This window comes from Cydia amplana, chromosome 11, assembly GCF_948474715.1.
Source record: "Cydia amplana chromosome 11, ilCydAmpl1.1, whole genome shotgun sequence".
NCBI classification, from domain to species: domain Eukaryota; kingdom Metazoa; phylum Arthropoda; class Insecta; order Lepidoptera; family Tortricidae; genus Cydia; species Cydia amplana.
Window position 1 is genome coordinate 10,124,981 of NC_086079.1, and position 72,089 is coordinate 10,197,069.

General features: G+C 36.4%; 3 protein-coding genes across 3 annotated transcripts; 2 read left to right on the top strand and 1 right to left on the bottom strand.

Moving 5' to 3' along the window:
- Window positions 1–3,840: 3,840 nt before the first annotated feature.
- Window positions 3,841–4,975, bottom strand: LOC134652215 (DNA-directed RNA polymerase III subunit RPC8). The gene is made up of 4 exons (XM_063507382.1): window positions 4,815–4,975; window positions 4,552–4,735; window positions 4,227–4,367; window positions 3,841–4,051 (listed from the first exon to the last, which is right to left on the bottom strand). The coding sequence occupies exons 1-4, from the start codon at window positions 4,923–4,925 to the stop codon at window positions 3,843–3,845; spliced, it is 645 nt and encodes a 214-aa protein (XP_063363452.1). The 5' UTR covers window positions 4,926–4,975; the 3' UTR covers window positions 3,841–3,842.
- Window positions 4,976–5,243: 268 nt separating this feature from the next.
- On the top strand, window positions 5,244–9,999 carry LOC134652469 (DNA polymerase delta subunit 2). Its single transcript, XM_063507660.1, has 8 exons — window positions 5,244–5,643; window positions 5,794–5,915; window positions 6,168–6,261; window positions 6,710–6,861; window positions 7,330–7,506; window positions 7,584–7,655; window positions 8,175–8,411; window positions 9,851–9,999. The coding sequence occupies exons 1-8, from the start codon at window positions 5,282–5,284 to the stop codon at window positions 9,961–9,963; spliced, it is 1,329 nt and encodes a 442-aa protein (XP_063363730.1). The 5' UTR covers window positions 5,244–5,281; the 3' UTR covers window positions 9,964–9,999.
- An 802-nt stretch (window positions 10,000–10,801) lies between these two features.
- LOC134652470 (activating transcription factor of chaperone) lies at window positions 10,802–54,999 on the top strand. The gene is made up of 5 exons (XM_063507661.1): window positions 10,802–10,933; window positions 15,674–15,803; window positions 16,408–16,529; window positions 34,944–35,111; window positions 53,787–54,999. Exons 3-5 carry the CDS (start codon window positions 16,427–16,429, stop codon window positions 54,503–54,505), a joined length of 990 nt encoding a protein of 329 aa, XP_063363731.1. The 5' UTR covers window positions 10,802–10,933; window positions 15,674–15,803; window positions 16,408–16,426; the 3' UTR covers window positions 54,506–54,999.
- The last annotated feature ends 17,090 nt before the right edge of the window (window positions 55,000–72,089 follow it).

The following is a 72,089-nucleotide window of genomic DNA, read 5'->3' on the forward strand; positions in this document are numbered from 1 at the left end:
GTTATCCCATCGCGCCTACATTTTTCAAATTTGCCGCTTTGACCTTGGTGGATGACGGTGTGTTATGACGCCGTGGTACTTTCCACATGTCGCCACCGTAAAGACGGCCGTCTTTTGCTGCCGCTATATGACGGCCGTCATATGACGGCACCGTTTTCGGAGGAATCCAAAGCTTAAGACCAAGTTCGGCCTGGCCAGCCACATCCGGGCCCATAATAGGCGTAATCTATAATTGCTGAGGTCGCCGTCATCGAAATCGATAAGGAGAACCATGGATATACAATATTGTATACTTACCAAAGAGTTATTGATTGTAATTAGTAACAGAGGGGTAAAGTCTAAAACGTGCCGTCTAGTGACAGTCGGAACGGATGGCGGTATATTGCGCCATATGTTTAAAGCACACTGAATGCAACCTCATTCAACACCGGTTGAAGTATTTTACAGATGACAATCCTAAGGGCGCGTGTACACGGTGCCGCCTCCGCGCCGCCGCCGCACCTTCGCGCTATGTACACGAGACGAGTAAAACCCGCGGCGGCGGGCTATACGTATCTCGTGTACATAGCGCGAAAGTGGGGCGGCGGGTTTTACGCGTCTCGTGTACATAGCGCGAAGGTGCGGCGGCGGCGCGGAGGCGGCACCGTGTACACGCGCCCTAAGAATAGAGTCAAATTCGTGTTATTTTTTAAGAGTTTTGTAAGAAGCCAAATCTATGCTGGGGCCATCTATAAAAAATCTTAGACAGTTGCCAACCCCATTCTCAACTTTTGACAACCAAAAGTACTGCATAATGTACGGAGTTGTACAGTTGTTGTACAGCACTATCCGCCATCTCGTTTAGCTGTCAAATTCGTAGCACGAAAATATCTTAGACTTTACATATCTTACACAATCAACGAATCTTTGCATATACCAAAGATAAGATATACTAAGATGCGTAAAGGAGTGCAAAATCTACCTATATTATGGGTAACTTATATTCGTTGTTAAAACCTCATGTGAACATGAGATACTTTAATCTCATTATTGTAGTATTTTACATTTCGGTCGATTTCCTGCCGTCCCAAGCATCCCTAGTAATAGTCCCTAACGTTTGACAACCTTGTTATCACAAATAACATGGCGCTGTACTTACTTTAGCTGCCAAAACGGCTAAAAACGTTTGCAATGTATATGTATAGGTGTAGGTACTTTACGCATCATAATATTATTTATCAAAAAACTTATAATCCGTTTTATTTTTATTCGCGCGATTTTTTTCGTTTTACAAGTGGCATGGCCAATGTAACTGACTGTTAAGGTGGTATAAGCGAGCCAGTGTTATGTGATAGTTAATTCATAAAATGAACCTACCTTCATACATAGAAAGTAAGTTTTAATTTTAAATAGCACAAATTATGGATTTTTAATATATTTATGAAAGTTGAATGGGTAAGAATTAATTTAATATAAAGATTAAATTAATCACCTTAAGGGTATTTTATGGCCTTTTTGGATAGGCACAATGTCTGTGGTTGGATTCATAATAGTCATGCAATACCTAGAGGATTAAGTGGTAAGTTTTAAGTACCTATCTCAAAGATTTTACTGAAATTCCTATATTCATATTGTATAATTACAGTGTAATTTATCACGCTGTCATACTTGCCTATTTGTTAAGTAGATACAGGTCGGTTCAGCAAAGCTGACAGAAAGAGGAGACCCAAGTTTTTTGGCACAACCACGTCAAGCTTATGTTACCGATTAAAACCTCCAACGCAATACGTTACGTACCTACAGGTTGATAGGTACATAAGTATTTGTGTATTACAACACAATGGAGGTTGTTATGCATAAACATTATTAGTTTATTTCTACGAAGTCGTTCAGACTTAAAGTATAGAGCATCAGACTCAGTAAAGGATTTCACGAAATATGAAATTTATTACACGGAACCCTCATTTATGTAAATGAAACTACGTTTTATGCCTGTTAAAAGTTGTTGGTTGGCCTTTGAGTGGCCATAAAAACGTATTAATGCTTGTTACAATAATATAAATAAAGTGTTGGTCTCCATGGCAAGAAAGCAACATTCCTATAGAACGTGACACTGCACTTAGGTTACGGCGAAAGCTATATACGAGGCCTATGAGTTGGTTCCACAATTATATAATTATGTCAACGAAATGTGATATCACGACCAGTTACCAGTTTGATTCCAAGCAAGTGGGAGTTTTAATATCCCTTACTAACCACTAAAATACCTAAGTTAAACATTTGCGAGAAGAAACTATTTTAATATCGTACCTAATCTAAATCATTACACCTATGCATATAAGAAATATATTTCATATATCTAATAATCATAATTATATTAAAATATAATCAATGTATCATTGTCTGGCCGCCTTTACAGTACATATATTGTCTTTGAAAATAAAAATGAAATTATTTATATGTATATTAAAAAGCATTAACATTAGATTGGTTGACGTTTTTTCATAGCTTAGCTAGAGTACATTTACATAAGTCCATTAAAAGAAAAGATTTATAATTATAATGTAAGAATCAATGAGCTGTAAGATCAGAATACATAACCCACAATTGTTTTAATAGTCATATGGAACCCCAATAGTCAAAAGACAGTATTTTATTTCTAACATCTCATGTTAATACATAGTAAGATAGGTCTTAATTTATTATTTGATTCTTGAATAGGTAGCCAAACAAAAGTGAGAACTAGTTAAGTATGTAAAACTTTTAGTTTTTTTTATTATATAAACTATTTTACTTTAATTGTATGAATTAATGTATTCCATACTCAAATCGAATTTTAATGTATTGGGAAAAAATTGCGGTACTTACTGTATACAACTATGTTTTAAGCACCATTTTAAGTTTGCATCAAAATTATTTAACATTAGCATCTTGTCATCATTGAAAGTACTTTAAAAAATATACATATATTTTTGATGTTGACTTTACCTAGTTCATGCTTTCAAAGGCTCAATATTTATTTTTAATAAATTAAATTTTCTGTAAAGAATAGGCCCACTTTATAAAGAGCAGGGCACTTTATAAAGGCATACTCACTATATTGTAAAATATAAATTACTATGTCCCCTTCTCTACCAGTAAGGCATTACGCGCCACTCGCCAAATCGCTACGCACCCTAAGTAGCTGTCCATTTGTTGGGAACTGTATTGTATTGTCACTAGCAAATGTAACTCTTATAGTAAACAAGAGTTGTGTAATCATTTTTGACTATATAATAGCTCTCTGATGATTGTATACTATGATTTTAATTTTAATCAGGCATAGTATAATGGAATAGACAGTATGAATGTTTACTGGATTTTAATGTGTATAACTTCTTCTATATCATGTTTTATTTGATATTACTTTGCAAGTGTTATGAGTATAGGTTGTTTTATTTCAGCAAAATAAAATGTATTTCACCTCATATAAGAACAAAATGTAGAACTATTTACTTATTTGCTTGTTAAGTTTGTTAAGTGATGTCTCAAGCTTGCTGTGATGTTTAAGTAAATGAATGTTTCTAGTTAAATATACAATATCACTATTACAAATACACATGTATTATAAAATATTGTTGTTGTATTTTGAAGAGCAAATATAAAATGTAAAAAAAAGAAATTGAATAAATATTGTTGCAATCAGTATTTGTCTAATCGTTTATTTCCTAGATTTTTTTTTTTGTATTTTTAATATATAAAAATTTTTTTGACTAGGAATAAGTCATTCCAAGAAGTCCGTTTTGGTGAACAATTTCCGTTATAACCTGTAGTTATTCAATTAGGTTAGGGGAACCATGAAACAAAAAAAATAGTATAAAAGTTTATTCCTGATTTTCTTCCTCATTCTCATCACCATCATCATCAGCTTCAGGGGCTTCCCACCATGTCAGCAGGCCCAGTCCTGGTTCATTGATTCCACCTACTATTCTATAAGGAGCCACTGTTTGGACAGGGCAGTCTGAGCCTGGCGGTCCAGTTGGCAAGCTCTCTTCAAATGCTTCACTTGTTACCCTAAACCTGATGGTTTCACCTGCAAATAAAAATATCAATATTAATCAATTTTGAGGTTGAATTGAAGTTGATTGTGAAAGAAATTTACATAACAGTATAGTTATAGAAACTTCCTTAACATTGATCACCTCCGCATATGTTTTTTTTGGTGGCTGATATGGCCTATGATAGGGCCAGTGTGCTTATAATAATACCTGCATCCATAAAAAGGTCATGTTTTTCTCCGTCTTCCTTAGGGTACTCCCACACCCAAGCTTGCTCAGTCTCATCAAATCTGGATGGGTGCTGTAGAGCATTTACAGGTATCAACACATCATCAAAAAATCCTAATGTAACTGAAATATAATAAAAAATATATTTAGAATTTCACAATAATTTTCTCCTACATTTGAGGTTGAGTATTATGATATCTTACTTTATTTCTGTTTTTTGATATAAAAAGTATCTAGTATCTAAAAAGTTACCAACAAATTTCAACATATCACAGAAAGTTGTAATATATTTCATGTTATTATTTACCATGTACGCCTTCTCTACCACAGCTCCTAATTTTGCCTATCAGTATTTCTTCAATCATTGGCCTGAATACTATATACCTAAACTTGACTTCAGTATGTGAAGACCCATCTCCAGGAAATATGTATGAATGTCCGATATGTGTGATATCAAACAGCGCTATACATAAGCCTACATTTAAAACAACCTGAAACAATTTATAAATGTGAGTATGAATGATTTTAATCATATTTAACTAGTTTTGTGAAGTTACAGGGTATCATTACCTTATTTGCTAATTTCCTATTAAGTAAAGTAGTGATAGATTCTGATAAATTTTGATGAAAGTGTTCGGGCGTAACCCGTATTACATCTTTCATTTCCGCTAGCACAAACATTTTAATTGAAATTTTTCATTAGAAATATCAGGCCGCCGACAATAAATAAATTCTAACACATGCATTTGACTTTGACGTATCGTTGACACTGACAAATAGTGATGTGAATGAAACTCAGTGTAAATGTTTGACTGCTCAAGTTACGGAACCCCTTTTACTCGGTAAGTTATTTGAGTCATTTTTAAACAAGTCATTTTATTAGTAGTGTTATACCGTTTCGACAACATTTGAGTTTTAATTTTGACATAAACGAAAGAAAGGCGCCAAGACAAGTCATGTCGTTGATGAATTGATGATTATTCTTTATTACTAAGTTCTGCAACAATTTATTGTATTCATATCAAACAAGCATAAATATGTTATTTAAAACGGAATCGGATAAATCTGCAAAGATTGAGAAGATATTTCAACCACTGGAATTAGAGAGACAGAGTGTGGAATATAAGGATTGTTCAAAACGATTTTATGACGTTTCCAGGGATTTCTCCAAACAATTTGCCCATATTTACTCTGCTAGACTTAACACATTTAGAAATATCTTGGAGCCAGTGATATATAAGAAGTGGACTAACAAGTACAAGATACTGAAACTTTGCGATTTGCGTGAAAAAAATACTACTTGTGTAATAATTGGAACACTGTTTAAACTCCAGGAATTGAAGCCCAGTATACTGAAACAACTTTCAGATCAATTGGAGATCATTCCTCAGCCACCAAGGTACCTATGAATATTGTCCTTGTAATGCCCCTGGCTGTATGATTGTAAATCATTCATAAAGTACTACATATGCACTTTTGCAGCTCGCTGTACTTATAATAAAATTATAAGGATAATTTGTATTATTTTTAATGTTTATTGTATTTGCAGAACCCATTTTGTTCATGAAACAGATACTGTTGTACTGGAAGACGAGCTGCAAAGAATCAAATTAGTGGGAGACTGTATTGATGTGCATCAAGTAGTTACAGGGGTGGTCTGTGCAGTATTAGGCAAGTATTTTTAATTTGTGGAATTCAATATAATAAAATATTTTTACATTCTATAAAGTTAATAGATGTAATGAATCTAAGATTATTTTCTTGTATTGTAATGAAAGTAGGGACTGTAGAAATTAAAAATGTTTGTTATTTTTACATTGTGTTAACAAACATTTGTTTACAAACATGATAGCAAGATTACTTTACGGCAGATATTTTAAAATGTAATTTAGTAATAACAATAATATAACACATATTTTGCAGGTGCTGAAGATGAAGACGGAATATTCACTATCAAAGATATTTGCTGGGCTGGCTGTAACATACAAAAACCCTTGCCAAAGTTAGACTCTGATAAGTATGTCAACTTTACTATAATATTTAACACTTTTGTTACCAAGACCTTGCTAGGTTATATTATTATATTTTTCTTGACAATTAATTTCATATTTCAATTAATCCCTCATATTTTGTTCATAAATATGAGGGATTGCTACTAATTTTTATAGGGACTCTTAGGTTTGTTGCTATCTGCATGAGTTTACTTCTAGCTATGTAGTTACTAGACATTTCAATGGTCTAATTGCTATCTGAATAAATATAAATTACTATAGTTCCTTATTTAATTTAATTTTGTAAATTATTGGCCTTGGTGTGATTTGCCAGACTTTATAGTTATACTCAATACAAATGGGTCACCTCTCTCATTAAATTCTCCACTCATTTTTATTATTACTCTTAAGTGTAGTAGGGATATAAATTCAAGTTCTGGCTAGTGTTCCTTATCTCACTGTTGATTATTTCAGATACATTGTCCTGACTTCTGGTCTCAACATGGCAGGCAACTCACCGGAGCATCTGTTCTCCCTGCACTTGTTGGTGGAGTGGATATCCGGCATGTCCGGGACTGCACAGTATCAGGAGCAACTCTCCAAGATAGTACGAGTTGTTGTAGCTGGTACGTTAACATATTGATTAAGGTAAATGTGGGGAAGATTGTTTGTAAGGGAAGACTGTCTACAAACTCCTGTACAGTTACCACATGGGATTGTTATGCCATTTAGGATTCTTGCTAGGAAATTCTATAATGTAAGTATTGAACAACCAATTTAGCTAGGACCCTAAATGGCGCAACAATCGCGGAGCGCGATGGTACATATACTCCACTTATAGAAGGTCAGTAGAGCAGAAGTGACGCTAGTCCTTTATGACTGTGACTTAGCGACTATGTATCCATCTACATCTACATTAACCTTATGGGTATGTTTGTTAACAGATTCAACAGACATTATCAAATGGATATAAATTCTAACACTACAATTTTAGAAGACTTCTAAAATCCTTCACCCTTATCATTCAGCAAGTGTTTTTAAATATAGTAGGTAGAAATATTTTAAAATATAAAGTACATGTTATGTCTTTTCAGGTGGACTATTTGTAAGCCAGTCCAGTGAGACTACAGTCACAGAGTCAAATGTAATTTCATCAGTGGGGTCCGTGGATGGTTTCTGTGCCGCTGTCAGTGCCGTCGCTCCTCTGGACCTCATGCCTGGATGTAAAGATCCCGCTGGAGTCATGCTGCCACAAAAACCTTTTCATTACTGTATGTTATTTTCTTGACCAACTTTTTTGTTTAGAAATTGTATTCACAATTTTTAATATGGTAAATTTCTATTTCAGGCCTGTTCCCCAAGGCAATGGAATATAAATCATTCAATAGAGTATCCAACCCATATGAATGTGATGTTGCAGGTATTTTTAACCCTATATTATTACCTAAGCAATAAATAAAATTGTAGTCCTGTTTTTAATAGTAGTTTATGCAACAGTGATATAATAAGGGTTCTTAAAATTCAAGGGTCGAAGTTACAAAACGAGACGTAGTCGAGTTTTGTAAAAAAAGACCCGAGAATTTTAAGAACCAATTATGAGCTGTTGCATACATTACTTTTTCTATGACAGCTGCAGCAAAAAAAAAAGAGTTATTATTAAAAAAAAAGAGTTATTATTTAAAAAAAATTGAGTTATTATTTAAAAAAAAAAGAGTTATTATTGTAAATGAAAACATACCTCTTTCAATCAAGATGATCGGAACTTGTATCTTTAAAAAAAATAAAGCAGTTGTATTATACTCATAAGATGACTGCTAGCAGTCATCTTATGAGCCTATAGACAAATCATTCAAATGACATTGCTTTAGATATCACTGTCAGTCATTTAATTGACACATTTAAGTGCTGGAGTAGAAAAAATAATTTGTTTGTTTTTTAGGTTTTCTTTGCCTAGGGTCATCTGGCGAGCCAGTGAAGGACATCATGCGCTATAGCAAGCTTGATGATCCCCTGGAAGTGATGAGGAAGACATTGCAATGGCGCCACATGGCCCCAACCTGCCCCGACACAGTCCCATGTACACCTTGCATAGACACGGACCCGTTTACTATCTATAACTGTCCTGCCGTTTACTTTACTGGCAACTGCAATGAATTTGCCACAGACTTATATGAGGGTATGATTTCCTTCAAATCAATCAGTATAAATATATTTAATGGTATATTTTTTTCAAAGATAATAAACACCGTGGGCTGGTAAAACCCGACAGATTTTAATGGTGTATTCTTGACCGCATTTAGAGACTAAAATGCCATCAATAATGACAAAAAAATTCTGAAATCGGTCTTGTTTTTAGTGTTGAGTCGCTCACTCGTGAGGCACCTCATTTGTACCACTCATTTTGTTAATTTGTCGCAATACTTCGTACCGCAAAAATGTCTTACTTCACTCCTCTATTCATTTTACTCATTCACTCGCGCGCATCACAAACAACTACCTATAATACTGTAGCGTATAACAATATATAGATAGATAGATAGATTTATTTATTTGTAAAGGAAGTGATGAATACATAACATGAATATACATTAAAAAAATTGTCGCTGTTGGAATTAATGGAATAGTCGACGCTGAAAAGATGCTAGTACCTCACCTCATTTGAAGTAAGACATTGTAACACCTCATTTTAGAAAATGAGGTACTCATACAAATTCATTTTAAATTGATGTCCTACCCATCACTACTTGTTTTAGAGTTGAGAATGACAATTCTTGTGAAATTTTGTTACTGTAATAACTTGGTGAAAAACGCGATGGCTGCGACGCTGACACTCTGTGACTTGGTTTAGACATAGGTACCTACTGAGACACATTAAAGTTTTAAAGGAAACTCACAATGTTTCATATCTATAATTTAAAAAAAAAAGCGGCCAAGTGCGAGTCGGACTCGCCCATGAAGGGTTCCGTATTTAGGCGATTTATGACGTATAAAAAAAAACTACTTACTAGATCTCGTTCAAACCAATTTTCGGTGGAAGTTTACATGGTAATGTACATCATATATTTTTTTTAGTTTTATCATTCTCTTATTTTATTCTTACAGGGGGGGGACACACATTTTTCCACTTTGGAAGTGTCTCTCGCGCAAACTATTCAGTTTAGAAAAAAATGATATTAGAAACCTCAATATCATTTTTGAAGACCTATCCATAGTTACCCCACACGTATGGGTTTGATGAAAAAAAAATTTTTGAGTTTCAGTTCGAAGTATGGGGAACCCCAAAAATTTATTGTTTTTTTTCTAGTTTTGTGTGAAAATCTTAATGCGGTTCACAGAATACATCTATTTACCAAGTTTCAACAGTATAGTTCTTATAGTTTCGGAGAAAAGTGGCTGTGACATACGGACGGACAGACAGACGGACAGACGGACAGACAGACAGACATGACGAATCTATAAGGGTTCCGTTTTTTGCCATTTGGCTACGGAACCCTAAAAACTACTTATTTGCTGTAATGTTTTTTTTTGTAGTAAAAAGAAATAGGTTGTCGTGTGCAGTAAACTTAAAAAAAATTTTTTTTCGCTAATTTTGATTTAAGCATATTTCTGTTTCAGGTGAAGATGGACAATATGTAAGACTTGTATGTATTCCGGATTTCAGCCTTACAAAAACAGTTGCAGTTGTTAACTTAGCTAATTTAGAATGTTATAGTATGTCATTTTTATAAGCACTGATTATCTATTGTATTTTCTTTGTTTTAATATAATATTTTTTTACTGAATAACACCGCTTTTCATTGGACCTGCCAATTGCCATTAGACAATGCCCATGCGATAGACATATTGCACTAACCGTTATTAGACCATTTGAAATCAAAAGTTTAAACCTACTTACTATGGTACTTACTAACTTTCATACAAAGAGTATAATAACTATATAATTATAGTAACTTTCATAGTAAAAATGTTTCAATGCTATTGCGCAACAAAGAAACGTTATAAAATGCTATAAAATATTTAGTAAAATTACGATTTCATAACATCCTATGGATGGATACTAGAAATTTATTTATATTATAATTTATAAAGTTAAGTGTGATCCTATTTCAATTCAGCGGTGTGGGGTGCATTATTGCGTAGAGTACCATTACCACACTGTTAACTGTCCATCGGTAGATTTTAAGCCGTATTACAAAAGGCATAAGGTCCAACGATGGACGGTTAAGAGTTGCTGTTTGTACAGAGAGTCACTAGTGGGGGTTAGCGTAGAGCACGGATTTAGAGAGATATTTCTACGTTTTAGTTCCGTTTTCAGATTCTTTGAAACCTTGAATGTTCATATATTGAAACAAAAATGCATGTCACTTAATTAATAACATAAGGCTAACTATAAATAATATAATGTCTTGAACCAGTATAGTCGCCAATTCCAACTATCAAAATAAAATTAAACCAGAAGAAGGCTTGCTTACGTAAAACGGAATCGTAAAACGTGGAAATTGACACTTCTGGAAAATGTCATGGCTTCGTTCCGCGTTCGTTCGTTTCGTTCATTACCATTTCATTACTCATCAATGGCCCGCAGCTAATTAACGTGTATTTGTTCTTCTCGTACTATTAATTGTGTTCACGATGGGTTTCTAGTTCCCGAAACGTTTGCACACCTCCGTGTGCCTACACACAAGACATCAAAATGCTGTAAGTACAATTTTTTTTATATTGTCACTAGTTTCTCATACATCGCAATTATATGGTAGCGGATTGCATTCCAGCAATGCTGGCTTTCACTTATGGCGGGAGACTATACGCCATATCAACAAACGACTCGCTCGTGTACGACCGTCAACAACGCATCGCTGTTTGCCTGTAGTTCACGCATTCAGTTGACGTCACAGTGCAATTCACTGTAATGCGGAAAGGCACTATATTTTGACGATACGAGAAGTGCATTAATCTACTAATAGTTAGAGATAACGTATATTCATGACACTATTTTCAGCTTATAGGTAACATTCGATCACATTGTTAACTTTTTTAAAGTATCTAACAGCTAATTTTAAAGTTGATTCGTATTTATAATTATAAATATTATAATGCATGGCACAAGGTTTGTGCAGGACTGTCAAAATTCTCATATAAAATCCACGCCAGTTTTCGTGAATCCAGCTACAGTGACACATCTGAAAAAAGCGGCCAAGTGCGAGTCGGACTCGCCCATGAAGGGTTCCGTATTTAGGCGATTTATGACGTATAAAAAAAAACTACTTACTAGATCTCGTTCAAACCAATTTTCGGTGGAAGTTTACATGGTAATGTACATCATATATTTTTTTTAGTTTTATCATTCTCTTATTTTAGAAGTTACAGGGGGGGGGACACACATTTTACCACTTTGGAAGTGTCTCTCGCGCAAACTATCCAGTTTAGAAAAAAATGATATTAGAAACCTCAATATCATTTTTGAAGACCTATCCATAGATACCCCACACGTATGGGTTTGATGAAAAAAAATTTTTTGAGTTTCAGTTCGAAGTATGGGGAACCCCAAAAATGTATTGTTTGTTTTCTATTTTTGTGTGAAAATCTTAATGCGGTTCACAGAATACATCTACTTACCAAGTTTCAACAGTATAGTTCTTATAGTTTCGGAGAAAAGTGGCTGTGACATACGGACGGACAGACAGACGGACAGACGGACAGACAGACAGACAGACATGACGAATCTATAAGGGTTCCGTTTTTTGCCATTTGGCTACGGAACCCTAAAAAGAACCTAAATGTGTTATACATTCTGTAAACTGTCTGTTAACAATGCACATTATTCTCATGCATACTTTAAATTTAATAGTCTTGTTAAGTATGCACCTGTCACCAGTATTGCAATATGTTGTAAGTGCTCTTAAGCAATACTAAGCTAGCACCTGTGGCATGTTGACATGGCATGTTTAGCAAGAGCCTAGATTAGAATGTATTGCTGTTGTGCGTGTAATCAAAACATAAATAATATATAAATAACTGTTATACATTTAAAATTTTAAATGACTAAAATGAATCAATTATATACTGCATGTAATGCTTGGTACAGATATTCAGTATACAGGGTTTTTTTGGGAGGAACGCAGAATGATTAAAAGGTAATTTAGAGAGGGGATGAATGGTTTTTGGGGATGATGCTATTTCATTCAAAACTATTTTATAGTAGTAGACTTACTTAATATCTAGGTCCGGTCTTAATACTTATAGATAGACATTAAAAACTTCTAGACATCTAAATAACAATAAGTAGTACATTGTTAAAGAGGCTAGAAAGTGACAGATTCAGTTAGTCCATCTATTGCACTTTCGGCTGAGTTATTACAAAGTGCTTTTCATGACTACTGTGAGGATATTAATTAATTATGTATTTTATATTCCTTTACCTGCATTAACTAAAAAATTTAAAACAACCAACATCACATTTTAACTTCTCTATTCGTTTTTACAACTAATCTCATAATTGTATTCTCTAGTCAAATTACAAAACATTTAACCATCATCAGAATATTCAGAATGTCCCGCCTATTTGTAATATTTTAAGTAAGAAAAAAAAACCTTAACACAATGAATGAATCAATTCTGATCAAAGATATCTAAGAACTACGGCTAGAAAGTCTGCTTCTAAATAAAATAAAAAACTGCATCCAAATCAGTGTATCCGTTTAAGAGCTATGGTGTTATCAGACAGACACACACACATAGCGCATATAATATTTTTTGTTTCTTTTAGCCCCACAAATGTGTATTTAAAAATCCTTGAGTCTCTCCCTAATCAGGCCTCATCTTCGAGTATCATGAGCACTCTCAATTCTAATAGCAGATAAAATGTGTCCTGTGTATGTCTGTGTGTCTATGCATGTCTTAGGATCAGTCTACTTAATTTGAAAAAAAAAAGAACTAGTCAAATTATGACATAGCTGGTCAACCAAATCTTGTCAGTAAAAAAAGGCGCGAAATTCAAATTTTCTATGGGACGATATCCCTTCGCGCCTATATTTTTCAGATTTGCCGCCTTTTTCTACTGTCAAGATCTGGTTGATCAAGTATAAATCACTATTTCAAAAAAGCGGCCAAGTGCGAGTCGGACTCGCCCATGAAGGGTTCCGTATTTAGGCGATTTATGACGTATAAAAAAAAACTACTTACTAAATCTCGTTCAAACCAATTTTCGGTGGAAGTTTACATGGTAATGTACATCATATATTTTTTTTAGTTTTATCATTCTCTTATTTTAGAAGTTACGGGGGGGGGACACACATTTTACCACTTTGGAAGTCTCTCGCGCAAACTATTCAGTTTAGAAAAAAATGATATTAGAAACCTCAATATCATTTTTGAAGACCTATCTATAGATACCCCACACGTATGGGTTTGATGAAAAAAAAAATTTTGAGTTTCAGTTCGAAGTATGGGGAACCCCAAAAATTTATTGTTTTTTTTCTATTTTTGTGTGAAAATCTTAATGCGGTTCACAGAATACATCTACTTACCAAGTTTCAACAGTATAGTTCTTATAGTTTCGGAGAAAAGTGGCTGTGACATACGGACGGACAGACAGACGGACAGACAGACGGACAGACAGACATGACGAATCTATAAGGGTTCCGTTTTTTGCCATTTGGCTACGGAACCCTAAAAAAGGAAAAAAAAGCGGCCAAGTGCGAGTCGGACTCGCCCATGAAGGGTTCCGTATTTAGGCGATTTATGACGTATAAAAAAAAACTACTTACTAGATCTCGTTCAAACCAATTTTCGGTGGAAGTTTACATGGTAATGTACATATATTTTTTTTAGTTTTATCATTCTCTTATTTTAGAAGTTACAGGGGGGGGGACACACATTTTACCACTTTGGAAGTGTCTCTCGCGCAAACTATTCAGTTTAGAAAAAAATGAAACCTCAATATCATTTTTGAAGACCTATCCATAGATACCCCACACGTATGGGTTTGATGAAAAAATTTTTTTTGAGTTTCAGTTCGAGTATGGGGAACCCCAAAAATTTATTGTTTTTTTTCTATTTTTGTGTGAAAATCTTAATGCGGTTCACAGAATACATCTACTTACCAAGTTTCAACAGTATAGTTCTTATAGTTTCGGAGAAAAGTGGCTGTGACATACGGACGGACAGACAGACGGACAGACAGACAGACAGACAGACAGACAGACATGACGAATCTATAAGGGTTCCGTTTTTTGCCATTTGGCTACGGAACCCTAAAAAACTGAACCCTTACCACAGAATAAATAATAGTACTAAGTACAGAAGACTCACTCTCTAACAAAACGCGTCTGTTACGATCAGCACAGATATGGCCGCTAGGTGGCGACAGCGCCACGCGCGGCTTATGGCTTTCCCTAAAATTGGGGCCGAACGGATGTACTTTTAGCTACCTGTAGCAAAGCGACGAAATCGCGGAGTGAGACACGCCTGCCCTTACAGGATCACTTGTGCGTCTGTCGGTTTTGTCTGTCACAGCTTATTTGCTCCGAAAGTACTAGAGCAATAAAAAAAAAACAAATTTGGAATACATACATATGTAAGTCGGTGCCCCAAAGACGGATATGTAAGGTAAATAAATGAATTCTAATAAACATAGAAGTCATTTTGGGAAACGCTGGTGGCCTAGCGGTAAGAGCGTGCGACGTGCAATCCGGAGGTCGCGGGTTCGAACCCGGCTCGTACCAATGAGTTTTTCGGAACTTATGTACGAAATACCATTTGATATTTACCAGTCGCTTTTCGGTGAAGGAAAACATCGTGAGGAAACCGGACTAATCCCAATACGGGCCTAGTTTAACCCTCTGGGTTGGAAGGTCAGATGGCAGTCGCTTTCGTAAAAACTAGTGCCCACGCCAATTACTGGGATTAGTTGCCAAGCGGACCCCAGGCTCCCATGAGCCGTGGCAAAATGCCGGGACAACGCGAGGAAGTTGATAGGAGTCATTTTGGGGGGTAAATGAGAAAAAAAAATGGTTTTCAAACTAGTTATATCGTGTTTTATTCAAATGAAAATGCTTATTGTGAGAATCTCAAATATGTACCTATATTTTTATATAATTTTAAGTTAAATAGTTTAGAACTTATTTAAGAAATTAGGCTAATAATGACCATGAGATCAGAATATCTGAATGTCATTTAGTTATCGCACGTCTCGCTCGTGCCAATATTTGTACGAATAAGTACGAGCGCAAGGCGCGAACTAAATCGTATCATTTGGATGTCACATTGATGTCAGTGTACGTTCGAATTGGCTGTTGGCCTCATTATCTTAAGACTCCCATGAAGTATTTTTTTTTAATGTGTACTGAAATAGGATTTCCACATGTTTTTAGACTTCTTGACGTTAACCATAAGGTCAGTATAGGTTACTATTATAACATCCCATCTTGTATATTTCAGTGCCACAATGGCGCCCTCACCGGACATCCTTGTCCTCCAACAACTCTCATCACCAACCTTGGACGCCATCAGCCTCCGAATATCGGACTTATCTGATCATCATCCATCTGCGCTTGTATCTGCATCCTTGGTGAGTACAACTTTCTGACTATATTTAACACTTTGAACGCATCGGCTATAGTGTGCGGCGCGTCTTCGAGAACTTTTTCTGAATGCATGAAGTGATAAACACACAAATAACTACTCTTCCTCCTAACTCCTGTTTCGTAGGCAGGGTGACTATCACTACCGACTTGGCTAGGAGGCCGTCAAATTTATGATTGACAATATCCAAATATATGTACCTGTACCTACATAGGCACATATGTGTTTCCAAAACCTAACAAACAACCTATTCTTAGTATCATATTATCATTTTGACCAGATATCTAAATTGTGCTAATAAGCAATTATTGGCAAGCCTTATTTGCGTTCAGTCTATCGGAGATTGACTCAGAATAACAGAGATGATATTGACAATGACTCGAAAGTAAAAGGGCAAATTAATATAGACAATTTACTGAATCATGAAACTTGATGAAACAATGAATTAAATAAGTAACTCCATTGTAACTAAGTTTTTTTTTTATATGTTACAACTGGTATTGTAAGTATTGTCAAACCAATCATTCCGAACGAAATCATATTTAGTATTTAATTATACTACTAATTGGAATGCCTGTTAAAATTTTCAGAGCAAACAAACCGCCAAGAATGAGTGCGAGCGTATGGGACTGGTCGTTGGCTTCGGCCGACGGCCTGCTTACGAATGAAGAGTGCTCCTTGCTGCTCGATACCGACCTCCTTAACGACGATGGTGCGTACTTTTATTGCTTTTATTAACCCTTTAACCGACAGAGTCTGATATATAAGACATTACATATTATTATCCAGCTCATTTCGCCACAGTCTGATAAATAAGACAAAGATCTGATTTGGTTTTTACAGCACATTTACAACTCCCGTAACTATGCCAACCTTACTCTGCGTGGTACAATTACTGTCGGTGGCGACACGAGCACGCTCGATCAAAAATTGCTGGCGGTTAAAAGGTTAATTATTTTTTACGGCAGCAGCTGGGTAAGATCGCATAGTATTGGTGGATTAGGTGACACTGACTACTTAAACGCAACTTTAGATTTAGAAATTTGTAATTTAAAATTTCATTCAAACTATACATTCGTTGCTTTGATACAAAATTAGTTTGGTGTTTACTTGCAAATGACCCTTGTCTCACGAAATGGGAAAGGGACATAAAAACTTAAGATAAAGCTCATAGGTTAAGTAATATCCCATACACTCTTACAAAAGAGACCTATTACAGACGAGAAGACGGGAGAGACATTTATTATTTTTTCACGTAGCTATTTGCTTAGTAATTTTTAATACAAACGTACGTGCGGTCCACGTACGAATAAATGGTATAACAACGTACGGATGACTTTTATTATCCATGCACGTCCGATGATAGAACTAGGAGAATGGATTTAAGTGTGCAATCATATACAACTAATTTTATTTTTATTTTAACTTAGACTATTCTTTTTTGCACTGAGCAATCGATTAATACCTACAATCATATCACACAGATATCGTGATTAGTTGGTGCACACCACATGACACGCACAAAATGTCTAACAATACATTTTCGCAGAGATATAAAAGCGAGCGACATATTTGTTAAATTGTTATTGCAATTGACTGTCCTTACAAGTGTCTGTGTAACCACCAACTCTTATGACGTGACGTTTCCGAATAAACTTCCGAATATTGTACTAGAGATAAAATAATTCAAGTAAGACACTAATATAAAATGGTAACTCGCGTGTTACTCCTCGCGGGAAGTGACCTATTTTATGAGAATGTTGTAATTGTTTATCGGCATCAACGGTTTCGGATGCAACGTATCGATCGGTATGCGTTTGATATAGACATAGGTATATGTTCCATGTAAAGGGTAAAGGTGCCCGAACCTTCACCCATCGATATTCTTGTATTACTGTGTCTCTACTATTACTAGCGATGCAACAGATTTTTAATATGACGACAACAAAGCATTGGTATTGTTACTAATATATTTCACACATTTTAACGTACCTACCTATTTAAACATGCCTGACTATAGAAACAGTATCTGTCTAGCCACTTTTGATAAATGGAGTGTTAATCAGTTCGTTTTCTGTCCTGGGTCACCTAGTATACGAGAAATATCCGGAGCCAGGGCAAAGATTAAATACCCCGTTAAATACTACATTTACATTCAGCCCCTGCAGCTGTCGTCAATAATTCCCTATATACTGCTGCAGCACGATCGAGCTCGAGTGTGTGTTTCCATACTGCCCTACCACTCACTTCGCCTGCGAGTTTCGTTCGGCAATGGCAGAAGTGTTTCTCCTCCTGACGCTCAGCGAGTACAGTACGGTTACCATCAGTTTGTCACTGACATAAACGCCGTCGAGAACGTAATTTACTTTCTATACATCCCGTTTGCACGAATATGCGAGTGCGAGCGAGATGTATAGAAAGTAAATTACGTTCTCGACGGCGTTTATGTCAGTGAGAAACTGATGGTAACCGTACAGAACGACGGAGCTGAGTGTAAGCACACACTGCCGCTCGCGCTGCCGGTCTTTTGCCTTCCGCACGAAAAGCCGCTCTTTTGGGAAGCGCCGGGCAGCGCGAGTGGCATGAGAAGTACCTATCGTATTTATAGAAATAAAAATAATTTATTAATGGCAAAACATGCAAAAAGCAAATGAAGAAACATGTTAACAGTGGAAAAACAAACCAGCAACATATTTATTTTAACATAAGATAATAATATCAAAAGTCATACATATAGCCACGAAACGGTTACGAAATACTAAAAACAGAATAAAATAAAGATTTAAGTGGGGCTCCCATACAACAAACGTGATTTTTGACCGAAGTTAAGCAACGTTGGGCGGGGTCAGTACTTGGATGGGTGACCGTTTTTTTGCTTGTTTTTTTTGCTTGTTTTGCTCTATTTTTTGTTGATGGTGCGGAACCCTCCGTGCGCGAGTCCGACTCGCACTTGGCCGGTTTTTTGCAAGTTGCAGTCAACGTATACCAGTAAGTTGGTCGTTTACTAAACCTCCATTCACCATTAAATTCCATCAAATCTACCAAGAAATGTCACTGTCACAATGACATCTGTCAACGTCAGTATGACGGATCAGATGTCACCAACCTTTTTGTGATAATATAAAATATAATTATCTAACTGAAGGTAAATTAACGTACTTAATAAAATCCCTTTTTGTATGGAATATGGAAGCTACGTCAAAATATAGACTCCATTTTTTATACCTTTACTGAAACACAGCCAACGACATAAATGCAGGGCTTTCGTTAAATGTGTCGCCTATATTTCGACTCTTAGATGTTTTTTTATGTAAGTATACATATAGTAAATATTTATTCACAATACATACAATATTACTTTCAAAGGTATCGTCTTTAAGCACAAATTTATACAGCAGTTACAAACCTTGCTGTTGGGGCCTAGAGTATTTTAAACATGCGGGGTATGGTAACAGGCGTCATCTCCATACAATTTATAATCTTAAAATCCACAATCACCCAAAATTGTATTGAGATGAGATGATATTTGTTAGATTACCCTTTCTGTTTGAAAAATACTATAAGCGCCACTTGCACCGTTTAACTAACCCGGGGTTAAACCTGGAGTTATTTACTATGGTTACCGTTCCAATTTGACAAGTTTAACAGAAATTTAACGGTTTAACCGCTTAACCTCGGGTTACTAGGATGGTGCAAGTGGCCCTAAGTGTAATTTTGACAGGAATGGCATGGCAGGAATTTAGCCCTATTGTTTCAAATAAGTAACAGAAACAACAATATATCATTTTCAATAAAGATTTATTTAATCTTCAAGTTCAGATCCACTCAATTCATCATCATTAGTATTTATAATAAATGGCTCTGTAACATCATCAATTAAAACATCTAATTGACACATTTCATCTTCAACTTTTATAACATGCTCTATGCAAGATCTCCACCGCTCTGGTGTGACAAGCTCCAAACCTTCATGGAAGAGTGACTGGACGTCTGCCATTTTAAAAGTTTTATTATTTTTTGCGACATGCCCCTTCACTTGTGCCCACACTAATTCTATTGGGTTCAATTCGCAGTGGTATGGGGGCAGTCTTAAAATTGTAATATTATGGGCAGCCACTAATTCATCTACTGCTTTTTTTTTCAAATTTGGGTTTGTCTTTTTCCACTAAATCCCATAACTGTGCCCTTAGCATCGACACACATACGTAGATTTCCCCAATCTAGGCGGCCAAAAGTCCAATTAGTGAAATTCATTATCGGTATAATTTACTAATTACCTTATATAGTTGACATTCCTGGGGACCCACCCCCACCCTATTTAACTTATTTGATAAAGCATGTGCTTATCAACAGGTATTCAAAACTAGATCATCGGTAGCAGTGTCCATATCAGTTTTAAGTGCGTTAAATTTACTCTTACTTACAAAGTTCATAATTATTTTTTTACGAACTAAAGTGACGTTAACGTGATGGATTCTAATAATTCAGGTAAGAATCTATGTATTTGCTTCATAAAATTTATTCTTTTCACCTTATTTTCATACTAAATGATAAGTTAAAGTTGAGACCTTTTTTAATGGTACTTTTTCTTAGTTATCAAAGTTTAAAGGTTGTTTTGAAATGCATTTTAGTCCGTCTCAGCGACCATTAATATTTTAAAATTTTGGTTACATATTAAACATAACAAAACCGGTGAAAACGGCTGCTACTACGTGCTACTCGCAATTTCTAAACCAATCTAAGTTAACAGGGCAAAAACTCTAAAACGTCTTCACATTTTTCTACTTTAACATAATTCTTTTTTTTTTATTTCAGAGTTATCCAGTGCTTCTGGTATTAAAGAAGTGACTCGTAAATATTTGTATGAACAGATAAAAGAACAGAATTTACCAAGTTTCAGTGAAAATTTGGAGAAATTGGAAAATAATCTCTTGGAGTGTTATGGCCACACCGAAGAAAGTAAAAAGAACCTCAAACGTAAGTTTTCGAACTTTAAGGCACAAATAAAGCAAAGGTGGATAACTGCAAAGAGGAGAGAAGATCTGTTTTTAACTCAAAATCAGGCTTGGTTGGAAGGAACCTTCGAAATCCCTTGTGAAACGATTCATCGGCAGGGTCGTCCCAACAAATTATTTGCGGAATCGAGTGAACGGACCAAAAGGAGGACCACAGGCTACTGCTAACCTCGGACCCACTTTTGAGCAGTACGAGGACCAAAAACAAAAGGGCACACAAGACGTTTTCCAGCGAAGCAATGGAATTATTAATGGCTGCTGAGCCGAATAGATAATAAAAGTATTCTCATATTCTGTAAATTTTATGTTTTTTGTATACTTTTATTTATTTTATACTGTATATGAAAATGACTAAGATGCAAAAGTGTATTTTTATAGCTTAAATTAATTTTTGATATAAATTTTTTATATAAAAAAATTTATTACTTTTTTTTTACTTATTTATTGAAATAATATTTAATTATAAAAGAATACAAGGTTTTTTTTATTAAATATCCCATATTAAACTCGATTATACGATAAAATGTTTTTGGCCGCCTAGATTGGGGAAATCTACGTATGTGCGACATGTCACACACTATATTCCTCTCTTGTAGCCACTGAATAAGTTGGCCCTTATTCCATTTCTTTGTGGGGCCAATTTCCATTCTTCTAGAATGATAAGGGGCATTGTCCATGACAAGAACAGAATTTGGCTTAAGCCTTGGCAGTATACCTGCCAGCCACTCTTCAAAATGTTGCGAATTCATTTCTTTATGGTAATCATCCGTATTTTTTTTTTATTCGAATAACAAAAGCCCATCCTCCAAAAATCCTTCTTCACTGCCAATGTGGCTAATAATAAGCCGCCTTCCTTTGCCTGACGGAGCCTTCAGTCCTGTCGTAAGTCCCTCCAAAAAAGCTTGTCGAGATGACAAAACTTTCGTATCTTGCCAGACTTTGTTTACCGTGTGACCTATAATAACATAAAGTAAGATAAAAATTATAATGACTACTATAACTTAAATATCATTTTTGGCACAAGATTTAAATTGCTGACTGTACTTTTTTTTGCACTATCATCAGGTACTGATTGAGAGAATTCTAACTGGCCTAAACACTCTCCTGTATAATTTAAATTCTATCCAGTTTCAGATTGGCTCAGTGGTAACATAACATGTATCGTCAACTAATTTACATATGCCAAACTCAGCTCTATCAGTTGAGGATAAGTATGTTACAATTCAAATGTAAAATCTGTTCTACACATACTAACCTAACACACAAACCCCCAAATAAAAATAAAATGAATTAAAAGCTGGTAAAAGGTTTTTATTTGAAGTAACTTATTTTACGGTCAGCAAAAATGAACTATATTCATGAAACTTATCTGCCTTGTATGTATACACGTCATACACAGTGTAATACATAAACATAAAAATATAAATTCAATAAATTACCTTCATTAACCCATGTTTCATCTTGGTAATATATAAATCTACCCTCTCTGCGGTATTGTTTAATCTTCACCAAATATTGCTTTCTCCACAATATTATATCTTGTCGGTCAATAAGGCAGCTTTGTCGTTTGCGACTTGCATATTTGAAATTCAGGTGCTTAAGTACCCGTCGCAAGGAAGATGCAGACAAATTTGGTAGATCTGGGTCATCACTGACAACTTGCAACACCTTAAATCAAAATACACAATATTTAATTATTCTGCTTTAAAGGAAAGTTTCTTATAAGAGCAATAAATTGTTAAGATTACATGTACAAAAAATACCTTTTGAATGGTAGGTGGCTCGTTGCGATGGAAAAATTGATGAACTGTCCGTCTAATCGCTGCGAAGGTAAACTCATCCAATTTTTCAATTACTGTTAACCTGGGACCGGTTTTCTTGGGTGGCGTGAATTCTTCACCCGTATTGTGCTCTTTGACAATATTTCGTACTGTTCTTTCGGAAAGTCCTAATATTTCCGCCACTTGTTTCGCACATAACAAATGTGTCCAATACTTGTCCTCAGGCCACGTATTGTAGGTATGTTTATAACAATTCATCACCATACATTTTTCGGAAACAGTCATGTGTGTTTTGGGTCGTTTCTTGGGTGGGGAAAGAGAAATATTCTCCTTCATGTGAGAGGGACCTGCCACAGGTTCCATTTTGCTTTCGTAAAAGCAAAACTCACGTTCGCGGTACAAACTTAACACAGTATTCGTATCAACAAAAAGAAACAACACAAACTTAACGAAAAACTTAACAAGAAACAAAAACTTAACAAAGGAAATCACCACGACGGGATAGGAAAACATTCGAGCGCTCAAGACAGACGTCAAATGCCGAATGAAGTGACAACTTGACTTGACAAGTAAGTGTCATGGCCGCCATAAATCCATCATGGTACACGTAAGGCCGTTTAACACTATCCTGTACTTGTCGTTTTCGAATTTACGTTTTAAGGCATAAAAATATACGCACATCGTAAGACGATAATATTATTGTATTAAAACGGAATACCAAATGTTGTTTATACCTGAAGTATTACCAATTCAATACGAACTTTCTACCTCAAAATAGTTATAATTCAATATTAATTAATGGGACAGTTTTTTTTAGAAGACTGATTATTTAAAATAAGCATTTAAATATTGTATTTAAAATTAGTAGTAAATTATTTACTTATGTGCATTCTTCCGCCGATAATATATTTACTATTAATAAAACGTTTCATTTTACTGGCAACACAGTGGTAGATTTGATGGAATTTAATGGTGAATGGAGGTTTAAACGGTATCCTTTAGAATTTAGGTACTGAATACTTATCGTGAATGTGACTGCTATTGATCCATAACATTCCGCGAACAAGTGGAGTGAACTGCACGTGTTATCCTTGAACGGCAATTAAGCCCTCACAAAAAGAGCGCGGTGCAGTCTCAATGCCAAACCAATTATGTCGTCTTACGATTCCGATTATGATAAAGGGTATATTTTGATTTTCCTTAACAATTACGCACGAACATGCTTTTGCGACTTTGCGAGCTATGGATTAATTATAACTTTGACTGATGCTCAGACATTTTTTTGTAAACTTTATTGCATATTATAGGAAAGTACAAATAGCGGACTTAGACAACAGATATACCTAGTTGGTGCAGGTAATTTGGTGACTGAGGTAATGTTGCATTTATAATGTTATAGTCGCTTTATTACTTACTTCGCTGGTTTACATGAATACATTATACAAGAAAGGAACTCTCACTATGATTAAATGTCATTCAATACAGTTTCTTCTCTTCGCGCGTTTGTACGAATCGGGCCCGTGTATAATTAAAGTCTATTTTTTATTCGGTAGACTGAAATGACAGTTAATAGTATGAACATGAAATGTCATTTCATACTATTAACTGTCATTTCAGTCTACGGAATAAAAAAATAGACTTTAGGCACATACAGTTTATTTTTAGTATATTCGTACGACTTTTTATCTGAAGAGCATTAACCCCTTGTTTATTTTTTTTTGATGCAATGTGGAAGTCAACTTCTGACAAGTGTTATCAGTGTTATCACTCATCACCTGATAGAACTCAGAACTTGTTAAATAAATTGGTAACCCCTGGAAGTGTATGTGTCCTTAGGCTTAATTAATTGCCATTACGCCTCGGCCACCAAATGCACGCTCCATGCGTGCACGCTTGCGTGCGTTCCCGTAGGGGTAGTCCTCTTGTTTTGTTGCGTATATTTGTTAACTAACACTACTAACTAAACTAATAGTTTATAGAAATGAGCTTTCCAATAAGTACATCATCTGTACCATTTCTAACGTAAAATTTCACTTAAAAACTTAATAAATCAAGTAAGAATACATTGTATGTTATCAGGTTATCACATCCTGTTAACCACTCCCTCGCATTATCTTAAGATGTATCTAGTGCCTGTGCTCACGAGCCAGACTTTGTCTCGATAACAGTGTCTAACCTCTGCCCCGACGCTTTTTACGCTCGAATTAACTGAAGGCGTAGTAGACAATAACGATATCTGTAATGTATTAACGAAGGCACATGCAAAGGACATTTATCTACACGTGGTATGTTAATGAGAGTAAACTTAGCTCTTCCCTCTAAATTTGCTGATAGTATTAAACCTTTATATACATTTCTTATCTATTTGGTTAAAACATGTTTTTTGAACGTGACCAATTTGCAGTCTGCCCTAGGCCCCAGGTCATGTAGCAGCCCCTTTCTCAACACCCATCATACTGACTATATTTTGAGTTACCTATTTCTTGTTATCATCATCATCAGGGTTTTTTTATTCACAATTTGCCGCCCCTAAAATCTCGTCGCCGTAGGCCCGGGCCTACTGATGGGCCTGATGGGCAAATCCGCCACTGACCTGACAAAACTCCCAGTGAGATAGCCTTTTAATTTGAATTATAACTGATTATTTATCTGGCCAGGTATTAGTTGTAAAGGTAGTTCAGAGAGTTCAGTATTATAAGTACCTAGGATGCATTGTAAACAACCAGAGTGATCAGTTGATCACACACAGCATCGAAATGTGTCGTGTTAAGTGTCGGATTGAACAGGCGCGTAATGCTTTCATGAAACTCGGACATCTCTAAAAACTTTCGCTGAAGATTTCTACTGGTGTAGATTTCTGTGGGGTGCGTTTAGCACAGCACTATGTTTCCTCGGTTCTTCTGTACGGAGTAGAATCGTGGACACTGACCAAAAATATGTGCAAACGCTTGGACAGACAACAAGGCACTACAACAGACGAATCCTGAAAATATCATAAGGGATAAAATATCTAACGAGAGAGTGCTGTAGTTAGTAAAGAGGTTTTAATGGTAGTCAAAAAACGCAAGCTGCAATACCTTGGTCCATATCATGCGAAACGAGAGGAATGAACTCCTTCAACTCATTATTCAGAGTAAGATTCAAGGGAAAAGGTCATCCGGACAAAGTCGTAATTCATGGCTCAAATATCTTCAAACAGTCTTATGGTTCCGTGACACAGGCGCGTTTTCCGGGTGGGGCGTGAGCGGGGCGCGCCGCTTTTACATATAAAACGCACACGCCCCGCCCGGAAAACGCGCCTGTGTGACGGAACCTTTAAATTTTAATTTAATTATTCCGCGCGGCTGTGTCTAAAGTCCGTATACCCCTCATGATACGGCTATGACCTTCGGTAGGCGGTAGGAGATAGCACTGGAAGAAGATTTTTCTGACCAGACATCTAGCTCCGAAAGGTTAAATCTGATAGTAAAGGCTACTCTCGGTCTTTGCTTTCGTATATCTAATTAAGTACATCCAATGCAACAAGTTACCGTTGTGAGATGAGCCACGCCACCATATATAGACAAGAAAATAGCAACAGTTGATTAGGAAAAGAGTGAAACAAATTCTACTAACATGCTACTAACTGGTATCCCTTAAATTTAAAAGAAGGGGTTAATATAGTTACCAAATGAAATAAAAATAAACAAACACGTTTGACGATTTAAATACGTATCCAGACAACGAGGGACAAAGAACTTGATTACCCATTTTTATACATGTCTGCAAACTGCTGCTTGTGGTCGTGAAAATGTTTGCGTACGCACTTGCTTAATGTAGAAAAAGTTCACAGTATCACTGAGAGATGGCGTTATACTCCTAGTATACAGCAAGTGTATGTGATTATCACAGAACAAGTTAGAATGGCGATGCGAGCAGGGTACGTGTCGCCGCCGGTTTTGAGCAAACGCTCGCATGCTACTCGCTCGCGCAGACCGAAAAACGAAGTAAACATGCCTTTTGCGCCACAATAACCTTCAGATTAAGAAGCCAGACATCAAATCTGTCTAAAGGAGGCGTATCCATTCACCACGCACACAAGTTTTTACTACCGTTGCGCGAGTGTTAGTAAATGTGGAGAGGAACGAGCGGCGACACCGATTCCGATACTAACTGCGCGCGATAGCCATTCTAACCTCTTTAATATGTTCTGTGGTGATTATATTATCGTCATGGATACCGTATGCATTACTATAGGTCCCTACATGCGCACGGGCGCGTTGGAGGATATGCCATCTTGTGGCCTGAATCGGAAACATAACCATGTACATTGCCAAAGCAAGTGCTATACCATCTACCGTTTGCGTACGTTTTCTTGTTCATAGTAGGTTCTGCCATCTTCTGGGCTACATCGGAAGCAAAAAATTCACATTAACGCCTCGTGCCAAAAATCTGACGGCTCCTATGCTGTCCTGCTGCTGCCCTATAGTTCATGCACGCTCCCTATAAACATAAGAACCCACCTACCCGTATACTACCTACTCGTATTAATAATGACTGTTAATTCTAATAAATAAACCCGATTTGAATCCTAAAATTTAATAAGTAGTCATTTTTAGGGTTCCGTACCTCAAAAGGAAAAAACGGAACCCTTATAGGATCACTCGTGCGTCTGTCTGTCCGTCTGACACAGCCTATTTTCTCCGAAACTACTGGACCAATTAAGTTGAAATTTGCCACACATATGTAAGTCTACTAATACACAAATCTACTAATAAAAGGCTTCATATTTGAAAGAAAATATGTATAATGAATTAAGTAGGCTCTATAGATCTTAAGCTTAGTTCTAAACGAGACATATTTTAATTTTTGAGTATTGTTACTCTACTAACTCAGTATCACTATCAACTACAGTTCCTTGAAAACTGCAAGGTATATTAAACCTAGATGGCGTTGTTTCTTAAGGTTAATTAACCAGGCGATTTAACTAAGAAAACACATTTAGGGATCGTATGTAAAACGCGTTAAATATTATAGTTTTTTTTACCTATATAATATGAATTTGCCAATTTTACTACCTACTGCTACTACTATTACTACTACCAATAAGTAATTATACGAACAGATTTAAAGAAAATCGTGTTGGAACTTGACGAATGAAAGATTTTGACTTTTTATGGTCACCATATCCATTTAAGGAAATACGGGCTATTTATCTGTAATCAATTGCAAGAAACTATGATACTTATCAACTTTGGACTCGATGGTACCTACATCCTTGTAAGAAATAGTGTAAGCATTTTTTTTGCATTAGCATCATATTTTAAATTAGAGTTGTTGAATTGTTATAGTTTGGGTGAGTGGCACTGACAATCCAACCTCTCGACTGAGCTTAGGCCAATTCTTTCATGAAACCGATGCTGCCAAAAATACGGGGGTGCGGGGGGACGAGGTGACCGAATCTCGTGCCGTGATTGGTCCGTTCAAAGACACGGACCAATCACGGCACGGGATTGACTCGAAGATGGAGTAACGCTACCGTATGTGTGGCAGAGAGGGGGTAGCGCGACTATGCTATGTCTAGAGGTTGGATTGTCTGTGGTGAGTGGTAATGAAAGAAAATCTTGTATATTTGCATAGTTTATTTGTGTCCTACCTCGTCCCCTTCAAAAAACGCGGAAAGATGAAGTGATGCTTCACTCCTCTTAGTTCTTGGTCCGAGCCATAAAATTATGGCGCGGACATACTGTTTTGTGAAGTCGTCTCTTTATTGTTAAATAACATTTTAATGCAACACATTTACGTTTCGTCGTTCTTTTAATATGACATTAGTCGTTAAATTTTAATAACTGCGCAGTCAAGACAGTTGTTCAGGGTTCACGGGATTATCTGCAGGGGGTCTAATTAGCGACGGCGACAGCTTCATTTATCTAATTATAAGTTTGTTGTGTCAGCCGCATTTGATATGTGTTTTTAATCAAACTAATCACTGTTGGATGCTTTCGCACCACCCCCCACGAATTCACCTCATGCACACGATAACGATAGGAATAAGGTCAGTAATATTACCGACATGTTATCGAAATAAGCTCGTTACTGTACATTTCCATGTCTTGTTGCTAAATACACGTAGTGTAGCAACCGTAATATCTATGGTTTCTATTCTACGCAACGATTTGACTAGATATCAATCTAATTTTATTTTAACTTTAGTCGTGAAGATAGCAAAGAGTAGCATCTCTTCTCTTATCTTTTGCACAATACTAATCAATTAGGGAGTAATAAATAGGACGAGGCGTGTAGTCTCTTCAAGGATTATTTATTTATTCATTGACCACCACCTTGTACAGTGTACATTGCAATATACAATTATACATGTAATCTATGTTTTTTGAATGAAATACAATATTTGGCCTTGAGCATCTTAGGTATAGTTCTTCAAAACGCTATGTATTATGATCACGAACTGTATGCATGATTAGTATCGGTTGAACCGATAACTTATTATTCTAATGGATATCGGAGTTGAAAATAAATTACTTTTGCTATAAACAAATATTTTGATTTTGTTAAGTCTTTAGGTAATAAATAATACATTTTGATTTCAAATAAAATGTAAATTCCCATGATGAAAATGACTATTGCAAATTATTCATATCAATTGTAATCTTTGTTTTTATTTCCTTTTAGTTCAATTACCCTAATTTGTCATATTAGTACAAAAATGGTATATCGATAATTGATTGGGTAGTTAATTTAAGGTTTTATCTGGGATATAAACACACCTTTAAAAAATCACAGATAATGTTTAATCAAACATAACTGATTTGAAATTCTAAGTTAGTGGAGATAGTAAAGATATGAAATGACATTACTTAATATCTTAAATTTAAATGTTTATCTTGATTGTTGTATAAAGTTTCCATCCATTGCAGTTATCACTAGGTCGAATTCGTGGGTGTGTCTTATAATCAGGCGGTCAGCTAGCAACTGGATTGTAGCTGATAACGAATCACGTCATTCTCTTACAAAAACATATTTGTTTTTCATTTATATCATCCATAGACCGATGTTATTGATTAGGATTTCATTCTGCTTTTTCCACTGTTTGTCTGATATCCATTAAAAATATGTTTTGCCACTTGCAACATCTTGTTTTAAATAACAGGGTACCATTTGAAACAAGATTGAATAGTAGGGAAATCGGCTACAGAAAACTCGTTTAAGTTATTTGAGGACTGTCCAGAACAATATGGGGAGTTTTTAGACCCTTTGATTACTTGGTCAGATTAGTCTTGACCTCTGGACATTTATTGTTCATATATTATGCTCGATAGGTTATGGCCATCCCATCACTCATCAGCAAATATGGTATGCAGGGTATAGTCACCTTAGGCAGGGTCACCTGCGAAGATACTCGAAATATTTTTTTGTTCAAATTCGTAGGATTGGAGTCTGATATTTAAAGAGAAGGAAAGTTCCTGAAATTCCGACCCAGCAATATGTAGGCGTAGTTCTTCAGGCACATTTGCCCTAATTTTGTTAGCTTAGACACAAACAGACTAATTTAAAAAATGAAAATTACCTGATTACGGGGAGCTAATTTGACTTTCATTTCGAATTTAATTTCTAAGTTGGCGCCATAAACTAAATTGTTAAAATTAGGGAATTCGGTTGTAATCAAGTTCTATTAACGCAATCATTGCTGATCGTGGTCATGATGTCGAAAAAGAGCACTTTGCGTATTTTTACTTAATATAACTATTTATTCAGACAAATGGGTTTTCCCAAACCCACCATTATTAAGCTGTTTACTCTTACACGTGTTAAATCTTACCTACTGTTTTCACTAAAACACCTTAGATTTCAGTTTGTCTCTCCCATGATACGCTTATCTTAAAAAAATATTTCTCTCTTAACCTGGTGGCTTACCTACTTATACGAGTACTGTATTTGCTCCTGCTTTAAATTTAATAAATAATTCGATAATTTTGCCTTGGTTTTTTTGTAGATTCATTTTCTGATTTTTGTATCATAATGGCGGATTGAGACTTGCGAGGACTACAAGTCGCAGAGCGACTAGTTATTTTTCGTACAAAACTAAGAATCGGCGAATGCTAAAATGTTGTACACAGTGTAAATTACTAATGACGTGGCACATAATCAGGAAAAAAACAAACCGAAAAGCTATTAAAGCACGAGATTGTCCCTTATCCTGCCACTTCTTTTATTTCCAATGTTAACAAAAATATATAGCAGGTATATATAGGGCCGTTTTCTCGGGCTTTAGGTTAGTTTTCGTTCATGTCGTCTCGGATATGGGTGAATATGGTATCGATGCATTCAGTGTAATGCCCTGAACCCAAATATATGAGATGACAAGCGCGAAAGTGGTGGGGGTAGTTGTTGTGACGTCATGAAGTCGGTAGTACAATTTTTATTTTCGCTTAAACATACCATGTAGATACCAAATGAAAGGGCTTTGTGAGTAGATCACAAATATATAACATACTGTAACATTTTCAATACTTGGTCTAACAAATTATTAGAAAACGTTCAAAAATTTCACAATCCACAGACTTCGAACTAATTCGGATTCGGTTCGGATAAATTGAAAACGGCTGAATGGATTAGTCCAAAATACATACCAAGTGACTGTGAATATTCTTTACATAATGTTAAAAAAGTATCATTTTCTGTTACATAAAACTGCAACTATTATTAAAAGAAACAAAAAAGCCCGACTGTTGACATACATATATTTTTGTAGTGGTCTTTTCACTAGCCTTCATTTGGTACCCATATTGCTGCAGTAAGAAAAATAACAAACCTCCCCCCTCTCCATTTTTCATTTGCGAACGTTTTTTTTTTCAAAATTGTATAGCCTGTGTCACTACCATAATTCTGACGAATTCAACTACACCTTATATGTCAAAAACCGATGTACTGTAATAGTATTTTATGCAACCGTTGCACATACGTAGATTTCCCCAATCTAGGCGGCCAAAAGTCCAATTAGTGAAATTCATTATCGGTATAATTTACTAATTACCTTATATAGTTGACATTCCTGGGGACCCACCCCCACCCTATTTAACTTATTTGATAAAGCATGTGCTTATCAACAGGTATTCAAAACTAGATCATCGGTAGCAGTGTCCATATCAGTTTTAAGTGCGTTAAATTTACTCTTACTTACAAAGTTCATAATTATTTTTTTACGAACTAAAGTGACGTTAACGTGATGGATTCTAATAATTCAGGTAAGAATCTATGTATTTGCTTCATAAAATTTATTCTTTTCACCTTATTTTCATACTAAATGATAAGTTAAAGTTGAGACCTTTTTTAATGGTACTTTTTCTTAGTTATCAAAGTTTAAAGGTTGTTTTGAAATGCATTTTAGTCCGTCTCAGCGACCATTAATATTTTAAAATTTTGGTTACATATTAAACATAACAAAACCGGTGAAAACGGCTGCTACTACGTGCTACTCGCAATTTCTAAACCAATCTAAGTTAACAGGGCAAAAACTCTAAAACGTCTTCACATTTTTCTACTTTAACATAATTCTTTTTTTTTTATTTCAGAGTTATCCAGTGCTTCTGGTATTAAAGAAGTGACTCGTAAATATTTGTATGAACAGATAAAAGAACAGAATTTACCAAGTTTCAGTGAAAATTTGGAGAAATTGGAAAATAATCTCTTGGAGTGTTATGGCCACACCGAAGAAAGTAAAAAGAACCTCAAACGTAAGTTTTCGAACTTTAAGGCACAAATAAAGCAAAGGTGGATAACTGCAAAGAGGAGAGAAGATCTGTTTTTAACTCAAAATCAGGCTTGGTTGGAAGGAACCTTCGAAATCCCTTGTGAAACGATTCATCGGCAGGGTCGTCCCAACAAATTATTTGCGGAATCGAGTGAACGGACCAAAAGGAGGACCACAGGCTACTGCTAACCTCGGACCCACTTTTGAGCAGTACGAGGACCAAAAACAAAAGGGCACACAAGACGTTTTCCAGCGAAGCAATGGAATTATTAATGGCTGCTGAGCCGAATAGATAATAAAAGTATTCTCATATTCTGTAAATTTTATGTTTTTTGTATACTTTTATTTATTTTATACTGTATATGAAAATGACTAAGATGCAAAAGTGTATTTTTATAGCTTAAATTAATTTTTGATATAAATTTTTTATATAAAAAAATTTATTACTTTTTTTTTACTTATTTATTGAAATAATATTTAATTATAAAAGAATACAAGGTTTTTTTTATTAAATATCCCATATTAAACTCGATTATACGATAAAATGTTTTTGGCCGCCTAGATTGGGGAAATCTACGTATGTGCGTTGTTTAAGAGAGGTCAAAAAAGGCGAGTGGCGTCAGTAACAATTTGAGGCGAAGCCGAAAATTGTTAATAAAGACGCCACGAGTATTTTTTGACTCACAAGGAAGGGTACCCAACTGGTCAGCTCCGATTTGATTAATTTTTATATTGTTATTGAGTAGTCTAAAATAACGGACACGTATTTTTTTTTAGCTGCCCATACTCAACTTCCTGGGAGAAATTGGCCTCCAAATTACTGAAAAGTGACAAAACGCTCTAACTTCTATAGAGAGTTTTGTTCAAGAAAATTGCTAGTTAATTACTGGTTTGAATATACATATATCGGAGAACATGAAAAAATAATGGACACGTGTTTTTCTATTTTGGCTCAAACTTGTGTTTTACAAAAAAAACACTTCAAAGTTTCATACTTCTCATCCTTTCACTCGAACTTCACGTTGGTTATTTTATTCGTTTTTTTTATCATGAAAACTAAAAACTTGCCGGTAGTGAAGAATGTTGTCATGGTTGTTAACCGACGGACATTAAGTCCTAGCATATTTTAAAACATCAAAGATCCTAAAAGTATACATTTGAAATATTTGAATACCCTGTTAGGCGCGTGGTATCGTGGAGAACGCGGAGCTGCAGGCGCGCGGCAATGTGTTGGCGGCGCCGGACGGGCGACGTGAACATACGGTACTGAAGTAAGGCGCGTGAAACGATGACAAGTATGAAACTTTGAAGTGTGCTTTTTTTTGTAAAAGCTTGAGCCAAAATAGAAAAACACGTGTCCATTATTTTTTCATGTTCTCCGACATATATTCAAACCAGTAATTAACTAGCAATTTTCTTGAACAAAACTGTCTACAGAAGTTAGTGCGTTTTGTCACTTTTCAGTACTTTGGAGGCCAATTTCTCCCAGGATGTTGAGTATGGGCAGCTAAAAAAAATACGTGTCCGTTATTTTAGACTACTCTATAACATATATAAAAATTAATCAAATCGGAGCTGACCAGTTGGGTATCCTTCCTTGTCAGTTAAACAACGTTGCATACAATACTTTTTCTACGACCAAGCATTTACTTTGAAATAAAATTGTAAATTTAACAAATATTTTTCATTCAAGAAGTAACATTGAATGGAGGGTACGGGCGGAAAAAGAATGAATGAAAAAAAAACATATCTATGGTTCACTCATCTATCAGAGATGACAATTAAAATTAGGTTGGCAACAATGTATTTCATACAATATTTTTAAAGTGGTGATTACACGAAGTATCGTAAAAGTGCCAAAAAGATACTGCGTGTATGCACAAATACTTTTTTGGGGAATAGACTAAAGTCTTGTCTTGACAACTATAAGATAGGGGTTTAAAGGTGTGTGCACGACCCTTTAAATGACAAATAAAAGTACGGGAGTAGAAAAAATATTGTTATGAGAGTATGACAGAAGACTATCTGGGCGTTGCTTTGACGTAACATCGTGCGAGATAACGTTCATATATATACTGACGTCTCTAGAGTCCCGTTGTATTTTGTCCATTACTTATCTAAGCTTCTTACGATTACCTTGAAGCTCGCCAGATATATTCAGCGAACGCTTAATTTATTAATTAAACACGATTGCCAGTATTATTTAAATCAGTTAACTACCTCTAGTATTTTTCTGCATTTATAAAATAAATATTTTGAAGTGAAAATGTGTTGCTACCAAAATAATGGACTTTGTGAACTGTGTAGAAATTTCCAGTTTAATTTTGTACAACGTAAGCTAATTGTTTTTTGTTGTTGTTTTATTTGCAAACTAGCCCTATTTTTTAATCTTCATTTTGTGACTGTTAAACATGTAATCTTTTAGGACTGAGGCGAAATAAATGTGCTATTCATGTTCATATTATATAAAGTACATATAACTTACGAAATATAATCGCAAATATAAATATAATTTTATTTTCTGTGTTCGTTAAAACTATTTTTATGCAAGGCAATTATTTAAACATTTTTTTTGTTGACAGATATACTTAAGAGCTTTCCAAGCGCTGCGACGAAGATCGAATCGGGCGAGTTCGTCCTGCAGGAAGACTTGTCCAGCCTGTACCCGCCATCGCCGCCCGAGGCCAAGCCCAGCCGGGCCGAGCTCGCCAGCGATCTGTTGCAGCAGCTAGAGAGCCAGTGCAAACAAGGTAATTACCCCAACTCACACAACTGCTATACTAGGTACATACATTACAGAACGTGACGTGGGATGTTAATCGAGTTTCAATTATAATTGAATAAACCGTCAACATTGTGCTGTCTTTTCCTAAGACAAACCAACTGTTGAGATGAACCGCAAGAACCTCAAAAGACATGTTTATTGGCAATACAATACTAGTACATAAGATTACTAACCTAACTTACTGCGTGACTATAAAATGAAACAAGTAAAATACTCAAAATTCATTCTCACATCGCACGTTCTGTAGATACCTAGTGTCTGTTTCTAGTTTAGATATTGTACAGATTACGTAACGGGGCCATGTTTATCAAATGTGTTGAGGTCGCAAATCAATACTGATTAGCCCCTTCGCAGAAAAATAAATACATAATTATTAATTATACGTAAGGTGCGTACTTACCGAAAAGTTTTTTACAAATGCTGTATAAGGACAAAATGCACTAGTGAGTGATATTTTAGGCTATTGACATAATAAATGCTTGTAAAATGGCGGAATATTTAATTTCAAGACTAGTTTTCCAGTAAAATATTAGTTGTGTCAATTTAAAGCCTAAAATGTAGCAAATTTAGTCACGTAAGCAGAAAATAGTAACTCGTCTTCTGACTTCATATGCAGAAATTGTAAAAAAACTTTACAGTACAGGCCTTATGTGGATATGTCATATTAGAAATGAATAGAATGGTCCATGAAAACCGAAAAAAATAAATGATGTGTACAATTACTACCAATTCTCAACCGACTAATTGATTGCGAATATTGCGCTATTGATTTTTTTTAAATAAACACTGTCATTTACCCGCAGTACGAGTAGGCTCATAATGATAAAACGGGAGGGTTGAACTATGATCTTTTGAATAAGCATTCCTCGGCCAAGCACGTCACAGCAATGACGGGCACTGACGCAAATCGCATGTCCTAAATACTTGACTAGCAAGAGTAGCTTGGGCGGGAGACGCGAGCTGTTTACATTCACTTCGATAACTGGGAGGGAGTGACCTGCTAAAGGGAAAATAACCGTCGAATCACGTCATTGCGCAAGTACTGACAGTTGTTGTTTTTTTATTCATTGTCCTTATTAATCGGCCATGTGCGAATAGGAAGGAACACTTGGATAGTTGTTTTTTTTTTATTAAGTATAACATACGGACACTTTACATAGAGGGACGGACCTTCATGCGATACAAAAAAGCAACAGACAAAAACCAACTATTATAAAACGGATTATATTGCGTTTTAATAGTTTTATTTCTTCATTATTATACTTTACCAGCGACCCGCCCCGGCTTCGCACGGGTTAACAAACTATACTTAAACCTTCCTCTTGAATCACTCTATTAAATAAACCGCATCAAAGTCCGTTGAGTAATTTTAAAGATCTAAGCATACATAGGGACAGACAGACAGCGGGAAGCGAGTTTGTTTTATACTATGTAGTGACGATTTTGAATGCTTCATATTTTTTTAAACCCCCGAATCACCCGATGCAAAAGTTAAAAGGAAGGGGTCCACATTTCTTTTCAACTTGCGGAGCGATTATGTCCAGAAGTATTTACTTCCATTAAAAACGCCTCATTTCCAATACAAAATGAACCCACCTAGCGGGTTCTTGGCAGTGAATATTAATTGTGTTTAAAGACCCTACTATACAGGGTGCCATTTGAGTCGTGATCAGTAATATGTTTTTCTAACTCCATAAACAACGAGCAATTTAATGCCCCTACTCTTACTAAAATCAGACAAGATTTTTTTCATTTTTTGTTTATTTTTTGTCATTTATTTTACTCTGAGCTCTAGCAACTTTGAGTAGCAGTGTGAGATACGAGATTTTTTTCAAAGTACATAGTCCCGATACGTATAACATAATCTCAAACTCGTTATCAATAAGGTTATTAATAGTTAGGTTAGGTAAATTTAATTTATACGTTAGGTTAATTCATATCTTACTTCTATAATTGTTACTGGCAGGCCTATCTATCAAATCAATATAGACTTATCTCTATCGAATTGCTTTGATACCAGTTTGATCCTTATAGGTGAAGTTTGGAGGTGCAACATACACAATACACACCCCGTGAGAGTACTGCCCCCTAATTCATAAACATTTAGCCTCGGTAGTGAGCTTGCCCCTAGTATAACTTGGCCTATCAATCCGTAACGACCGTATTATATAGGAGATCACACGTGTACGTTTAGCCTGAGCCGACACGCTTGGTCGACGTTGGATATGATAGTTCTAAACACCCTCTGCGGGTGACAAGCATGTCGTTCACATCATTTAAACGCGTGATTCTGCTAATTACCTATTACGTCGTCACTGATAACTATAATTATCTGATTCGTTATACGAATAATATAAGGTGACCCGCCTCTTTTGTATCTACAACTTTAACTTAAGACTTTGTATCTTAATATTCGTTATATTATCAGGATCCCGGCTTTTTTATTTTTAGAGATATGAAGTGGAATCGTTGAAATAATTAGTATATTCTTATTAATACTAAGTGATTTTCCTTTTCATTGTTATCTTTGTACACATTCACGTCACGTGTCAAGGTTCATTGGGTTGACTGTCAACGTGAAATACGAAATCTTATGTATTTCGTCTATGTATTAATTTTCATAATTATATTTATTAGCATAATGTGTTATTTTTTGTTTTTGTAATGGAAGTGTAACCAAATACTAATTTAATCGAACTGTAGTTCTGTCAAGATTTCAAGTTATTTACTGTGTTTATAAGTAGGTATAATGCCCTTTTTAGGGTTCCGTAGCCAAATGGCAGAAAACGGAACCCTTATGGATTCGTCATGTCTGTCTGTCTGTCTGTTTGTCCGTCTGTATGTCACAGCCACTTTTTTCCGAAACTATAAGATACTGTTGGTAAGTAGACGTATTCTGTGAACCGCATTAAGATTTTCACACAAAAATAGAAAAAAAAACAATAAATTTTGGGGGTTCCCCATACTTAGAACTGAAACTCATAATTTTTTTGCATCAAACCCATACCTGTGGGGTATCTATGGATAGGTCTTCAAAAATGATATTGAGGTTTGTAATATCATTTTTTTTGTAAACTGAATAGTTTGCGCGACACTTCCAAAGTGGTAAAATGTGTCCCCCCCCTGTAACTTCTAAAATAAGAGAATGATAAAACTAAAAAAAATATATGATGTACATTACCATGCAAACTTCCACCGAAAATTGGTTTGAACGAGATCTAGCAAGTAGTTTTTTTTAATACGTCATAAATTACGGAACCCTTCATGGGCGAGTCCGACTCGCACTTGGCCGCTTTTTATATTATATACGAACAATATGGCGGAAAAAAATACGAACAAGACACCTACAATCAATATGTCTGTGATATCCTATATTTATTTATTTAATATTTATAGCATAATAGAAAATTTCATTCAGAGGCATTCTCTACCAGTTAACCTTTGGACAAAGCAGATTTTTTTTGTATTAAGCAGTAACGTCTGCGTGTGTAAGTGGGGTCTCGGTAGCTCAGTTGGCAGAGCAAGGACTAGTGATCCAGAGTCGTGGGTTCGTGCCTCGCCCGAGATAGTGAATTTTTCCACTTTTCATTTATTTCAGTTAAGTTGTAGGCGGTACAGCATGTAACTACATAGGTGTTGTTAATAGTTCTACATGATTATGTTAAATTTTAACTTAAACAACGACCAAAAATCTGTTGGGTTTATGGTTAAAGAATTTATAGGTGAAATTTGGATACAAACGTATTCTTTTTTTTTAATGTTTATCGAGAAAATCTTGGCAAATTGACCTAAATGAAGCTCTTTTGACATTCAAATATGGAATAAAAATGCTAGAAGAAATAACATCAAGCAATACTGATAAAGAACTGATAAAGAAAACTTTTCCATAGCAGTCAACCTTTGACCCTTCAGTTGTTTGTAGTTTTGTCGGAAGTAAAATATGGAAAAGTTTTGTTTATCAGTCCTTATCAACCTTGACAAATGTTATTTCCTCCAGCATTTTTACGTTATAAATTACTGTTAGAAGAGTTCCCTCTTTGGCAGACCGACGCCTAGCTAAAAAAATATAGTCTCCGGCTATATCGAGTGTTGCACGATTGCCTTTTTGTCGGCGTAGGCGCTTCTTGGATCTTTTATAAAATTACAATATAAAATCGCGTGGTGCATTCTTTTTAACCTTTCGTATGCTGCTGTCAAAAAATTTGCTATATATATATATATATGTCGGGGACGGATGGTCTCGATGGCGGTGGGCGCGTGGGGGTAGTACCTAGATGTATTACTTCACAGCCAAAATAGTAGGTATGCTACCTACGCATGAAATAAACATTCGGACTTGTTAACCATACTAGTGCCTACCATTATTATTATTTTAGGACTAAGCGATAAAAATAACTAATTGCTATTTAGTTTTAAAAGGTGTGATTTGAAAATAAAAAGATCGCATAAATCCGTTCAAATCTTTATTCAAGTCAAACTACACCGGCTCCAACCCTACACCTCTGACTCGAGAAGATTTAACCCGGCAACAAACTCGGCGGGACACATCTTTTCAAAACAACACATAGTTTCTTTATTTTACAAAAGTAAGCTTATAATGGCACATAAGAAATCAAAATAACACTTGGAATAAAACACTTAGCTAAACGGTTAAAGAACGTGAGAATCTATAAGCTTTCAGAATAATCCTTCAGGTGTAAGCCTTCAGGAACGTAGCGAATTAGGCACGAGCTTGGCTAACGTCCGATCTCTAGCGCGGTCCGATCAAGAAGAAAGAAGCCAGTTCCAGCGGCGGAGCCAACCGCTCCCGCCTCCAATTCAAGTTGGTAAACCTGCCTGACCAGTCTACCAACATAACGACAAAAATGCCTGCTCGTGCCTACGTTCACTCAAGATACCCCTCTTGACGTTCCAAAGCCTTCTACCTGTCATTTTCGTTCAACAATACACCAATAGATGGCGTTATACTCTCTGCGCAACTTTATTATTTAGTTACAAGCAAGTATTACGTAGCCAAACATTGCTAATGGATTTTATACAGGCGTCTAACTATGAACTGTAATGCTGCAATACGTCCTTCTGGTGTCTCGCTCCGACACGGCCGTCCTGCGTTACACACGTCCTCGTGTGTGGGTGTATGCATTTGATACTGAAACAAAACATACAGCACAGTATCTCATCGCTCGGTCATTCCTGACCAACAATTTGGTTCTCACCCAAATTACTATTAAAATCAAACTTTGTTATCAATCAAACCAGAAAAAATAATTGTTCAAAATTACTTTAACAATCCTCAATTCTCTAGTCAAAAATAGTCCATCGAGCAACGACTAAATAAAAATAATCATCAGTAATCATCGCCGCTATCTAACGGATACACTCCAATAATCATCGCCTCCATCTGGCGGATACTCTCAAATTTATGTAAAAACAGAACAATCCCAAACATCAAAAACACAAATCACAACAGCTCTAATTCATTGCTCGACAGTATCACTACTATTGTCGTCAATATCAATTTACGGGAAAATTATCTGGCATTAAAAAAAAAAAAAAAAAAAAAAAAAAATGGTCATATGTGATCGAAATTTTTGTAAGACATCTTAAAATAAATAAGATTCTGAATTGATAGTTCCAATTTTACTCATATGAACACAGTACATAAACGGGAATTCATTTTTAACAAAACAACACCAGTCCTTCGGTGCACTGCCAGTCCTTCGGCAGATACCAGACCCTCGTCAGAAGTAACCATCTCAGCTGCGTAAGTGCTACTCCTCGCAAAGAGTATTCTGCACATAAAAAGCAGACCACGTGCACCTCTTACATGCTCCGGCACTTCTGATGCGGTCACTAAACAATACCCAGTCCATCGAAAGCAAAACACTAGTGCCCAGTCCATCGGGCGTACTTTCAGTCCATCGAAAGCATGACAGTATTGCCCAGTTCATCGGGCGTGCCTTCAGTCTATTGAAAGCAAAACAGTAGTGCCCAGTCCATCGGGCATAATTTCAGTCCTACAAAAGTACAAGCTTTCAGTCCGTCGAAAGCAAAACAATGTTAACAGTGAATTCCAAAAAAATAAAAACAGGTCTTTAAATCATGTTACTCAGAACCATTGGTACTATCAGCGTCAACTAATCAACTGAAACTGAACATTACTGATCAAAATCACTAAAGATAGCTTTCTTCTTTAGCTTTAACAACAGAAACTTGCTCAAGACTTCTATGCAGAAGTAAAACATCTCAAAATAATCCCAACGAAATGGGAACTGCTCACCAGCTTAATAAAGTATGATGCACGCGACCAAGTCAAAGGTGGTGGTGGTGAGGTCCAACCCAAGCACGGAGGCTGATCCTTTCCGCTTGCCGTTGCCGTTGCTGTGGCAGATTGCGTGAGACACGATGTGGTTCAACATAGCTGGCTGTTACTGAAATCATCATTTGCACGGTATCAGGTTCATCATGTATGCAGGCTAAACTCAAAAGGTTTATGAAATGCAAGGTGGCAGACACAAAAAAACATGTTTTCAATGTATACGGGGCTTCAAAAATCTCAGAATAAAGTTTAAACTTCAATGAGTGCGTTTTCTTTCATCCTATGAACAAAAAAACACGTGTTCCAAAAATAAGTAACACTGTAAAATGGGCCAATACGAAAAGTGACAGCTTATTAGTTACGTTCGACTTATGCTTCGCCATTACACTCAAAATAAAATTCACTAATAAACAATTAGAACGAAACCTGTCCTTTTATTTCCAAATCTCCAGCACAGAAGATACTGCACAGCTGCTTCTGTGTCACGGGCGTAATGGTGTCTGCAAAGTTCGCTCGGCTCTGGCTGCAGGACACTGTAACATTAATTTTCATATACGTAGCTCATGTTTCCATAGTATGCACGATTTGTGATCTATCACGGCATTACGAGCAATAATTTGTCGCAATTTTATTAATTACTAAACGTTACAGGGTAAAGATTACATAATCCTTGCATTGGCAAATCAGCAGGATCAATTTTATTTCTAACGGTGCATTGTATTTTCATGAAAAAAAAAATATTTTTTGAGGGTAGATGCACAAGTGAGCGATGAAATAATATCACGTCGCGACAGCCAATATTTGATTTTAATTAACAATATGGATTTCACATCAAAATAACTTAAGATCACTTAGATTTCAACGGATTTTAAAAAATTATTTGTATTTTCAAATCAATTATTGAGGGTAGATTCACAAGTGAGCGATGAAATAATATCACGTCGCGACAGCCAATATTTGATTTTAATTAACAATATGGATTTCATACCAAAATAACTTAAGATCACTTAGATTTAAATGGATTTTAAAAATTAATTGTATTTTCATGAAAAATCAATTATTGAGGGTAGATTCACAAGTGAGCGATGAATAATATCACGTCGTGATAGCTAATACTTGGTTTTAATTAACAGTACGGATTTCAAATTAAAATAACTCAAGATCGCTTCAATTTAAATGGATTACAAAAATTAATTATGAAGAAACAACGATCCCAGACATGACGTCACGTAACGACCGCTATGCTCGACTGCCTCAATCATAATTCACAATTTCACAATAATTCTCACCAAATAACAATGAATTACACTCGCCATTCAATCAAGGTTAGACACGTGAGCTTACCTTACCACGTGTTCAGATTATGGAATGTAGGTCACCAGAAATACACCACGCTCCCAGGTGGCTGTGTAAGCAATACATGAAACTCCGCATCGATCCCACTTGCTGATGTCGGGGACGGATGGTCTCGATGGCGGTGGGCGCGTGGGGGTAGTACCTAGATGTATTACTTCACAGCCAAAATAGTAGGTATGCTACCTACGCATGAAATAAACATTCGGACTTGTTAACCATACTAGTGCCTACCATTATTATTATTTTAGGACTAAGCGATAAAAATAACTAATTGCTATTTAGTTTTAAAAGGTGTGATTTGAAAATAAAAAGATCGCATAAATCCGTTCAAATCTTTATTCAAGTCAAACTACACCGGCTCCAACCCTACACCTCTGACTCGAGAAGATTTAACCCGGCAACAAACTCGGCGGGACACATCTTTTCAAAACAACACATAGTTTCTTTATTTTACAAAAGTAAGCTTATAATGGCACATAAGAAATCAAAATAACACTTGGAATAAAACACTTAGCTAAACGGTTAAAGAACGTGAGAATCTATAAGCTTTCAGAATAATCCTTCAGGTGTAAGCCTTCAGGAACGTAGCGAATTAGGCACGAGCTTGGCTAACGTCCGATCTCTAGCGCGGTCCGATCAAGAAGAAAGAAGCCAGTTCCAGCGGCGGAGCCAACCGCTCCCGCCTCCAATTCAAGTTGGTAAACCTGCCTGACCAGTCTACCAACATAACGACAAAAATGCCTGCTCGTGCCTACGTTCACTCAAGATACCCCTCTTGACGTTCCAAAGCCTTCTACCTGTCATTTTCGTTCAACAATACACCAATAGATGGCGTTATACTCTCTGCGCAACTTTATTATTTAGTTACAAGCAAGTATTACGTAGCCAAACATTGCTAATGGATTTTATACAGGCGTCTAACTATGAACTGTAATGCTGCAATACGTCCTTCTGGTGTCTCGCTCCGACATATATATATATATAGCCATCATAACAAATACATAAAGTTGTATATAGAGGTGCATTAATCAGTGCCTAAGCAGGTATTTTTATATTTTATTTATTTGGTTCACAATACAAGTTACAGACAATTGCAGAAATTACAGTATTAACATATCATGCAGTTCAGTCTAGATCTGAATATAGAATAGAACTCTAAATATGTGTGCACAGAAGGATAAGGACATTTAATTATAATTTATCGCTAGAGATGTGAGATGTCATTTCTACGCTAGATTATGGATTTTAAGGATATTCATCGGATATGGATAAACAACTTTCTTTTCATCACACCATCTCGGAAAGGCTTACTTTGCACTTCAAAAACCGATAGCAAAGTTGCATTTTATTCACATGTGAGGCAAAGTAATCAAATGCAAATTTTGAGTTGTTTTCTTATGTTTGCTGGTAGAATTGACTTTTAAATGATGATTTTGGATGATAAATATTCAATAACATTCATTTGGATTTGGTTTGATTTTGTTTGATATTTTACATTTAATATTTGCTTCGGGTTGGTGTGGTGAAAAATTTTGTGTTTCACTCGGGGGCATATTTTTTTTAACCCTCGTGCTTTGAAACGCTCGCAACGCTCAAGATTCCATTATTCGAACCACGAGCGTAGCGAGTCTTTCGCTTGCTCGGGTATCAATATTAGCACGAGCGGTTAAACAACAACTTTGCCAGGGGTTTACAAGGGTGTAAAACAAATAACACACCTGGCTTCGTCATATTTTTCGCGTGTTCAGCTGTGCCGTTTATCTACCTTGTATATAATAAATCATGGACACGCAACGGCATGTTTATCAGCAGGTACCTACATTTCTTTGGAGAAATAGGGAAAGGCTACGAAAGAGCCAGTTTTCCTAATTGATTCATTTGAAGTTATATAAATGCTAAATATTATTCTGTCGATCGTCAAGTTCACATAACTATATGCGGACCGGAGAAGTCCTGAAGATTTTTACGTACTGACATTTAAATATCAGGAGTGTTCACTTATCCGCATAAATGGATTCTCTTATCTAATATTAACATCTGTGACAAAATCAATGATTTAAATCTACACAAGCTTTTAATTAAGTATACATATTATCCACAGTTGTCATTACCTACTTGTATTTTAAAGTCTGTGTATGATCTTTATAATTTATTGCGTATTGACACAAAGCATTAAGGTGGTTCGACTAGGTTACTCAAAGCTTAACCCTCGCTAGATGGTGCCACTTTCGCAAAATTTCATGTTTAATTTTTTTATGGAATGGTCTTGGTATTTGTATACTTAAAAGTATGTTTAGCGAACTCTTTAAGTAAATATTGAACTATTAAAATAAACATTGAATACTTCATTGTGCAAAAACCACCCTTTAAAGTCGACGGAGTGTTGCTGTCATGCTTTTTCCTACCATAACTCACACATGCAAACAGTGTTTCCGTGATGCTTATAGTAGACAATTTCACACAACGTAAGTATACTGCAATAGCGTTACGGTATGTTCGTGGAAATACGTGCAAGAGGATTGGGGTTCAAGACTGGTGCGAGTAGGTAATTTCTTTTTGTTTATTTTTGTCCTTTTTGTGTTATCTTACCTTTAAACGAGCAATTATTATATATATATTTATTTATATATTTGGATGATATTAGAAACGGCTCTAACGATTTCGATGAAATTTGCTATAAGGGGTTTGATCTCTTAGCTAGGTCTGATCTGTGAGAAAACGCGCATTTTTGGGTTTTTATATGTTTTCTGAGCTTTGGTCGGTCTCCCAGATATTCAATCTCTTCTTCCTCGCGTGGGGTCCGCTTGGCAACTAATCCCAGAATTGGCATGGGCACTAGTTTTTACGAAAGCGACTGCCCTGACCTTCCAACCCAGAGAGTAAACATATTGGGATTAGTCCGGTTTCCTCACATTGGTTTCTTTCACCGAAAAATAGGTATCGGTATATAAATAGGTTCCGGTAAATAGGTATCAAATGATATTTCGTACAAAAGTTCCGAAAAATCATTGGTACGACGGTACGAGCCGGGGTTAGAACCCGCGACCTCCGGATTGCAAGTCGCACGCTCTTTCCGCTAGGCCACCAGCGCTTCCCCCAGATATTCAGTATCATCATCATCACTATCACTACATAGTATAAAACAAAGTCGCTTTTCTGTCTGTCTGTCTGTATGCTTAGATCTTTAAAACTACGCAACGGATTTTGATGCGGTTTTTTTTAATAGATAGAGTGATTCAAGAGGAAGGTTTATGTATAATTTGTTAACCCGTGCGAAGCCGGGGCGGGTAGCTATTATCAATAAATTACATTATCAACGTTTTCGAAAAAAAATCAATACCTGATTTTCACAGATTATGATCTTTTTGGGTTCTTCCAACTCAGAATCACTAGCATATTCTTGTTGAATCCTGAAGCTAATATAAAAACTATGTCCCAAATATTTGTATAGAAGTTTTAGTTTCCGCTACGTCACGCAGGCTGGGAAACATTTTTGATACTAAAACCTGACGTGATGACCGACATTTTAGGATATCTTTTTATGCTACGATGGAGAATACCTACTGACGATTCTTAGTAGAATAAGCCCAAGGAAGTCCAGTTTGTAAGTGTCAGGTATCAGTTTTTTTAAAGCGCTAATAGTTTGTTCTACAAGTAAAGCAATCCCTTACTGCCCAGCCTCTAATAAAGTAGTAGGTAATTGTAAAATAAAATAAAAGGAAAACATTTTTTTTTTAATTCAAGTACCTACAGTACATTTTTTTATATTTGTTATCCGTAGTAGTCCCTGTACCTGAAAGAAATATAATATCATGAATCATGATAGAAAAAAATATCTAATGTAATAGGAAGAAAGATGATGCAACAATATGGATTCTAATAAAGTTATAATCAAGTTATAATTTACATACCTGGTAGTAACTAGGAATAATTGTGTTTTTCATTCATAGACAAAATTCCATTATTTTCAACCACAGGAAATTTTATACATTTCTTTTTTATTGCTGTGAGGATGTCCTGATTGTAAAAATCAAAGAGATTAGGTAGAGTATAATTTCTAATTATCTTTGTAAAAATTAAACGAATACGCTTAGCCCATACTTAATCCATCGATTTTTGAAAATAAGAAAAATTAAATAAAAATAAAAAACACAACACGAAATGTAGGTGTAAAAAAAAATACAAAAAGTTATGTCCCAGCATACAATGACTGGGGTTTGAACCAGGAACCTTCCGTTTGTAAGCAAAAAAGCGACTGTTTACAAAACGCGCCATGATAGTTATTAGCTAAGCTGACGAACTTCGGGTACTTATTCAACAAAATCGGGTAGGTCAACAAAATTGCGCTAAACATGACGGCACTTCAAATTCGCGCCGTAGTCAGCCCGGCAACGTCGGAAATGGTATGGCAACGTCGCAAATGTATCCGTACACGACATTTGTGACGCACACATACGTAAAATTGATGAAAAGTTAACTATGATTTTTGCATGATTTCTGTATGAAACATTGTTTTCCTATTCATTTAGCAAAAATGGATATTCGAAAGAAGATAAATGCGGAAATATTTATGTAGTAATAGTGTGTAGTTACTTAATGAAAGTCGATTGAATTTTGTATGAAAATCGAACCACCTTAACCATTAGTAGGTACTTATTAACTTTGACATTTAAAAATAAACCTAGATACAGAGATGTGAAAAATACTTTATAAAAAGTATTTAAATACAAAATACAAATACTTCCTTGATATACTATTTCAAATGCAAAATACAAAATAGTTTTTGAATTTGTATTTCAAATACAAAATACAAAATAGGTATTTTCAAAATACTTTTTAAAAATACAAATACTTTGCGATAAAAGGTACTCTGAATAGTGAATACCTAGTCTGAATTAAAAAGTATTACTCAGAATATCCGAATTGAAAAGACTCTCTTCATTCTTTGAAAACAGTGTATCAATCAGTCCTCTATCTAAAGTGCAAATTTCTAGTTGTTTGCTCATATTAACCGGAAGGATGGATGGATGATGGTTTATAACGGACAATTTTTAAAAGCATTAATTTAGATTTGTAATGTTTTACAGCTAGTATAATGCCTCTCGTTAGTGTGATGAAAACGTCTCGTTTGTGCAGAAAAGTTTCATCAGGGCAGAAAAGTTTGTTCTCCTCTCGTACCTTGAAACCCTCGCAACACTCAAGATTCCACTTTTTTAACCACTCGCTACGCTTGTGGTCATGTGCGACGTTACTAAACAGATTCAACAGTATGAGAGAGTTGCCAGGATTGTAACATCAGAAGAGATTGTAACTCCTACCTACATTACCTACTATAAAGTATTTTGTATTTTGAAAATAGAAAATAGGTCCCAAAAACTATTTCAAATAAAATACAAAATAGTTTTCTTCAAAAGGTATTTAAATACAAAATACAAAATAGGTATTTTGCATTTAGTATTTGCATTTTAAATACAAGTATTTCAAATAAGTCACATCTCTGCCTAGATATGTGTTTGTATAATATTAATAACCTTGGTAACCGAAAATGACATTTAATACAGAATTTAATTTCTCGAACATTATTTTAAGTGTTTAGTTAAATTAGATATGCATGCATTATAATTGGTATACTCACTAGAATAAAATACATATACATATATAAGTAGGAAATTGGGTACCTCATAAGTACTAACATTATGCGCCCTACCCGGGTGTCATGTACTGACTACATTCTACTAACATCTTCTGTAATGCACATGACTTTTAATGTTAAATAAATGAAATGAAATGAAATGAAATGAAATTTGAAAAGTGATTATAATTTTACGTACATATTAGCGAAAAGGTAGTAGCCAGACTGCTGGATCGGTTTCGAAATCTTTTTGTTATTTTTAAAGGATATTATACATACTTCAAAGTTAGTCTCATTGCAATCACGTCAGGATTTAATGATGGGAATTTGGAAATTCTTCAAGTAAGGGCAGGGCACACATTCAGTGATTTGGTAATTTTTATTTTAGAAACTTATGCTTTTCGGTAACCAAATAAAGTGGAACCGCTGACAAGGCTGCTGATGCTGCTGGTGTACGGTGTACAATAATGGCATACTGTTTTTAGAAGTCGGTTCTTTTTTGTTGAATGTCATCATTTTATTGAAGATGGTTCCTCGCGTCATACATATTGGAACGGAGTTGTAGGTAGTTGCGTTTACTTTAGCTTAGGTAGGTTACGGTTAATAGTACATTATTGTCGAGGCTCGGAAGTAGCTACTTGCTGACTGAGGATTCGTTTTAAACGAACGACCTTGGGAGTCCGTTTAATTGAATCCGAAACCAGCAAGTAGCCTTCCAGCCGAGTCATAGTCATAGAGATATTTTAAGGAATCAATGTTCTAATTTTCACAGAAAAAAGTAAAACCATTAAAAATATTTGCTTTGCCGCCTTAAAAAAATAGAAGTGTATTTTTCTGCTGAAAATATGCCAACCAATTTGAGACACCTAAATAGCCGCGGTGCCAACATTATAATAATAAGTACTGATCATCTGTTTGGCTGTTTAATGGGCCTATTTGATATGGCCATTTCAACTTTTAAAAAGTTTGGAACTCGACAAATAATGGAATTTGTATATGCAACATTGCAGTCCCGAAATTGAGACTGCAATGTTTTTAACTTTTTAATTTTTGACTTACCATAAACTACGCACTTCGCGACCTATTTTTTAACCGGCAACGTCGACTTTGCAGTCAATTTTTGAGAAAAAGACGTTTTCAAGCTCGTCATATGTTCCGCTATAATAAGGATAAACAAGTAAACGTCGTATAATTAAGGGTGGCAGGGAAACGATGCTCCCTCCGGCGTTTGATTGACGAGCGCTCCCGTCGCGAGACTGCTAAATGCAACATTTTGAACAATGGGAAGTTAATTTGTTTTGTTGTTGTTTGTTTGAGGCAGTTTAAGCATGTTGATTGCCCTGGTAAAAGTGGGAAATGAACACGTTTTCCGACGTGGTGGCGGCTGCAGCGCTGCAGGCCGCGTGGGGGGGCGGCCGCGGCCGCGCGCTGCGCCCGCGCGCCAGTACTTGCTTGTGCCGCGACGCGCCTGCTGGTGGCGCACTTCGCTCGTTTCACCCGTGACAATAAATTCGACTGGAGAAAAACATTACGGGCGCTCGCGCTCGGCTCGCGACCTATGTCTGCCGCCGTCCATGCGCACCCTGGACGCCGTTAGAATGAAGTGCCACTATCGTTGCATTTTTAACAAGGAGATAGTCTTCAACTCACAGAAGCTCGTCAAAAGACGTTAGATCCCGGGATCGACTGTTGAATCTTTAACGACGACCATTGCCCACACATTGAGGAACCCGGTTTAGAATACCACTGCCTTTATATCGTATTATCATTTAACTGTATTGTTAAGGACATTTTTGTTGTGGATTCGTAAAGCGGTTTTTGAATAAAAGTTGGAGTTCGTGATGGCTCTCGCAGATATGTATTCTGGTACGTGTTGTATGCTGCGCGCTGATAGCGGCGGGCTTTGTTTGTTTTGATTTCTTGAAAGGCCCTGCTGAGAAGGCAATCTCAAGGCCTAAATCCGCGCTTGACCCTGGACTCGTATTTTTAAGTTACATGTTATATGAATTATCGATGTTTACCTACAGTTTTTGCATCTGTTGAACCAAGATCATCTGTTTTAGTTAATTAGCTAGTAATGGATTTGTCATAAACTTGTTTTTAATTGTTATCGACCACGATTGATATTGATGACATTGTTTATGTGTGCCTTAATTTCTCTGACGGATTTAGAAAACAGAAATATGTAACAAAAACTTAATGAATTATACCTACTGTTATTAACAGGCGTGCAATCAAATGCAAATTAAGTATGCAAGAGGCTAATAAAAATGAATGTATGTAACATGTTGGTTGTGTATCGGTCGAGGAATTTCACGTGGCGCGCCGCCATTGCGCGCGCTGGCCTGTTTAGCCGGCGGCCTAAGTGGCGAGACCCCGCGGTGTATCGCCCGCTCATGCTACATTGTCATACCAAACTTGTACCGAACGCAGGCGACAGATTGGTCAGGCTCTCGACACTTGCACCCGTGGAAACTGATAACCAGTTCGCGCACAGGGCGACCTCGCTCGATGCTCGCCCAATAATTAAACGCACTTATTGACCACTTGTTTTCATTTCTACACGCTGATAAGTACCTCAAAATACTCGGCGCCTTTCTATATTGTTGCATAAAGGACAACCCTGTCTCGAAACATTTTTTATTCATACGTTGTCTTGATATGTTTTACAGATATGTATTTCGAGAACAATGTTCTGGTTTAAATCACATCCGCGTTTATAGAATAACACGCAAAACCACATTTAAATCACATTCTTGATTAGCATGAAGTCATTGACACTAGCGGGTTCGACTAGTTAGTTCGGTTAGGACAGATATGGTCCGACATAAAATGTTGTTCTGATGAAATGTACCTACCCAGAACTATCAGCGTTATCGAAGGCGCGAAGGCAGCGAACTCCGCAAGAGAAAGGTTATCAGCGGATCGCGCGGCAATATCCCGGCAATACAAAGACAAGTGACCAAGCGGCTCTGATTTTCGCCATATCCACTCATGTACATTACAATTTCAGCAGAACTGGAAACATCGGTCGACCGGTTTTGTTACGATCGTAATATCATTAAATATGCTCTCGATTCATAAATATCTGTTAACCAGCGGGCTCAGCACGGTTCCATTTTTATCGACTATCACTATGCCCGTCACTTTCGCACTTACATACTTGTTAGAACGTGACAGGCATGGTGATAAACGATAAAAATGCGACCGTGCTACTAGGGCAGGAGAAAGTTTATCGAATGTTATTTAAAACGTGCACCGTGCTTTAGTAAACGTGTTGACAATCTTACCAATCATATCCAATTGATGGTAGAATGCGCTTGACGGTCAATTATGATATTGTGATACGTTTGTGTCCCATACGAATTATTCATGGGTTGTTTACGGGTTGCTACATGTTTCTATATGTGTAGCGTAAATACTGCCAAACTTCTATTAAATTATGAATAACACTTGCACAGTCTGGGATATTAAAATCGCTTAGCTTGGTAACTCTAATCTACAAAACCATAAAGTGTCGAAATCGGACAAAACAAACTCTATCTGATCTGATCTAGGACATTGAATAAAGTTTCCTGTAGAATAGGAAATCCTTTTAGAATAATTTCGAATAAAAGTAATAGGTATGCAAACCACACCCTGACAAGTCTTGTTACTCCACTCGACACCTCCACTTGCGCCGTCTGACATTGTTAGCTATTTATGGATTACATTCTGTTGTCTTGCCCGATATTGTCTCTGAAAAGAATTCACTACTGTGTAAATTCTACTGGTAACAATTAAAACTACTTTGAAGCTAGGTAGTACTACATCTTGTTTGTACTTGTTACATGCCATATTTGTATATATAAGTATATAAATGGTTTAATAATATTTAATATTGTAATATTTTAGTACATAAAAAACCAACAGCGCTATATATATCCAGAAATTATTATAGAATCATAAAGCTCATTATAGGTTCTAGGTTTAATGAATGGTTTGGTCAAATAAAATGAGGTTAATAATGTTTCTGTTGGTCATTTTTCCGGAATCAAATAAATTAATGCAATAGTAAAACATCCGTGTTATGTCCATATACCAACCAATAAATATAAAGCAAGTCATTTTGAAGGTTGAACAAACGCAATAAGGTGCTATACGTAATGTATAGATACATCTTAATGTAAATTTAAATCGGAGCTGAGAGTAGGTACAAAGTAGAGCCGTTATAGATAAAGCATACAAATAGTTGATACCAAAGTATACCAACCCACTATATACATACATGCTTTTGCTTATGGTTGCATGTAACGTGAGATTTTGTTAAATAGGGTATGCTTACCTTGCAATGCAACTAACTAGTAGATAAATGCGTAGCCGAATTGTTTGTATGGCCTCATTTTACAGTTATCACTACTATTATATGCCTAGTTAAAACCAACTTTAATAAATGTTAATAGCAAAATTTGTACTCGGGGAGTTGCATAGCTTGTTAGGTTTTTTTTTAGTACAATGCGATACTTGGTAATAAGAAAGGATAAATAAAGTAGGTACATACCTGCACCAGTTTATTGTGTGCATTGCTTCAGGGTCATTATCAAAATAAACAATGCGATGTCGTGCATGGCGACCAGCGTTGGAGTGGAACACAGTATCCACCGAGCGACCTCTACGCGCTGTGACCTGGCCACTGAGGTCACTAAACATTTTTTTTTTACATTATACATACTATTTATAAACAAGCAGAGATCTCAAATAGTACAGGCGATAATTATAAACGAATCAAGTAATCACAGTAGTCGTTAAAAACATGATACATATGAGGAAAAAATATCGATTATTTACTCATGATCCTGTATTTCAACCGATACTTACGTAACGAGAGCGACTTCGAAACTAAGATTGTTTGGATTGCATGTTGTCCCCATTCCCGAATTATATTTTCAAGTAATAATCATTAATGAGCCGTGACATTATAAGACGAAGTATGTTCAGAGAGCTCGCGTAGTTGTAAAATGAGGCATGAGAATTTTAACCTTATTTTATGACTACTATAAATGTGAGTCCGAAGAAAATATTTTTCAACACAAAACGTACAATTATAAAATAAAATAAAAATAAAATGCATAAACGCAAAAATACGCTCGGTGCGCGATTGATAACTTTTCTATATAACAATTTAAAATGACACTGAACAGGTTTCACCTTAACAAATACCTACTCGGTTTTCATGGTGCTGTATAATTAATTCATAATATGACTCAGAATCTTGTGTTATCTATATTCATATTGCTTAAAAAGCTTGATAAACATTGTCGATTTCGTCGCTAACGGGTAATTATCTTTTACAGAAAACATATTCTCCAACTGGCTGGAGGAGAAGGTAGACCTGCCAATATTCGAGAACATCACGCAAACGGCCGAGCCCGTGGAGGTTCCGCCCTTGTACCTGGCGCCCACTCCCGCGGCCGGGCCGCAGCCCACCGAGGAGCTGCTGCGCGAGTTCGAGACCGTGTACGGCGCCGTCGAGCTCACGCACCTCACGCCGCCGCAGAGCCCGCCCGGGCCCGCCACGCAGCTGCTGCTCAGCTACGCGCAGGCGCAGCACGAGCCGTGGCCGCAGCCGCAGCCGCCCCACCTGCCATCCGCGCCCGCCGACTACGAGTGCGAGCTGCAGGCCGTGGAGGAGCTCGTGCGCCACCGCGCCGCGCAGCTCGCCTCGCCGCAGCCGTCGGCCGGCAGCGGCAGCGCCTCCCCGCGCTCGTCGCCGTCCTCGTCGCCGCGCTCCTCCACCGACGACGACTGGTCGCTGCCGCACGCGCCGCGCCCCAAGCCCTACTCGCGCGGCGGCGACGACCGCCGCTCGCGCAAGAAGGAGCAGAACAAGAACGCGGCCACGCGCTACCGCCAGAAGAAGAAGGCCGAGATCGAGGTGCTGCTGGGCGAGGAGCAGGAGCTGCGCGCGCGCCACGGCGAGCTGGACACCAAGTGCGCCGACCTGCAGCGCGAGATCCGCTACCTCAAGAGCCTCATGCGCGACCTCTTCAAGGCCAAAGGTCTCATCAAATAATTTCACCCCCTCCGCCGCCCCGAGCGAAAGAAATCTGTAACGCGCGAACAGAGCGCTCTATGAATACCGTTCAAAAGAAGATCTTAAGGAGTTATGTTATCGATGTTTAATCTACTTTTTGTTATGTGTTAAGGCTAGGCATAAGTCGGCTAATTATTTTGTTCGCTTATGGTATCTGCAACCCCATCTCTTCGAGCAGCATTCATCACTCATCGATCGAGGGATAAGTACATTAACACCTTTGGAAACATCACAGGAGGCGAAATTTTTCACCATTCATGCTATTAGAGGATAGGTCGCATTCGTTGTAATGGAAATATGTAAGAAAATATCAATCATTATGTACTTACAATTTAAAATTTTGTTAATATAAATACAATGATATATTTTTATTCCTGTATAATGGCATTTACATATTTTTTATCAAATTGACATTTTAATTAAATCACTGTTTATATTTTCATGCAATAAATGGAATGCGACGGCGGAATAAACATGTTTTCTTGTACTCGAAGACCCTGACACGTAAATATTTATTATCTCTGTGATCGTCATAATAGAACAAGGAAATGATCAGTTATCAGTGAGCAGTTAACTTGTAGTTGAGTATAAACAGATATTGAACGTCCATGCCGAGAGATTAGCATAAATCAGATTTGACCCTAATAAATGATATAATAACAGCAATTACGCAGTCGAAGGATTGGAAACTTTCGTGCAAGGATAGGTCTCGGTTATCTTAGCGTGAGCAATTAGTTGCAGTGCGATTTTGTAATGTAATGATGTTTCACTGATGAATCTATTCATAGCGGTATTGCAACCTTGCAACTGCAATCCTTTTCATGCGGTCTATACTTACATAAACAACGTAAAACAATTAAATATTAATTATTCAGCCTAATCTAATAACTGTAAGGGCCCTGCCCGAACTATTAGTCATCTTTTTGTCCGTGTGAATATGCGTTAAGTATTCAATAAAAAGGTTTAACTCCCTAATACCATGAATTAATAGTATGTCAAGTAGGTACCGACATTACGATACAAGTGCGAAAAATGGGAACTTCGCAACGAGTGGCGATAAATTAAAACACGACAGAAGGGAGTATTGTAAATCGACACATAAGATTCGTAAACACTAGAACTACTTATATGTAGATGTAAATATAACCAGGCATCGGAGTTTTTGTCGCATGGTAAGACTAATAGCAAGCTATGGAGTCGACATTTGCCATAAATGTAAATTCTTATTCATACTCATACTCATGATTAATTTTATTTAATATGAGAACAGATTACTAAATAGTTACTACGTATATGAGTTTAATTTATTAAACCTCATTTGTTGCAATAGAGCCGAAAGTGAATGGAACTGTCACCTAAGAAAATAACCTTCCGCAATTAAAAAAGTTATGAATTAATTCTATCATTACTGTAATTGATTAGTTGTTTACTTGAAAGATATTTTACGTTTCAACATGTGTCCGTCTATACTTTCATACTTATTTAAACGAGAAATTGGAAAGATTAATCAGATGTGCGATTTGGTCGAATCAATTTTATCAGCGGTCAGTACCTACATAACATTAGGTCTTTCGCAGCGATGTAGTTTGTATAGTTGTATGTTAAAATAGTTGAAGTTATGAATTCATAATGTAATAGAAAAATATTTTTTTTATATAATTTGACTAAGATAATATACACGACTGACCGCTCTAAAGGCATTTTAAGATAAATTAAATAAATGAGTATGAGTATGAATAAGAGTTTATATTTATGGCAAATGTCGACTCCATAGCTTGCCATTAGTCTTACCATGCGACAAAAACTCCGATGCCTAAATATAACTTAAAACTTATAATAGGTACCTATTTATTAGGTAATAACAACAACAAAGAAACCTACCCTGATAATAGAACAGATGGGAGCTCATTTCTTTGTTACACCTTTCAGCCTTTATACATGATCGTCATAAAATGACTCATTGAAATTTATGGGGTTAAGAACGACAGTCTACGCTACCCTTCCCGATTGATAAATAAGATACGCTTGGCACAAGGAAGGAGCCACGTGGTAATAGTTATTAAATATATTTTAGAAACACTTGTTGAAAATTTATTTGTTTACGTTACATGTCCATCTTTGGGTTACAGACTTACATAATATATGTATGGACCAAATTTCTACTTAATTAGACCTGTAGTTTCAGAGCAAATAGGCTGTGACAGACAGACAGACGCGCGAGTGATCCTATACGGGATTCCGTTTTTTTTTCCTTTTACGGACACCTAAAAATCGTATAGGTAAAGTAAGGATTTGATTATTTCGATTTTAAAGCCAACGCCCATCTTCTGGAGGCGTTCATCTTTAGGTGCTACTAAAAACGAAAAAATATTGAGGTTAGCCTCGGGTACTTTTTAGGGTTTCGTACCCAACGGGTAAAAACGGTACTAAGACTCCGCTGGTCCGTCCGACTGTCTGTCTGTCAACAGACTGTAATTCACCAACCGTGATAGCTAGACAGTAGAATGTTCACAGATGATGTACCTATTTCTGCTGCCGCTATAAATGTTTAATTGGGGCTCCCATACAACAAGTAAACGTGATTTTTTTGCCGTTATTTGCGTAATGGCAGGCGTGTCTCACTCCGAGATTTCGTCGCTTTGCTACAGGTAGCTAAAAGTACATCCGTTCGGCCCCAATTTTGGGGAAAGTTATAAGCCGCGCGTGGCGCTGTCGCCACCTAACGGCCATATCTGTGCTGATCGTAACAGACGCGTTTTGTTAGAGTGAGTCTTCTGTACTTAGTACTATTATTTATTCTGTGGTAATGGTTAATGGTACAGAACCCTTTGTGCGCGCGTCGACTCGCACGTGGCTGGTTTTTTTCTTTCTGGACGCGGAATATTTAACCTATGAAGAATCTCTTATATACCTATGGGTCGTATTTTACAATATTGCCACTCATTTTCCACACTTGTATCACAAACCGAACTCCGCACCGCTCCAGTATTGTAGACAGTTATTGCTACGCTAAGTAGGTAGTTTTTTCGATCCATAGATAAACTAATTAAATCGAATAAAGGTCACAGTCCAGCGACATGTCATATGGCTATTTAAGTATATCAGTGTCCTCTCATGATCATTTTCTTTATTGTCTGGTTTATCACGAGAATAAGGAAAACTTTTTCAATAAGGGCGGCTCTGGCAGATGATAAGTATGCATATAGCGTTACCGCTAATGGTGGGAGGGCGCGACGTGCCCTATGTCATAGATTACCTACTACAGATAGTGGGAAAAGCTTCCACTTGTCAATATTTGTTACATTTTACCGCACAAACACCTCCGAACGAGCCAAACGAGTATGCCGCGGCAGCAGTGGCCGGCGAGCGCCAGAGCCGACTTATTTTATACCAGCATATGTTAACTTAGAAGAAAAAAAACAACGGGTTGCACTCCGGAAGGGCCGACAGAAGTGAAAACTCAATGACTAGTCCAAAATGTCTGCAGCACTATGTATAATTGACCCATCCTCCTTTCTATTGAAAAACTTTAGTTCCGAAATTTCTGGTCAGTGAGCTTAAATTTGTAGCGTTAATTGTTTAAAATTCGAATAGAATTTGTAAAGTTACCTTGCAAACCTCGCATCTAAATATATTTGGTCATGATATTTTGAGTTTATTCACCAGTACTAGAGTTCACTTTTATTAGCGTATTCATCAAGATGTAGCTTTATTGAATCTAATACCTTTAAACGAGCAATTCTTGTTTATTTATGTATATATATACACATATATATATACACACACACATATATATATATATATATTTCGGGGATCTCGGAAACGGCTCTAACGATTTCGATGAAATTTGCTATATGGGGGTTTTTGGGGGCGAAAAATCGATCTAGCTAGGTCTTATCTCTGGGAAAATTTTCGAGTTTTTTTATGTTTTTCTCGGTCACCCAGATATTTGAATTATATTGGAGTGATATAAAGTTAGAATGTAGTTGTGTGAATTATTTAAAACTGGACTTTTATATTAAGCAATAAAGCTCAATGTTCTAATCTTACAATGTTCAAATCGTACAAGATTAGAACATTGAGCGTTATTGCTTAATATAAAAGTCCAGTTTTAAATAATTGACCTGCGGGCTCAGCACGGTTCCATTTTTATCGACTATCACTATGCCCGTCACTTTCGCACTTACATACTTGTTAGAACGTGACAGGCATGGTGACAAATGATAAAAATGCGACCGTGCTACTAGGGCTGATTATGATACGTTATGACTAAAGTTCTTTGGTGAATAAAAACGAAACAGCAGGCTCAGGCATACATTTTCGCCGCGCGGTAGAAAGAGAGGGTTACGCCTTACGCTGTCTCGAGTTTAACATTTTTTCCCCACCTCAAAAAGTGCACAGCGCCGATAAAGAAGTTTTCACTTTAAAAACCTTTTTTTTGTTATACGTGAGGCGTGCTTTCATGTGAGGTCAAAGCCGTGTTTCAGGATAAGCTCAGCTAGAGCACATACGCCAACCAATGTCCATTGTATTAAAAAGCGAGGCCGCAGGCCGAGCTTGGCGCAGCGAGGCCAAAGGCTAAGCTAGCTAAGCTAAGAAGAGGAAATTTGGAAGACAAACCAAAAATTGAGGTAAAAAGTGAGGCTGAAGGTCGAGCTCAGCAATCTCCACATTACTGACTTTCCATTGATGAGGTTTTAGGCCATCGAGAGCCTGAAATTCGAGCTCGACATTACAGACTTTAAAATCTATAAAAGAACATAATTTAGGTTCATTATCATCTAATGTTTCTGTGTCTGAGAAACTGGTATTTGACATGAGTAGATACCACAAAAATTTTATTTATGAATTTTGGCTATATATTGGGAACAAATATTTTTTTTACGAGCGCGGGGCCGCCGGGGCCCCCTAGCCGAGGCGGGGCCCATAGGCAGTTGCCTACTCTGCCTTAGGGTTAATCCGGCCCTGCACATGTCATGTCGTGTACATATCCGTAGGTACCCACTTTTTCAAAGTAGGTACCTACTCAATCTTGCTCTATCAATCACGCTGGGTTTAAAGTCCGTCCACGTCTAAGGGCGTACCTAGCGAGAAAATCGAAATTATGTTATAAGTTATAAGCCTCTCTTTCGACTGAACAAGTAAGAGCGATAGTGAGGCAGACTATAACGAAATTTAGATTTTCGCGGTAAATCTTCTGCGGGCTCAGCACGGTTCCATTTTTATCGACTATCACTATGCCTGTCACTTTTGCACTTACATACTTGTTAGAACGTGACAGGCATGGTGATAAATGATAAAAATGCGACCGTGCTACTAGGGCTGTCCTCGTGTTCGCGCAATAGGCGTCATATTCATTTTCAGCAGCGCATTTTTTAATAATTTTTGCCGTGCGATGAGCAGCAAAGAGCTTTTGGTTAATTCAAGTGTAAGCGACTGAAAATGAAACTTTTTGCTTTCTGCGTCTGTTTTGGTATTATAGTATTTTATGCTAAGTTTATACTTAGCTTAGCTTATTATTGTATTTTTGAAAAGACAAGAGAAGAAAGGAAACCTAGAATAACTTAGCCAAATAAAAAATGATACGTCGTATGAGGAAATTAAAAGACTGGCACAAGAAATAAATGATTGGCGATTACTCCACCGACAAGAGCGAAGCTCTTAAGTTATGATGATGAATGATGATGATGAGTATTTTATGCAACCGTTGTTTAAGAGAGGTCAAAAAAGGCGAGTGGCGTGAGTAACAATTTGAGGCGAAGCCGAAAATTGTTAATAAAGACGACACGAGTAGTTTTTGACTCAGTTAAACAATACTTTTTCTACGACCAAGCACTTTGAAATAAAATTGTAAATTTAACAAATATTTTTCATTCAAGAAGTAGCAAAAATGGAGGGTACGGGCGGAAAATGAATGAATGAAATTAAAAAAACATGTCTATGGTTCACTTATTTGTCAGAGATGACATTTAAAATAAGGTTGGTTTCATTCAATATTTTTTGAGTGGTCATTACACGAAGTATCGAAAAATTGCCAAAAAGATACTGCACAAATTTTAGGGAATAGACTAAAGACTTGTCTTGACAACTATAAGATAGGGTTTTAAAGGTGTGTGCACGACCCTTTAAATGACAAATAAAAGTACGGGAGTAGGAAAAATATATAATCTGGTGCCAAGTCTGTGGAATCTGCCGCGAATGTAATGAATGTATTACGCTTCAAGCCTCCGTGATGGCATTTTCATGGACCGCCAGCCTCAAGGTTTTGCATGGTGACCTTGCTTACATCGTTATTTACTAAGAGCGACATTGAACAAGGAAATGCAGCGGAATATAAACATGTGTTGTTTTACAATAGGTAGTACATTATGATACAAGTTCGAAAAATAGGAAATTCGCAACGAGCGGCGATAAATTAAAATACGACTGAAGGGAGTGTTTAAGTCTACTCGAGTTGCGAATTACCTATTCGCACATGTATTGTACAACGTTTTACAGTACGAGTACATAATACCGTCCATAGTACCATATCGTCAGGTGACATAGCAAAAGTCACTAAGTACACAAGTTCATAGCCATAGTGAACCATATTAGTACGAAAAGAAGGTTGATTTTTGTTTAAATATTTTATAGTCATTAGTGACTTTTGCTTGTCACCTCACCTGACGATATTATGGTCCTTTACATTTTCGACATAGTTACGTAATGAGCTTATTATCGCACTAGTGCGGTAAAGTAGCACCATATGTTCTGTAAAAGTATTTATTGTACTTACGATAGTTTGGATACATTACTTATTTACACCGACGACGATACGGCTCTACTAAATAGTAAACGCACAGTGCACTGGAAGGATGTGGTTGTGTACCGACCTACCGACATAAGGATATATCGAAACTATTAAGTTCCTGATTGTGTAAGGTAACAACCTTTAGATAATGTGCGCCGTAAAGCGATTTCATTAGCCGTAGGTATATATTAACAGTAATTCGATTAGGTGTACGGTAAATCATCCTATTTATTATAAAATCAAAATCTGATGCTTTAATATTAGATTGGAACCACATTTGTCAATCGTGCACCTGTTTTCACGTTTGCGAGCCTAACCCATTAATAATAAGATGAATTGGAATTACATTTGGACTATAATTATTAAATCAGAATGCAGGGCAACATTAATACCAAACAGAATGCAGGCAAGTGTGTAAGCGATTAAGAAGCTATTAGCCTATGTACATTGTATACTGTCTAATAGCCTTCATATTATGCTCAGGTTCTAAACACGTTAATATACTACGTATTAAACCATTGTACTAAATACATTAGTTTGATACATTAGATTTTCAATGATAAACTACTGAGTGAATTTATTAAGTATTCACAAACATAAAAATAGAAAAACAGAAATAATATATGTATACCTACCTACTAAATAAAATTAACTAAAATATGTAGGTAGCTATATCACATATTTACAAATAAAAAAAAGCGGCCAAGTGCGAGTCGGACTCGCCCATGAAGGGTTCCATATTTAGGAGATTTATGACGTACCTATTTAAAAAAAACTACTTACTATATCATATATTTTTTTTAGTTTTATCATTCTCTTATTTTAGAAGTTACAGACACACACACACACACACACATTTTACCACTTTAGAAGTGTCTCTCGCGCAAATCAGTTTAGAGAAAAATGATATTAGGAACCTCAATATCATTTTTGAAGACCTATCCATAGATACCCCACACGTATGGGTTTGATAAAAAAAAATTGAGTTTCAGTTCTAAGTATGGGGAACCCCCAAAATTTCCGAAAGGGTTCCGTTTTTTGCCATTTGGCTACGGAACCCTAAAAATGGAAGCTAGCTCAGCGCCGGATGGTAGGGTGCCCTGAAGGCTGGTGGCGTTGCCGCGCTGACATTAGATTGACCAATAAATATGTAATCAATCATAAGTCATATTGTTCATTTATCTGATGTAAAAAAATTGAATACTTTAGGTACCTACACAGGAAACGAAAAGACAATTAACAATAACAAGTATACCTAGGTAGGTATTTAGCCTACTTTAGGGATTTAACATTATTCAATATCAGCTATGCATCCAGTGGCCTAAGATCGTGAAGTAGTTTTTACTACCTCGGGCTTTTTATAATATTTATTTATTAGTTACAACATTGTATATTGAATCATTAATTAGCGGAATAATACCGCTGTTGAACGACTTGAACGAGTTACCATTCCACTAGCAGAGTGGTCGCAGACAACTGTACCTATTAAGCAAAATGACGTCGAGATTACCAATCATATTTAAATGACGGATCAACTTGTTGAATAGTTTAGGTGTGCAATTTATCAATCTAAAGGGTTTTTAGGAAGTGTCCGTCCGACCGTCTGTCCGTCTGTCACATCGCTAAATATCTCGAGCACTACTGAAGCTATCGATTTGAAATTTGGAATAGTTATAAACAACGCTAACCCAAATACCTACATCGGAAGTGTAATTTATTTTTCACCTCAGCAGCTCGAACAAGGGTACTTTGCTACTTATAAACAGTGAGCAAAATCGCATTTTGCTCACTGAGTGAGACAAAATGAGCAAAATGCGATTTTGCTCACTGTTTTTAAGTAGCAAAGTACCCTTGTTCGCGTTGCTGAGGTGAAAATTTAATTGTTGGTATATCTTAAGAAAACATGAGTGAATAGAGGTAAGTGATGAAGAAGGAATACATTTTTCGGGTTCTCTAATATGTTGTCACTGCTGAGGTGAAAAGTTTTGTGAACTACACGAGATCAAAGTTATTTACATCTCGTGAGCTTTTGAGTCCCTTACTACGATCAAGATTCTAAATGACTCGCTACGCTCGTGAATCTAGTATAGAATCTTTCGCTTGCACGGGACTCAAAACAAGCACTCGAAGAAATATCAAACTTTGATCTCTTGTTGTACAAATAACTATATTTTATTTTTATTTATGATGGCAAATGCCCAATATAAAGAGGGGGCAAAATTTCAAAGTCTAGTGACTAGATCGAGTGGGATATCATTTGAAAGAACTCAAATTGAACATTACACAAAACAAAAAATTTCATAGTGAAAAAAAATGATTTTGAAGGTAAATGTGAAAAAATACCCCCTCACTCGCACTTGATCGTTTTTTTTTGTGTATGTTTGTTACCTCAGAATTACATCATGTGTGAAAATATTTTTTTTGTTCGAAGGTAAAGGTATAAGTAATATAATTCCAAGTTCGTCCTATTTTCGTCAAATCCAGCTCTGAAGATGAGTTCCGCATAGAATTGAAGGAACTCCTCGAATTTTCCGATAGTCCAGAGATTTATTACCGGTATTTGCCGAACAATACCAGTTTATACAGGGGTATATATAAGCGACATGGCAGGCGAAAGTGCTTCAACACCATGATGTTGCCGAAACACGAGATGATTTATTTAGGCGGTTATCGAACACGATTGACTAACCATTAGATTTATGATTGATACGAACGAAGACAATAAACGATCTACAACTTCGTTGCTACTTGTAAACAAATCGATTAATTTAAGCCATACGTCGGGTTAAAATTGTTTACTTTAAATTGCAAATTATTATAGGTAGCATGTATAGCCAGGGCCGGATTAACCCTAAGGCAGAGTAGGCAACTGCCTATGGGCCCCGACTCAGCTAAAGGGCCACGGCGGCCCCGCGCTTGTAAAAAAAATATTTGTTCCAAATAGCCAAAATTCATTAAAAAAATGTATGGTACCTACTCATACCTAATGTCCAATATCAGTTTCTCAGACACAGAAACATTAGATGATTATGAACCTAAATTATGTTATTTTATAGCTTTTTTCTACTCCAGCACTTAAATGTGTCAATTAAATGACTGACAGTGATATCTAAAGCAATGTCATTTGAATGATTTGTCTATAGGCTCATAAGATGACTGCTAGCAGTCATCTTATGAGTATAATACAACTGCTTTATTTTTTTTAAAGATACAAGTTCCGATCATCTTGATTGAAAGAGGTATGTTTTCATTTACAATAATAACTCTTTTTTTTTTAAATAATAACTCAATTTTTTTTAAATAATAACTCTTTTTTTAATAATAACTCTTTTTTTTAATAATAACTCTTTTTTTTTTTTTTTTTGCTGCAGCTGTCATAGAAAAAGTAATGTATGCAACAGCTCATAATTGGTTCTTAAAATTCAAGGGTCGAAGTTACAAAACGAGACGTAGTCGAGTTTTGTAAAAAAAGACCCGAGAAAGTAAAAAAAGACCCTTATTATATCACTGTTGCATAAACTACTATTAAAGTCTGTAATGTAGAGCTCGAATTTCAGGCTCTCGAGGGCCTAAAACTTCATCAATGGAAAGTCAGTAATGTGGAGATTGCTGAGCTCGACCTTCAGCCTCACTTTTTACCTCAATTTTTGGTTTGTCTTCCAAATTTCCTCTTCTTCAGCTTAGCCTTTGGCCTTTTCAGGTTGACTCTGTACCTACATGCTAGCTTGACTGGTGAATGAAGTGTCATTTATACATGGAAAGTCTATGGTCTTATGGTCGGACAATCGCTGTTCAGCCTGGCAAAATATTTAACTACCTACCTATTGAGAAAAAAAAGGGCTCTCCCCACACTTGACGCAAAAAGGAATCGGCAAAAACTGATAGAAAAAAGCTTTATGTCCTTAATAAGAGCGAAAAGGACATCGCTCGGCATGTTCGGATCGGCTCAACTGACACCTGAACGTTGAAATTAAAATCGCAAACTTACATCCTTGTACTGAACAACTGAACATTATGTATGTAGAATTGACTGTAAGGGGGCCCCGAGCATTGCACTGCCTAGGGGCCCCGACATGCTTAATCCGGCCCTGTATAGCGATCCTGTTTGTCGAGTGGGTAGTGAAGGTCACTTTGGAGGCTCGGACAGGTATATTAGGTACAAGTAGGGCTTCCAATACCGGCATCCCGAAATACCGGGATCCCGTCTTTTTAAACGCATTTTTAAATACCAGTATTTTTAAAGGCAATACCGGGATCCCCGTATTTTTAAAAACGAGGGAAATGTCCAGAATAAACCGTTTAAATCCATTATATTCGGCTGTATCAAAAAGCTTATCAAACGTCAGATGCATCTAGAGTTAGACCAAGAAACGTCTGCAACGATTTTGATAGCACGCGCAGTGAAAGTGTTATTTTAAACGTAAAACTTCTATGAAATTATGACGAACAAGTAACACTTGCACTGCGTACTGCGTATGTTATCAAAATCGTCGCAGACTTTACTTGGTCTAACTCCAACTGGCCTCTAGCCCTCATTTTATTATTGAAACAAGATCGTTGCCTATGCGTCAGATATTTGGTGGTTGGTGGTGGATGAATCCTGAAGTTATGTGAGTAATGAATATGATGATAGTGACATTAACATAATTAGTTCTTATAATTATATCAAAAAATAAAACGAATGAGCAAGGATAACTGTAATAATGGCAAACCAATTTTGACGGAAATTTGAAAAAAGTTGTCTGGTTGGTTAAGTTGAACTAAAAATGTGACTGGTGAGGTGAACAAATTGGATAAAATAATTGCCAAACTGGAGTGTGAAATAAAATTATTGCAGATGGCGGCATTGATTGTTTATTGTTGTAATCGTTTTTAGGACATATCTGGTATTCCAGTGAGCCTTTTTTAATTCCCCTTTTTAATAAAATTATAATATTTTAAGCAATTCATATCCAATACCAGGATCCCGGGATCCCGGTATTTATGAAGACAGTTTCGGTATTAATACCGGTATTGTGAGAAGTCCGGTATTTGGAAGCCCTACACTCGAGGAAGCGTCGGCGTCGTGTCGCCTCCTTGATGCGAGACCTCGAGAGTCGAGTACTTCAGGGTCCTTTTTCTGAGGAGATATGTGTGCGTAGGTACACATTTATCGAGTAGTAACAAAGGTAATCCGAAAATAGAGCTACAAAAACTTTTGACATTGGAAATGTCTTTTCGTTCGCTTCAGTGTAGGCTCCGATTTCGAAAAAGTGCGATCCCCTTATATCTCGGAAAGTTGTGAAGATATTAATAATAATAATAAATATTCTTTATTGTGCACCATACAATTAAAAATACACAGAAATTAAATACAGATTAAAAGCTAGGTAACAACAGGCGGTCTTATCGCTAAGAAGCGATCTCTTCCAGACAACCTTTCAGTAGCAGGAAACTAAGGACTAACAACATTGAACGGGTAGTGCCGATATACATTTAATAAAAAAAATAGAATTAAAATAAAACAAGACGAAAACCATTACATACTTTAATATAATACATAAATACAAATATAATAAATACATATATACATACATACATAAAATATTATACAGGCATAAATAAAGGCAAAATTAAGGCAGCAAAAGGTAATGTGATTTTAAAAGAAATTTGAAAATGGGAAGGGATTATGGGATTATTTGGGATATTATATTTAAAAAAACCGGCGAAGTGCGAGTCGGACTCGCGTTCCAAGGGTTCCATACATTAAGTCCGACTCACGCTTGACTGCACATTTCTAATAGGTTTTCCTGTCATCTATAGGTAAAGAACTATTTTGTGTATTTTTTTTTTCAAAATGTTAGACCCAGTAGTTTTGGAAAAAAAGGGGGGGGGGGGGGGAAATGGTCATTTTTTACCTATTTTCTTGAACTGCTAAACTATTAATCCTAAAATTATAAAAAAAATATTTGAGATCCTTACAATAAGCTCTTTCATTTGATATGTAACACAATATAGTTTGAAAAACTTTATTTCTTAATTTTCTCATTTACCCCCCAAAAATGGCCTCCATATTTAAAATTCATTTATTTACGTTACACGTCCATCTTTGGGTCACAAACTTACATAATATGTAAGTTAAACTAGACCAATTAAGTTGAATTTTGGCACACATGCACGTGTGCTAAATTTTAACTTAATTGGTCTAGTAGTTTCGGAGAAAATAGACTGTGACAGACGGACGGACAGACAGACAGACGAGTGATCCTATTAGGGTTCCGTTTTTTCCTTTTGAGGTACGGAACAATAAAAAGGCTCAAAAGGCGTATTCACAAGAGCTGTAAGGTGTAAAAAGAATGATTCAAGAAAGTCAAATACGAAAAAAGTTATGGCCGAAGTAGTGAAAAAATAAATCGATTTTTTCCGAATTTTTGATTTTGGCGCTCGATATTTTGGAAACGAAGAACGATATCAAAAATTTGAGTAAAACTCCTCTGGAAAATTTAGTCAGCTACAATTTGAGCTTAAAATAAAGACGATCGGGTTAAGGGTTTGCTCTGTAGCCTAACCTTTTTGAAAAAAGTCATAAAGTCAGAACGACAATATTTTTTCGAATTCCGTAGATTCTTTTCCAATGTGCTCGATAGTCGTGTGAGGCACGAAATCTGTGAATTTTTCATTTTCCTTATGAATTTTATCGTTCTGTCTGACCAACGACCCGTTCCGGTATCGCACGGGTAGTAAAACGTAATATTCTATATGCCTATTTTTTTTCATTAGCTTGAAGCCGGAACACCACTGCAGCACACGATCGAGCTACGCACATGGGTACAAAAACGCTTCGGTACGAAAAAAATTATACTTCCACAGGAGTGCACGGGCACGCTACGCACGGAAGTGCTTACTAGCAGGCGGGCCGTATTCTTGTTTGACACCAACGTGGTATTAAAACAACCATAGGTTACGGTGACGGCAGATCGGCGGTTTTATTTATTATTTAAAGAAAGAAAGAAAATACGTATTTTCATCTAGATTCTTTGTCTTTTTGGGCCCATTTTTGTACAACAGGTTAAATGCAACACTAGACTTATACCCACTTAGCTATGCTTGTTGCAAGAATACTCTACGACGCGCCTTTCAAAAAATGACGTACGATGATACAGAGAACTTACTAATAGTCGTAAAATGATTACCTACTGCCTACTGTATTCTGATATTTAATACTTAAGAACCTACTTTTTTGTTTAGGTAATAAGACTTATATTGTGTACTACTTATAGTTTATAATTAAGTGAATAATTAATAAATAGTTAATATTGTCCTTCGCTGCCTGAAACACAGGGAATCCTAGTTCAGGCATTTGTAAATCACTTGTCTTTATAAATTCTTAGTCTTTAAGAGCAACCACTGTACTATACTTTTCTCAATAAATTATTTGTATTTGTATTTGTATTGAGCGAGGTGCGATTAGGGACAGTTTTTAAAATTAAAAAAAAAAAAAAAGTAAAAAAAAAAATGGGCGCAAACTAACATAGAATAATATAATAAATTAGTGCATGTATCTCATTAAGTGAAATGTAAATTTCTTTTGAGATCAATAAAAAAAAAATCTTTAACCACAAAAATTTGTTAATGATTTGTGTGCATCTTACTAAATAAGTAGCACATAGCACCAATATTAAGTACGAGCGAGATCAATTTCTAAGTTCGAATTGGCTTCAGGAATTCTTATTTCCATTAGTAGACACCTGACAAAACCTGCGTTATGTATAACTAAATGTAGGTACCTATTTATATGTAAATCTAGCCTTCGCCCCCGACTTCCTCCGCAAAATAAAAGCTCTCTTACTGGAGTTTTACATTTGTTGAAGAATATTATGTTTCAGATCGTACCTTAATTCAATGGTCTAGGCTGAACGTTTGTTGTTGTCCTATGGCACCCCAGAGGTGCATAGGGCCTTCACAAGCTCGCGCCACGCCTTCCTATCTTCAACGACCCTTCTGGCCTCGCTCCAGCTCAGGCTGAGCGTTTGCTGTCTCAGTATTTAAGTAAACGCATCTCTTTTATATGTTGATTGGATTTAAAGATACCTAATACCTACTAATAATATCATCCAGTTGGGTTGGGTGATATCAGTAAGAAATATACATATATATACCCCTGAGTGGCACCATTTATTTGGAGTCATGGGAGTGAAGGATAACTCACGCTAGACCAGGCCGGGGCCGGGCCGGACCTGCCACGGCGCTTCGTTTTCTATGTAAAGCATCACGTGATCACCGATCAGCCGTCATAGAGAATGAAATATCTGACGCCTCCGCCCGGGCCCGCCCCGGTCTAGCGTGAGTCATCCTTTATTAGTTATAATCCGTCAAAGCCAACCCTTAATTTCTCGAATATCGCCTTTATCCCCTATTTTGTTGCCCGTTAAATTAGCCAAAAACTTTTTGATAAAAAAGAAAAACTTCGGTGTACGTGCTTACTTACACCGTCATTACTAGTTTTAGACCATTTGTATACAATAAGTACATCGCAATTCAGGTATTCCTTCAATTCTCTTGATTGATTATGAAAAAATGAAGTTTATTAGTTTTACCCGTGTTTTTTTAGACAGGTGAAATTAAATTAAATTTAGACCAATTAATAAGGTGTTGCCCTTTGCAGATATCGCTAGGGTCAGATCAGATACCTGTTGGGTTATGGGCAGTTCGCGCGGGTTACGGGCCCCGCGAGAGCGCTCCGTCGCAGCCCGCTCGGCAGTCTCGGCACCCCCTTTCTAGACAAATTGTTTTATATTCCACACATGAGACTATTTGAGTTCAAGACCCTGCCAACTTTTTTCTGTATCTTCAGATGTAAACAATGTTTACTCAAGCTATTTGACGGGACATAAAATGCTACTGCAACGTAAGTACTTACTTCCTAACAAGTCGGTCTAGTCCACGGGATACAAGATCATTAAGCAAACTATTAGTTTAATTTCCACTTAGGGGCTGTTAAAAGTTAAAAAGTTTGCATCGAATTTTAATTTTGAATTATAATTCACAAATTTCTCAGTTTACAAAATCATAGTCGCTCATTAAGAACTTACTGAATTTATCTTGCACAGAAGTCAGGGTGGTCGTTACTAGTATATGAGTGGCAAGCAATTAAATTTCCATGTTTCAAATAAACTAACCGATCACTATAAATTAGGAGGTACCTGATTGATTGGATAGAAACTGGCAAGATGGAACGAGCGGGCTAGACGGAAAGCTACATCAATACAAATCGCGGGGCCTAGTCAAGTGCAGACTCACTGTCACTAATAAAATATTTGGCGTTGACGTGATTAAAATTCTTCGTGATTAATCGTCACCAATAAAAAATCCTTAGCACTGACCGTAGTATATTATCAGTATCAAATCAAACAAAGATTTACAAAATCAGAAAGTTGCGCTAGGTCAATCTCGATACATCGTTGTCAACTATGTAGAGTTCCCACTTACAAGGCCTTGCAGAAATATGGAATGGCCGGCTGATTTGGCTCATCGATCAGGCGGTGGGGCGTGCTCGACGTCTAATTGTGCAGATTACTTACCGCTCGTCCGCAGCGCGACGTCTCCTGCAACCGCCTGTTATCTGTCTTTTGTTGCTGCCAGACCAACAATCTCCTGCCATGGTAAAGCCTCGGTCACTCTCACTAAGCACGGTCCGTTCTGCTTTTTTTTCTGAGAATTAAGGACCTACTTACATAATATGTTGAATTTAATCAATCAGTGGAAGAAGAGATAAAAGCAAATAAATAATTAACTTAATAAAGTTTGCAATAATTAACTTTCAGATTAGTATAGTGAATAGACAAATGATATACTTATTCATGAAATGAAAAATTAATTGACCACCCGATTTGTATGCTTACAAGCGTGGTTAAACGTACCGGTCTATTACTGGCACATTTTTATAAGTAGCGCGATTGATCAAGTACCGCATTCGTCTTATGAACCCCCCAATTATTGTATTAGACCATGCAGAAATAACAAATGGCTTGCGGATTTGGCTTATCGACCCAATTAGAACGAGTTCTTCATCAAATTGTATGTCTCAACTGTAGTTTTGATGGTTAAAGTTCATAATGCGATGCGATTCAACGCAACGATCATAAATATCAATCCGTAAAACGCATTTTGAAATAATGGCCAATACGACGAGTATCATTCATACGGTCTTATCAACGATATACAGGGTGTTTCCTGTAACAGGAGCAATAAATTAAACTGTAGGCTGTACTCCTCAAACTGACCAACATTTATTCAGCAACTTTTGAAAATAACACATGTTTTGTTTTTTATTACTTACTCTTTAAAGTTTATTCTAAGACGCAATGTATTGCAAATTTTGTTATATTTGAAGCGTGACAAGCAACGTCAAACACACTGATGTCAGCGTACATTGAAGGCAATATTATTTATTTTATATGAAAAAGAGGAAGTCTAAAGGATACATAATTTTTAAAAGTTGTTGAAGTTGTTGGTCAGTTTGAGGAGTACAGCCTTTAGTTTAATCTATTGCTCCTGTTACAGGAAGCACCCTGTATATGTGTGTACCTACACTTAAACCTAATATTTACAACCTTATACCTATGTACATTCAAAAATACCTACACGTTTCATTAAAAATAAACTTCTTAAAATATTACATTACATGTCCGATGCTAAAGTAATTATGTCATATACGCTTACCTTCTCTGAAATTTAATATTGCCTATAGATACAATTGAAGGGATGTTTACAAAAACAACATAGGTAACTGCT

Excerpts from the sequence above, each read along its gene's own strand:
- LOC134652470 (XM_063507661.1), top strand. The coding sequence starts at position 16,427 with ATGAGTGCGAGCGTATGGGACTGGTCGTTGGCTTCGGCCGACGGCCTG. Across the intron at positions 16,530-34,943 it reads CGACCTCCTTAACGACGATG|ATATACTTAAGAGCTTTCCA; the intron begins GTGCGTACTTTT and ends TTTTGTTGACAG. Across the intron at positions 35,112-53,786 it reads AGAGAGCCAGTGCAAACAAG|AAAACATATTCTCCAACTGG; the intron begins GTAATTACCCCA and ends TATCTTTTACAG.
- LOC134652215 (XM_063507382.1), bottom strand. The coding sequence starts at position 4,925 with ATGTTTGTGCTAGCGGAAATGAAAGATGTAATACGGGTTACGCCCGAA. Across the intron at positions 4,368-4,551 it reads TGGTAGAGAAGGCGTACATG|TTACATTAGGATTTTTTGAT; the intron begins GTAAATAATAAC and ends ATTATATTTCAG. Across the intron at positions 4,052-4,226 it reads TGACCTTTTTATGGATGCAG|GTGAAACCATCAGGTTTAGG; the intron begins GTATTATTATAA and ends TTTTATTTGCAG.
- LOC134652469 (XM_063507660.1), top strand. The coding sequence starts at position 5,282 with ATGTTATTTAAAACGGAATCGGATAAATCTGCAAAGATTGAGAAGATA. Across the intron at positions 6,862-7,329 it reads AGTACGAGTTGTTGTAGCTG|GTGGACTATTTGTAAGCCAG; the intron begins GTACGTTAACAT and ends ATGTCTTTTCAG. Across the intron at positions 8,412-9,850 it reads TGCCACAGACTTATATGAGG|GTGAAGATGGACAATATGTA; the intron begins GTATGATTTCCT and ends TTTCTGTTTCAG.